Source organism: Suricata suricatta, chromosome 12, assembly GCF_006229205.1.
Source record: "Suricata suricatta isolate VVHF042 chromosome 12, meerkat_22Aug2017_6uvM2_HiC, whole genome shotgun sequence".
NCBI classification, from domain to species: Eukaryota; Metazoa; Chordata; class Mammalia; order Carnivora; family Herpestidae; genus Suricata; species Suricata suricatta.
This window is the reverse complement of record NC_043711.1, coordinates 76,734,970-76,798,227: the sequence shown is the minus strand read 5'-3', so window position 1 is coordinate 76,798,227 and position 63,258 is coordinate 76,734,970. Positions and strand designations below refer to the sequence as shown.

The window sequence follows — 63,258 nt, the reverse complement described above, 5'->3', positions numbered from 1 at the left end:
CGCCAGCATCTGTAGTCTCTTGATTTGTTCATTTTAGCCACTCTGACCAGTGTGAGGTGGTATCTCAGTGTGGTTTTGATTTGTATCTCCCTGATGATGAGTGACGCTGAGCATATCTAATAAAAGGGTAAAACAAAAAAAGACTTGAGAAGAGACAATAGCATTTTGGGGTCGACATCACCTCCGTGTGCGTTGGTCCATCTGCCTTTACCAACAAAGCGATAGGAATGCAGGCCAAGTGAGCACTGTCCAAGTCAGTTCCTTCTGAATCTGAGACAAAAATAACTACGTCTCAAGTATGTTCTTTCCTTTTTTTCCAAATGGGAAAGGCACAGGCTTTTTTTTCACATTCCCAGCCAGAGGGGATCTTTCTCAAACTTTCCATAGAGATTCTCCTTTGGGCAGACACCAAACATGGACATTTTCTACCAGGGAAAAACATGCTGGGGAGTTAGAGCTTCTGAAAAAAAAGAGTTAGGAAGGAAATTATGGCAGAGCCCCCTCCCCAACCCAGCCTGTCCCCAGACTTCCGGGAACCACACAGTGGCTGTGCATTGTCACCGTGAGGGCACTGATCAAAGGGTCTGTGACAATTCTTCCGGAGGACAGGGGAGGGAGAGTGGACTGGGTCAGATAGTGGCCAGGCTCCAGCCTGCTCTGAGCACTGAGCCTTTCCTGCTTTGTGGGAAGGTTTTCATTCTCCATCCCCCACACAAATGGAAGGAAGTCACAGATATTAAAAAATAGAGTGTAATGCAACATATAAAATGTGGATGGTGGATGGAGTGTTCCAATTCTGCCTGGCTCTATCCATCTGTCAGACATGGAGAAGAAGAAGCCCGGTTTCCAGGCTGTACTGTCTCTCTCTCCTCCCTGGACTGATCCCTCCTAGCATTTGTCCAGCCTATTTATTTCCCTCCTTACCACCTTAAGGGCCGGGTGTGTGGACAACTCTTTAGGAATCACTATGCAAGACAGGCACTGTGATAGCTTCACTAGGAAGGTTTTGTTTTTCAGGTGAGGATTCAAGTATAGGGAAGGGAAGTGGCTTGCCTGAGATCATGCACCTAAGAGATACCACAGTCATGACTGAATCCTGGCCGGTGGGATCCAGTGCGTGGGCTCTGGCTGCAAGGCTCAGCTGCCACAGGTATCTTTTTCTTTATTTCTTTCTTTAAAAATTTTCTTTATTCTTAGAGAGAGAGAGAGAGAGAGAGAGAGAGAGAGAGGGAGCACGCACAAGCAGGGGAGGGGCAGAGAGAGGGAGACAGAATCTAAAGCAGGCTCCAGGCTCTGAGCTATCAGCACAGAGCCCGATATGGGGCTCCAATCCACAAACTGTGAGATCATGACCTGAGCCGAAGTTGGATCCCCAACTGACTGAGCCACCCAGGCGCCTCCATCACAGGTCTCTTTTTCTTGAGGAGGACATTGCTGGACTGCTATATTAGATCCTATCTCTTAAGATAACATTTTCATGAAATATATTTAAAAATGAAAATATAAAAATCAATGATGAATAAAATATTAAAATGTTAAATAAAGGCAGGATCAGCATTGCTGATTTTCCCTTTTCCTTCAGGTTCACATATGACACTGTTATGTCAACTTGTTCCTGGGGTCCTCATCCCCATGCCCTGCCCTGATGGTGCTTCCAAAGCCCAGCCTTGAGCGACTGCTCTTCTTTGCTCTGTCTTGTCCTTGGACCTCCCAGATGGATGATCTTGTATGCCCTTAGTTTTCACCCCAATGTGGGGGAACTCCAAATTCTGCATGTCCAGCTTCAGGTATGCCACTTCCCGTAGGTTTGTGTCTTGCATTTTTATTGATCTTCCAGAGTCTCCTGCTGAATGCTGCTGACCTCCTAAAGACATCTTGTCCTTAACTGAATTCATGCCTCCCTCCCTCCTGGCCTCAGGTCTCTTTTTTGACTGTCCTGTCGGTCAGCAGCAGAAGCCTCGTTCAAGATCATCCGGCTCCTCTCTCATTGCCAATCTTGTTGGTGTTTATTCTCAAATACCACCTATGACTGCCCTTTCTTCTCCAGTAACTCTTGAACTGGCCACTTGCGGGGCGTGGGAAGACACAGAAGAGAGGACATAGAAGCACAATGATTCATCGGAGGCCCACAGCTGTAGTGGGGGCTGTAGGGAAGAAGGGAAGAGAGCTGTGTAGACCAGGCAAGTGGAATTTGGAAGCAGAACTAAGCTCCATATTGTTGAAATGTCTTCTCAGTCTTTTATTGTGTATTCTAGGCACTTTCTGGATGTTAGGGAAACAAAGATTGAAAAATCAGTTCAGTCTCTGAAAAGCTCACAGGCTGATAGGAGTCACTGACCCACAAGTCATACTCCACAGGAGTATGCCATCGGGGGAGCACTGAGGAAGGAATAACCAATTGTGTCTGAAAAGATGGCTGGAAACATTGCCCAGAGAAGATGACACTGAACTGGACTTGGGGATGATATTGGTCATTATAAAGGGGAAGAAGATGGTGAAGCTCACCAAGGTGATGATGATGGATGAGAAGACTCCATCAGGATGGGTGGAGGTGATGGGGCTGAGGAAGACACTCTACCTTGGTGCCTCTGCTGGTAGTAGTATGGACACTGATATAGGCCATCCCAAACCAGTTCAGGGACTCTCACAGCCATGGCTTTGTGGTTCAAGGTACAGTTTATCTGTGTCTTTTTCTTCTTCAATGAAGGAGCATTCAGAGCTCAGACATTCATGTGGCTTGTAAGCAGAACATGATGATAATGATTTTTCTGGCTATTCCTTTAGAGGGAGTTGCTTGCTTTGGGATTATAAAGAGATATTCTTGCAACAGGCCTTGATTTGATTTTAATCTGAATAAAAAGTTACTAAGAACTAAGGAAAGGGAATTTTCACACTAATTACTAGTTGATCAGATGGCACTGATGTTGGACATCTGATTCCCATCCCATCTCTCCCTATTGCAGAGCCCTCTGATTTAGCATCTATAGCTTGATGTGCTTGGGTTCCAGGGGACCATTTGTGATGGGTCCAGAGAGCTTGTGGAAGATTAGAAAGTGAGCTGTACTTCCTTCACTTTCCAGTTCTAGAATCCCTGACCCTGGTGACTGGTAATTCCAGAGAAGCTTCCTCACCGCCCCCTGCCCCCCACCAGTCTCTCCAACTGGCTCATCACATGCTTGATGTCTTGCCATTACCACATCATTTCTTTGGCTTAGGTCCTGCAGCTCCAGGAAAAGATGAAGGTGGAACATATCAAGATGTTATCACTCTGAAACATCCCGCTAACAGAGTTAACAGCTCACTGTCTCCTGGTCTACTATATTTTAACAGTGGGGAGGATAGGAAAACTGCTTAAAGTCTGGGTCAATTCTTGTTTTTTTTAAATGTTTATTTTAGGGACAGAGTGAGAGACAATGTGAGTGGGGGAGGGGCAGCGGGAGAGGGAGACACAGAAGTCTGGGTCAATTCTAATGAACAGGACTGGATGAAGATGTGTGGCAGAAGAGTTAGCAGCTTTGGGACCTCTGAGGGCTGATGGGAGGTGGGGGAAATGCTCTAAATTAGTCCCAGAGTTTTGGGTTGAGCAATATTTGGAAGTGAATGAAAGGGGTCTCTGTTTGTTTGAAGGCACCAGTGGGGGGACCCTGCAGAGGGAATGATCAGAGTCCTCGTGGATGTACTGGGAGTCCCTGCCTTTCACCTGTGTCCTGTTGTCATTCTCCAAAGTGACCTCTCACCCTCAGCTTTTCTTACCCAGCACGCTGTTTGTTTGGTGACACTGGGTTGCTTTGCATCCTAGGATATTGATATTAAAAAAAAAAAAAAACTTAGGGGAAAACCATACATGTCTTTGGTTATAATAATTTTTAGAAAAGCTTTAACAAGGCCACTTTCCTAGGCCTCAGTCTAACCTAGTTTTTCTTCAGTAATCAGCCACAACTTCTAGCTGTGTTTTTACACAAAACACCTTGTCCTGGTCTCCTTTCCAGTAGTAAGAAGCTAGGCCTTGAGACTTCAGAAAACTGAAAATTCCAAGGCTGGAAGTTCCTGGGTGCATGCCACCTGGTTGAGCTAGCTGTCCTGTTGTGGAGGGTGACATTTACATTGGAATCTTATAACCAGGCTTGAAATTCAGAAAATTCTGAGAACTCATTGGGTAACTTTGAGTTATATTTTTGAAAACATGAACTAGAAATTGGGAACAACATCTCAAGCATTATGACTCTAAGACTGAGTCTCCTAGGTCCGCTGGCATGCCTATCATTGGTTTGCTCACAGACTCATTTATCTTCCTTCCCGCTTTTCTGCTCTAGGTTGTAGAGAACTACATTTCCCAGGCTCCCTCATGGAGGAACCTACCTTGAGACTGAGAGTAAGTTGGAAGTTTACACTTTGAGGGCAGCTTTTAACTAATGGCTAAGAGAGGTATCAATACCCCAGCTCCCTTCTCCCTGAATGTGACCTCCTTCAGGACTGGTCCAAAGTTACCCTCCTGGCACTCTGGTTGATCTCATACCCTAGCCTGGCCTTCTTCCTATTCCCATTTCCTCACTCCCTGCCAATACCCACACCATCCCTTACCATTCACAAGTATTCTCAACAAAGGGGAAGACAAAACAATGGCTCTGATTCCTTCTCCTTTTTCTAATCCCGGTCTGAATCAATTTGGCACCTGGCCCATACTGTCATTTGGGCCATGTCTAAGAGCTTTGCCTTTCTGACTTTAGGATAAGTCCCTGGAGGGGATCTTACACTCCTGTCTCCCTTGAGATGCCCAGCAGGCACTAGGACATCCATAGAAGCACCCCTTGTCAGAAGTGGAAGGCTGTGGGGGTCACTGAGACCAGATGAGGAAAACAAGCCTCGGAAAACCTAAGGGGGCATGTTGACTAAATGCCACTCTCTTTTTCTTTTAAGAGATGTGCAGGGAGACATTGTATTCTCATGATAGTCAGTTCTTTGTTTATTGAGTTGTTGTTGTTACTATTACTCTTGCTTCATGGTATCCCGAGGGGCTCCAGGCCTTTATCACATATGGTTGGGAAGTATCCTGAAGCCATTTCAAGCTGGGCAGGGAGGTGAGTGTAGGCAGCAAACTAAATGGAGAATCACAGCAGGGTTTGAGGTGTGTGCATGGAGTCCAGGAGGAGCCTGAGCATTTAGCCCAGCCTTACTGGGGACGGGGATAGAGAGTGCTTCCGTGATGAAGTGAAGCCTGAGCTGAATGTTGAGGTTAAACAGGAATTTCCAAGGTAGATGAGGGTAGTTCCCCCCACCCCCATTCAATATCCAACCAACATTGAATATAAAGATGATACTTTTTTATTTACAAAGAGTTTTGCTTAGGGGTATGAGAACAGAGTTTGAGATCAAATGGGATTTAAATCCTGGCACCATCACTTCCTTTGTGACCTTGAGCAAGTTCCTAAAACTCTCTGAACCTCAATATCTTCATCTGTGAATTGGGATAATAAATCCCACCTCATTCCATGATTATCCAGTTCAAATGAGATGGACTGACTTGTATAAAGCACTGGAGAAGTGATAGCTATGATGTTTCCATAGTGAGCTTTCAAATTTTATCAGCATCAAATGAATGTTGACAGTTCTCTTACTGTGTTTAAGTGTTGAGTGAACCTCATCTCGTCCCATGCACCCTCATTTGAGAGGACAGAAGATATATTCCCTGGACTAGAAACTCAGAGAAAAAAGGGGACCTGCCCATTCTTATCTTAAGTTGGGCTCCCCAAGAAGCAGGAGCCAGGCAGACACGATGGTGCAAGCAACTTACTTTGGAGGTGATCTTAGGAAACACTGGCTAGGGAGCAGGAAGTGAGAGAAGGGAAGTCAGCTCACTGCAGGAGGTGTTTTCAGTCTGTTACCACATGGGCAGTGGGACTCCTTTCCACAGGAAGCTCTGGGAGGCAGTGTAGAGTGCATGTCTCAAGGTTACCCCAGCCGAAGGAGTTGCTGCATAGTTACCCACCAACTCCGGTCATGGCCGGGAGCTGATCCCGGGGCATCTGGCATGTCCAGCTAGTGCTACAGGCAGCACAGCAGACTCCAGTGGCCAGGGGACAGGTGGGTGCTAGCAGATGGGTGTGGGATGTGGCAGTTGCAAGTGGGGGGCATCAATAGGACACTGTTAGTGTCGCCTTCCCTGGTCTCATGGTTAGGGAGCTGAGTGCATGAATGGGGATGGGTACCCGGGAGGCTGGATGGGAGTCTGAGGACAGACAGAACCAGGACAGGTGCTGCATCTCTGTCTGGCATTTATGCTCTGCCTCAGTGAGCAGTCTGGTTGGGTGCCCTGGAAATTTAAGTGATCTGTTTAAGACGCTCTTCCCTTTGCATAGTGATTTATGAATAACGCTGAGTTGATTTTACCACTGTTGCTTCATCAAAAAGAGAAAATATTTGATTCCTCCCCCACTGTTCTCTGCCTTCAGCCCCCTACACCTGGTCTCAAATTCCCTGCTAGTCCCCTTAGATCTAGAGAAAGATTATTAAACATTTCTACTTGCAGGCAATCCTCATATGGAAGCACCACACATGGGTTTTCTCTGTCTAGCGCTATGTGTTGTGACCTGACCCTGGGACAACAATTTGGATCCAAGGGGATTATTTGGGAGATAGTTCTGGCAGGAGTCACGTTGAAGAGTGGAGCGGTCAGACAGGGAAGGGAGGAAATGCCAGTGGAGGGCATTAATGGCTTGGTGGGGGCACTCAGGAAACCCTGTCCGTCTGGGGGTCTCTGTTTGAATATCTCCCTGAGGGGTGAGGTGGCTGGAACACTGCTCCCCAATGCCCTCCCTCCTTGGGTGAGAGCTGCTGCTGAGAAGCTAGCTCCCCGGGGCACTTTTGGCGTGCTCTGTGCTCAGAGGAGCCCCTCCCCCATCAGATAGTGCCCTCAGGAAGACATGCAGGGATGGGCTGAAGGGAACCAACTGAGAGTGCTCACTGGAGGACAGAAGGAGACGCTCTACTAGATCTACAGGCCCTGGAAGACAACTGATTTTCTCCTGGTGGAGGCAGAGCCACAAATGTGAATAACTCTTTCATCATGCCACACCCCTGCCCAACCAGCGTCCACGGACCCCTATCACTTATTTCATCCGAGCTAACTTCCCGAATTCTTGCTGTTCTGGCACTGCCTGATAATTCTTTGCCTTCTAAACCATAAAGAATGATAACCACAACAGAATACATAATTAATCAAACCGACATTCCTGCTTTCCACACCATGTGCACAGAGGGAGCTAATGCATATTTGGCTGGTGGATTAAACTGTTTTGGATTTCCCTTGACAGTCCTACATACAGCTAGCTATACCTTCGTTCCCAGCCTTGCTTGCTCCCTCACCCTTTCTGAGCCTGCACACCCATTCTCTTCCTTCTGTCAGTGCAGTTCTGTGCATTACTCAAGGCCAAGTGTAGATGAGCCTCCATTTGGTCTTCTTCTTACCCTTGCTCCTCCATAGTGCATGTTTGTAAGGGTCATATGTCAGGCCAGGGGCTACTGGCCATCTGGCTGGATGTTGGCTCTTGTTCCATGTGTGAACTTTGTCTGCTCAAAGCTGGGGACTGAGTTTCTTCTCTGTCTCCATGGCACAGCCATGCTTAGGGCCAAGTCCTTGATCAGTCCTCTGTGACCACTGGCATGATGGGTGCTGGCAATATGATTATGAGGTCCACAGCGGTTGCTGTGGGTGCCTTGCCCACATCCCTGCAACATTTGCTCTGCACCCCAAAAGCTGCTTACAATGAACATTGTGACTCTGCCCCAGGACTTCCTTTTCTGTCTGGGAAGCGAATGTGGCCTGTGTATAGGGCAATCAAGAAGTGCCCAAGAGCTACAGAGAAGGAAAGACACCTCGACAGCTTCCTCATCCTCAGTTGAGGTAACTCCGAGGGGTATTCTGCATGCCCTCCCAGGCTTCCACAATGGGAGTAGCTCCAGGAGCCCACAGTGGTAACTTGCTGGATAATATAATCCCTTTTGGGGGCTGCTTTCTCTTCTTTTCTTAGTTTTCAACTCTCCTGTGTTTCCTGCTGTCACTTCTTTCCAGATTAAACTTACACTTGAATCCTTATTTCAGAGTGTGTGTCCAGGGTCACCCGAATCACGTAGATGGCCTCGACATGAGAACCGGTAGGTGTAAGGTTCCTGAAGCCTTCCCAGATTTTTGGGTTCACTGTGTTTATGATGAGGGCTGGGAGTGGGACTGGCAGTGTTGGGGCCAGAGGACCTTAGGGGCTGCACTTGGAGGTAGGTCTGAGTTCAAGGGAAGGGTCAGGTGGGCCTGAGAAGCAGGATTTATCTGGGTAAGCTCTTTGCTAAAGAGGAAACGGATTGAAGTGAACTTGGGGTGACCCTGAAGGTTGTTAGGCCCTGAGTATTGCCATAAGACGTGTCTTGACTTGAAAGTTTACTACAAAGTAGTTTGGATATTGGGAGAAAGTACCACTTTTGCCAGCCAAAACCCACATCTCCTTTCTGAGTCAGAGTGGTTGCTTGGGTATCTTTTGCCAGGGCATCTGCATACCTTTGTCTTGACACAGTACTTGATCTGTTCCTCACTGAGGGAAACTTGAGTTGGTGGTTATGACCTACCCCCTGGGGTAAATGATCTGAGATGATCCCATTTCTGACTTACCTCTGGTCCTGGCTTCAGAGAGCACTTCACTCTGGCTTCAGAGAGCACCTCACACTGACCATAGACTGATTTTCCCCACCCCAGCCATTAGACTAACTTGTAAGTCCAATTTCAGAAACAGATTCTATCATCTCAAGGAGACCAGCAAAGACAGGGTGGGTCCCTGAGTGTAGCCCACCCACATCTGGAGGTACATGATCCCAAATCTCCTATGGGGTAGAGGGTCTCCTATGGCCTTGATTCCAGGAGATTCTATAATCTGACCTTGGCAATAAGGACCAAAGGCTTTCATGACTGTGTGAATTTCAATTTTCATGCATCCATCTGTTCATCCTGAATCTGGAACAGTTTTACCCATTGAAGGAATTAAACAGGAGTTGGAAAGAGCTCAACAAGACCAGCCAAAGACTCAAAGAACATTTGGCTCAAGGAAATTCCAGAAGAGAAAGAGCTGGTGAAAAGGGAGGCTGGAATCCTGGCAACTCCCTCCCACCCAAAGCAGGAAGGGTAGTTCAAGCTGCCAAAGGAAAGATCCAGGCCAGGCTGGGAAGCCACCTTCATACATGGGTAAGGATAAGAGAGGCAATGGGACTCCATTATCCAATAAGGTGGAACACAGAGGGAATCAGCTTTATTGGGGCTCGTTAAAGAGGACCCTAAATGTGTTCTGAAGAATTTGTTTGATAGAAACCCTTCTGATTGGGACAGAAAGGCCTTGATTTTATTAATTCCAGTTCTTTCATTAACAAGATGGATAATTTTTTGTCTTTCATGAAACTAAAGAAAATTGAACTCTATCATACATTCTGAAAAGTGGACACAAGTGTACTGCTCCTTGATGAATTTTCACAAACTGAATTCACCCATGTAATCAGCACTCAGTTAGAGAAACAAAACAGAAGTTAGCACCTCCAAATCCCACACCCTGTGCTCTCCTCCTAGTCACTATCTCCTCAAGGGTTATCACTACCCTGACTTTAAAAAATAAAGTTTATTTATTTACGTTGAGAGAGAGAAAGAGCGTGCATGAGTTGGAGATGGGCAGAGAGAGAGGGAGAGAGAGAATACCAAGCAAGCTCCCTGTCAGTATAGAGCCAGATGTAGGGCTCGATCCCATGAAGCATAAGATCATGACCTGAGCCAAAATCAAGAGTTGGACACTAAGCCAGCTGAGCCATCCAGGTGCCCGTATCCTGACTTTTAATAGCTTAGATTAATTTTTCCTGTTCTTGAAATTCATATAAATGGAATTATTCAGTGAATATTCTTTTATGTCTGTCATTTCCCCACCAACATTGTATATGTAAATTTTATCCACATTGTGTGCAACAGCAGGCCATTCTTTTTCATTGTGTTCAGTATTTAAATTTATGGTATACCATGGTTTATTTGTTCATTCTGCTTTTGAAGGATGTGTGAATCATTTCCAATTTTTAGCTATTATGAATAAAGCTGCTATGGCATTCTTGTGCATATCTTGATGGATATATGTTTGCATTTCCATTGCAATGCTCCAAGAAATGGGATTACTGGGCCATAGAGTAGACATGTATTTAGCATTTGTGGCTAATACAAAGTAGTTTTTCAAAATGTCTTCAGCAACCTCACTTTTACTACGAATATATGAGATTTCCAATTGCTCTGTATTCTTGTTAATATCCAGTACTTTCTGTATTTTTCATCCTTGCCATCATAATGGTTGTGTAATGATATGACATTATGGTTTTAATATTCATTTCCCTTATAACTAATGAGGTTGGTCACTTCATATGTTTACTGACCATTTGGTTATCCTCTTTAGTGAAGGGCTTGTTCAAAACAAGCCTGTTCAAATTTTTTGCCAATTTTTCTCTTGGGTGGTCCATCATTCTCTTATTGATTTCCCATAATAGCTGTGTGATTTTGAACAAATCTCTACCCCCTTATAGACCTTGACTACTCATATTGTTTATTTGTTACTGTGGAGTTAAATGTAACCTCTAAGGCTCTTGGGTGGGTACACAGTCCTGGACTTTCAAATGACCTTATTTCATATTCATGGCCCATCTTAGGCCTGGGCAAATGATTCAGGTTGGTACAGTGAGACATTTATTGAAGGCTTTGGGAAGGAAAATCTCTTTATTCTGAGATTTCTGGATGTGAGAATGATGTCAGATGATGTTAGATTGGAGTTGCTCTTATGGTCTTACTGCCATTGACCCATGAAGACATGAAGAGATGCTCAGAGTGAAGCCAATACCAAGGAGAGCCAACAGCATGGAAAGAGAGAGAGAATATGAAAGCCAGAGAGAGAGAGAGAGAGAGAGAGAGAGAGAGAGAGAGAGAGAGAGAGAGAGAAGAAGTTGATGCAGCCATTCTTTTTAGTTTTTCTTTGAGCCAACATTCTTTTTATCACTTAGAAGGAAGAAAATTAGTTTTGCAATTGTTATTGATGCCCTTCCCATGCTATCCCTTTGGTACTCCCTATTCTCTTTTCCTCCTAAAACTTTCTGCCATAAGGACTTGAGCCTATTTGAGGATGTTCCCTCGTTTTTGGAATTGCCTTATATAAGGCAGGCTGGAATGCTGGAGCTTAGGAGTCTTGTGAGTATCCCCGAACTAATGACAGATGGGAGTTGGTGGATAAACACTCTAGCTTCCCCTTATGTGGGACACTCTGATGTGTGTCTATACAGTCCCTAAGAATTCTCCAGCTGAAGTGACTCCAGTTTTTCACTGTGGTGACCTGCTCAATGATATCCCCTTCATGGGCAGCCTTTCTTGCCTTATCTTACTTTCCCACTCCTTTCTTGGTGCTGCCTGAGATCACCTCCCAAAGAAACCACTTGCTTGGCAATTCTTGTCTCAGAGTCTGCTTTTCGGAGACTCCAAACTAAGATAATGAAGGAACTAGACTTTAAGCCAAAGTTTCCATGAGCACTATGGAATCCAAGTTAATTAATGCAATCAGGTTCAGTTTGAGGGCTCTGTATAGAGCTTGAATAAGTCTCTGAGGGTCTAAATAGTGTAAAGTCATCTCCATCTTGTCTCCTACTAGTTTGGTGAGGAGATAGATGTCCATGTAAAACACTTAAATAAACATATTTTAGAACTCTGATGTTGGCAGGGAAGGAGCCCTGCTGTGGGGGTATCTAGGTATAAGTGGCTGGAATCCCCAATTTTATAGCTACTGAAAGTCCAGAGACTTCCTAACAATTTCTTAAAATTCCCCACAACAGACCTGGCACAAAGCCCACAGTCACAGAAGTCTTCTCACACACAGCATTTTGATAGTTTGGCAATTTTAGGGACGGCCTGGAAAACTATGAAAGTGATCAAGTCTCTCACTGCACAGCCATGTCCCATGCAGCTGAAGCCATATCTCCTTAAGCTATATCTCCTTCCAGATGACTCTTCTTTTTGGGTGCAGCCCCTAAACCATTGGCCCAAGTTTGGTTCTGATTGTTTCCTTCCTGCTGGAAAGCCTGCCGGGCTGGCCAACCTTCTCCAGGGGTCTTTGGAAATTGGAGTAAATAAATACTTGCCATTCTTAAAAACTGAAGGCTAGCTTGATCTTAAAGTTATCTTCGACCCCCACTTTCTCTAATCCTTCAAATCCAATATGGTGGCAAAACTTATTGGCTCAACTTTCATGATAAATTCAACATCTAAGCAGCTCTTACTTTCTCCACTGCCACCACCCTGGCTTGAGCTACTGTCTTCTCTTGTCTTGAGGAGTGCAATTGCTTTTCCCACAGGTCTCACTATTGTCAACCTTATTTTTCATACTAGAAGCAGATTTATATTTCTAAAATTGTAGGTCACATCTGTATATTAACTCTTCTTTGGTCAAAACCCACCAAAGGCTCCTTATCTCATTCAGAGTAAAATATGGAGCCTTTCTGTGACAAACAAGGCAGGGGTTCATCATCACTCTGACATGTGCTTCTACTGTTCTTCTCTTTGCTCACTCTGAACCAACCACACTCCTCTATTGCTGTTTTCTGAATTTGCCAAAGAAGGTCACACCTCAGGGTTTTTGAACTTGCTATTCCCTCTACCTGGAATGTTTTCCCTCAGATTAAGCAGGACTCATTTCTCATTTATTTGGGATCCTTAATCAGAGTGACTTTCTTTGACCATTCATATAAAATAGCATCCCCTACTGGCACTCTTCAGTGCCTTATTCACCCACTTGATATATTAAATATGTAAACACTGAAAATAATTGGTTTATTGTTTTTTTCCCTAACAGTATATCAACTTCTTAAGATTGAGGAATTTGTTGTTGTCGTTGGATACTGTAACCCTGGTGCCAAACACATAGAATATTTGTTGAATGAGTGAATGAATTTCAAACTTGAGACAATGTGGGGCTTCCAGGACCACTCCCGAGCCTTGACTTATAGAAATAACACAATAATATAATGGGAATTATGATAGCAAGATTTATTGCTTGGTATGGGAGCACAAGTGACACCATGTATCTTTAGTATTTAAATTAATCCTTAGTCCTTACCTACTCAGATTAATGGTAATCCAGTATTTTTCTTTGGGCTGAATTACCCCTGAGCCCCCAGGGATTTACACAGTCCAACAGAGCCCATCCTGCTTTCAGAATCCTTACAGGTAGAATTGAGGAATTTGATTAGTCACTGGCAGATTCCCTTTTCCTGATGCTTTACACAATCTGCTCTACCTACAGCAAGACTTTATTAGAGAGACGTACGAAGAAGGGAGAAGACCATGACTCTTATATTTGTGAGAGATAGTTGTCACGTTTCAGCTTTGCTTTCCTTTCAAGTGTCAGATGTGGGCACCTTAGCTCCAGGGAGGACGATCAGGCATTATCTACTGCCCGAGTCAGTGCAGCAGGCGCACCGGCATTGCTGCAGTGGGAGGTGGAAGTTAGCTGTGATGTGTGGGCTTGGAGAAGCGTAGGCTGGACCTCTTGTTACATGCCTTCTTGATCAGGCAGCAGGTTGGTCAAAGCAGTTAAGGCAGATGGCTGTTGAACTTATTTATAAATGCCTGTAGGAGCAGAAACCTCCTTGTAAGGACACTTTCTTCTCAGCCTGTGGGCTGCTATGTCCGTTCCAGGACCTCTGGGCTTATCTTCAATGAAGATGTCACACACATGACCGAGATGTCACTTCCTCCTCCTTCCATGACCATGTTCCCTGTCACAATGGGAACACTTACTCTGCTGGGTTGCAGTGACCTTCAGGTCCTCATGACTCCTCCCAGGTCCAGCCACTTGATGGCAAGTGCAAGGTTTCAAGATATGTATTTTCATTCCAGTGCTGAATTGTAGAATTAGCTTTCCATTCCAGAGTTTGACTGGGCTGGTTGCCAGTGTGGTGACCTTTGAAGAGATTTTTAAGGTATTTAGAAACACTGGATGATTTTACCTTACTTTAGAGACCAACCTCTGCATCAGATGTGACCCCGCTGCATGTGTGGCAGATTTATAAAACACTCGCCAGCAACTCACTTATCAGGGAAAAAAGTGGTTTGTCTATAGTTACTCTGTTTTCTTATATGAACCCTTGCCCATGCAGTATTGGTTAAAGGGAGCTGATCTCTCACCCTCAGTTTTATTTTTAATTAAAATTTTTAATGTTTATTAATTTTTGAGAGGGGGGAACAGAGAGAGAGGGAAAGACAGAATCTGAAACAGGCTGCAGGCTCTGAGCGGTCAACACAGAGCCCAGTGTGGAGTTGCAAACCATGAACAGTGAGATCATGACCTGAGTTGAAGTTGGACGCTCAACCAACTGAGCCACCCAGGCATCCCTACTTTTTTTTCTTTTTAAAGGTGTATTTATTTTTGAGAGAGAGGGCATGAGCAGGGAGGGGCAGAGAGAGAGAGAGAGAGAGAGAGGGCAACAGAAGACCTAAGCAGGCTCCATGCTGACAGCCCCAAGCCCCATGCCAGGGCTTGTATTCAGGAACCATGAGATCATGACCTGAGCCGAAGTTGGACACTTAACCAATTGAGCCACACAGGTGCCCCTCCCCACTCCCAGTTTTAGAACTTACTGTGATACAATATCTTATCCAGTTCCCTTTAATTAATGATTGGGATCTTCACCATAAAATTGCTTCCATCCTCAGCTACTCTGCCTCTTCTTCCTTACATGGGTGTATGGGCAAAAGCTCATGTGCCTTGATAATACTGGGGAAGACAGGGATTCTGAGGCCTTTCTGAGGCCCCCTGGTTCCTCTGTCCTTGTTCTGGTTGTCATTTACCCTGCTGAGATGTGGGTTGAGGTCTGTTACTGGGGAGCTCAGTCTTGTCTCTGCCTTTCTTCCAGCTCTGTGTCCTTGGCCAGGGGACTGGACTCAGCATGGGGGAATTCTCATTCCTGCCAAAGCTCACTTGTGCAGGCGGGGTCTCCCTACCTTCTGTGCCCACTTCTCACCCCCCAAGGAGGCCTAAAGGAGTTCGTGTGCCTCCACCCCAAGCTGACAAAAGTCAGAAGCAAGTTCTCACCATTTTTATTGGTCTTTAGATCCCCAATGTCTATTGCCTTCCAGATTCTTTTATAGGAGGCAGTAGATGCTCAAATTTAGTTCTTAATCTATCTGGAGAAAATGTCTCCCATTTTTCCAACAGTAAACTTCCTTACACTACCCCCTTCCAGGAATGCCCTCCTTCCCTGCTATTTTGAGTCCCAGCCCTGGATAAGGAGCCAATGGCACACTAGCTGAGAGTGGGAACTCGGGAATCAGGCAGCAGCTTCCAGTGTGAATCCCAGCCTTATCACTTGTGAGCTGTGTGGCCTTGGGCACGTCATTTTTGCCTCTCTAGGCTTCAGTTTCCTCATCTGTAAAGTGGTAATAATACTATCTGCCTCTCAGGATCATAAGGATTAAATGACACTGAGTGCTCCATACATGTTTGCTGAATGAATGAACTAGTGTACAAAATGAATGAATGAACACTGTGAGTGTTATAACGTTAAGACAAACACTCTGGACAGACTACCTGGTTTTTTCTTTCTTACTACTTTTGAGTAAAAACTCCTATTTGTCTAATTGCTTTTCTCTTTGTTGTAGGTTGGTTTATCTTCATAGCAGATGGTGAGCTCTCCAACAGTAGGGACTAGATCTCCTCCTGTCTCTCCCTCAGCTTGGCAGATGCTTAGTAAATGGTCACTAGCCATTGTGTCCTATTTGGCCAAAATGACTTCTGAATGCTGGCATGGAGAGGCCAGACTGAGAGGAGCCCTTGGAAGTACCAGCTTCTGCCCTCCCCAGCCACCTGGAAAGCTTACTCTTGTGTCCTTGATATGGAAGCAGCTCAGAGTAGCTGAGACATTAACCTATATGTGGGGAGAAGACAGGAGAGCCCGGGTACTGGAGAAAAGCACCATTGCAAAAGAAGTAGACCAAAAGTTTATATCTGGTTCATTTTAGTGCTCAAATGATGATGGTTGTAGACAAGACTGTGATCTTGATTTACAGAGAACTGATGGTTGCCAGAGGGGCAGGGGGTGGGGGGTGGGCAAAGTGGGTGAAGAACAGTGGGAGATAGGGGCTTCCAGTTATGGAATGAATATCAGCACGAGGAATATAGTGGATATCATAATAGCAATGTATTGGGATTGACAGTAGGTCCACTTGTGGTGAACATAGCACAATGTATAAACTTGTTGAATCACTATGTTGTACACTTGAAACTAATGTAACATTGTGTGTCAACTCTACTCAAATACAAAAATAAGTATGGGTGGGATAGCAACTCTTTACTTAGGGACAGTTAAATCTCTACCCAATCACACACAAAAGTGCTTTTGGGAGAAGTTATGAATATTTTAACAAATTCTGTTCATCTTTAGGCACAGACCTCAGATCTCAGGCTTTGATGGACCACTGTCCTATCTTCTTTAAAGTTTGAGAAGAGCATGTGTGACAACATTTGGGCATTCCACACCCATGGCCCTTCTAAGAGAAATTGTATCACCCTTGGTGATAAGGAAGGGGGCCAAGGGTAGACAATACCCAGGATGGCCATAAGAGAGCCTCACATGCAAAGTTCTGCTTCCTGGAGTAAAGCAAATAATTAGGACATTCAGATAATCCCTTTATGGAATTTTATCAGGAAGTTATGAAAAGAACCAGCCAATATGTATTAGGGAAAAAAGTAAGAAGATAGGCCAGTGGCTGAGTCACAGTCATGGTGGAGAACAGGGGTGATGACCAGGGAACTCTTCGGGTTGAGGGGAGCACCGAACAGCTCAGTCCGAGGAGCTGCCTTGATGCTTCTTGGTCCCCTTGAATGGAGTTACCTGAATGGGTCTCTGTTCCTTCACTGTGGTTAAAAGACCATGCTTTGCAGATAGAATTGATCAAAATGAAAGCCCTAGTCAAATCAATCAGTGAGGCCATGCTGAAGCCTGTGCTTCTCAGACTTTAACACTCTCATGGGTCACCTGGGAATCTTGTTAAAATGCACATCCCCTGGGGCACCTGGATAGCTCAGTTGGTTGAATGTCTGACTTCAGCTCAAGTCATGATCTTATGGTTGGTCAGTTTAAGCCCTGTGTTGGGCTCTGTCCTGGCAGCTCAGAGCCTGGAGCCTACTTCAGGTTCTGTGTCTCCTTCTCTGTCTCTGCCCTTCCCCCATTCATGCTCTGTCTCTCTCTCTCTATCTCTGTCTCTCTCTAAAATGAATAATAAACATTAAAAAAATTTTTTTAATGCACATTCCCATTCAGTAAGTTGAGGTGGGCCTGAGATCTTGACTTGCTAAAAGCTGTCAGTTGAGGCTGATGCTGGTGGTTGGGGAAATCAAAGTTTGGGAAACAAGGGCTTAAGCAAACACTACACACACAAACACACACACACACACACACACATGCATACACACTGAGTGTGTGTACCAAATACAAATATTTTTACCATCCATCTATTTCCAAGTACAAAATTTTATGCAGAAGTTTTTTGAGACCCCACAGATAACCACGAGGTAGTTGGCCAAACCTGTCACTTTTCACTTCAGCTCCACTAGAGAGCTGAAGGAAAAGCTGATGACTTAAAACAACCAACTACTTTTAATTTATTTTTGGCATGGGAATTCAGGATCTGGTAACAATTAATAATAAAAGTTTTTAAACTTAGCATAGATTTCTTTTGTGTTTCAGGACAAGAAAATTCAGTTTTTTAAAAAAAGGTAAGAGTTTATTTAGCCTCCTGAAATTGTGGCTTTAAATGTCTCCCTGGGGAGGACTCATGGAACAGTAGGGAAGAAATGGATTATTCAATAAATAGTACTGGGACAATAGCTTTACAACTTCGGGGAAAAAATCAATTTAGAGTCTCATCTTACTGCACAGCAAAATAAATTTCAATGGATTAAAGAACCAAATATAATATAAAAAAGACTATAAAAGCATGAAGAAATCTCTAGATGGGGAATACTTAATAAGGTTTAAAAAGTTGGAAGAAATCATAAAAGTTACAAATTTTATTAGATAACATTAAAAATTTCTGTCTGTAGTACATCCTGCTCCCACCCCATCACAATTAAACAGAAATCAAAATAGTAACAGAATAGTGTGCATATTGGCAATATCAAGAGAGAGGGCAGTTCAATGAACTCTGTGCACTTGTTGAAACTCATAGAACTACACCCGCCCCCTCGCCACCGAGAAACCTTCATCTCTGTAGATCAAACACAAATTGCAAAAGAGATATAAAAGAAAAAAATAGCTGCTGAAAACATACAAACATTAAAGTATTGGTGATACACCAAACCAAAGGTTGATGTTCTTTTTTTTAATTATAAAACTTTTTAACATTTGAGTTATTTTTGAGAGATGTAGAAAGACAGAGCATGAGCAGAGGAAGGGTAGAGAGAGAAAGAATTTGAAGCAGGCTCCAAACTCTGAGCTGTCAGCACAGAGCCTGATATGGGGCTCAAACCTATGAACTGAGAGATCATGACCTGAGCTGAAGTCAGATGCTTAACTGACTGAGCCACCAGGTGCACCCCAAGGGTTGATGTTCAATATGTAAAAATAATTTTGAATTTGGTAAGCATAATTTTAATATCTCAACAGGTACATGAAGAAGCAGACAAGTTGTAAGAGAGGAAATTTAAATGATTAAAACAATAAAATGCAAATTCTCTCAACATTGACATTTTAGTGTTCCACACGTCAAATTAGTCCAAAGTAGAGGAAAAACAGGAATACCTGATGTGGGCAAGAGTGTAGTGTGGTAGGCTGAATAATGACCTCCAAAAATATGCATGTCCTAATTCCTGGAAACTTTGAATGTTATTTTACAGGGCAAAAGGGATGTTGCAAATGTAATTAAACTAGGATTTTGAAATTACCCTGGATTATCTAGGTGGGAATTATGGATAATCACAAGTGTTTTTATAAGTTGGAAGCAGAGAGAGATTTGCCTATAGAAGAGAAGTGGGAAATGCAGCCATAGGGACAAGGGACTGGAGTAATTCAAGGAAGGGGTCACAAGCCAAGGAATGTAAGTGGCCTCCTAAAGCTGGAAAAGGCAATGAAGTGGATTATCCCTTAGAGCTTCCAGCCCTGCTGACACCTAGACTTTATCCCATTGAAACTGATTCTGGACTTCTGGCTTCCAGAATTGTAAGGAGACACATTTGTGTTGCTTTCAGCCCCTAAATGTGTAGTAGTTTGTTACAGCGGCAACGGGAAGCTAATACATGCAGTAAAACAGGTTTCACATAAATTGTAAACAAGAATGTCAATAGTGTGACCTAGTGACATTTTCACAACATGTGACAAAAGCTGTAAAACCTTTATATCTAACGATTTAATCATTCCATATCTGGGAATCGATTTCAAGGAGACTATTTGGTAAAAGGCTCCTGCTTGAAATGTTCATAATCTTTATAGCAGCAACAAGCTGGAAACATATTTAATATTCAAGAGAAAGGGAAAGACTGAATGAACTACAGACTGTCTGAGGACAGACTATCATTAAACTATAAGATCTTTATAAAGATTTTGTAAATATGGGACATGTTATATTGCATAAATATTACATGAGAGTCAAAGTCAAAACATAAAATTATAGATACACCATGATCTCAACTGTGTAAAAATACATAGAAATAAGACTGAAAAGATAGAGGCCAAAATATTTTCTGGGCATGGATGATTATTTTTATTCCTTTGAGTTTTCTATATATACTTTTTAAAAGTTTATTTATTTATTTTGAGAGAGAGAGGGGGAATGTGTATGCACACATGCAGATGAGCTGGGGAGGGGCAGAGAGAGAGAGAGAGAGAGAGAGAGAGAGAGAGAGAGAGAGGGAGAGAATCTCAAGCAGGCTCCACACTGTCAGTGCAGAGCCCAACATGGCGCTTGGTCCCACAAACCAAAATCAAGAGCCAAAATCAAGGGTTGGACGCTTAACTAACTGAGCCACTCATGCACTCTGACTGTTCTATCTATTCATATTTTCTATAATGAGTGGGTATTAGTTCCACAATGAAATAATTAAGATCAGTAAGTGGTCCCTTTGGAAATGAGGATAAGAGCCCTGGATCTTGGGGTTGGTGTCATGGCCAAACCTTGAAGGAATTAGAAAATCTGAAGAGACTGTTTAGGAACAAGGCAGAGAGGAAGGGAGGAGGGGTGCAGGAGTTTTAAGGGCTTGGCTGGTGGAAGTGAGAGTGGCACAACAGTAAAGGGTGACTGCCTATTAAGTGGGGGATTGGCTTTGATCTGAGACAGAGAGAGAGAGAGAGAGAGAGAGAGAGAGAACAAATTTGGGGATTTGGAATCACTAGATATGAAATCACTTAGATATAGAATTTTCATAGTTTTTCCTACATATTGTGAAAATATTGCAAAAGAGTTTGTACTATTGACATTTCTGTTTGCAATTTATGCAGAAGCCTGTTTCACTACAAAATTAGGTCTTAATATGCTTCACAAAATAAATCTTTTCAGAAAAAGTAGATAGTCATAGTTGATTGTCTACCCAATATCCATTCCCTCTTCTATTCCCTGGCAGAACCCCAACATTATGCTGGTAGCCTGCTCCCTACTCCCACTCCCCCAATCCATGCCAGTAAAGAAGGCACATCTCAGCCCCAGCCATGGATGAGAAGGGGGTGGAACAGTTATGACTAGTCTAAGCCACTTACGGAAAGCCTATCCCTACCTCTCTCAATATATATTTCCAGAGGCTGCATTTGAGCTCCTGTCATCACAGAACTTAGAATTATGACCCACACTCAACAAATGCTCAATAAATGTTGATGAGTGAAACAATCAGCACTTGGCATTCCCCTAACCATTGTTATTGGTCCAGGAATGGATACATGACCTAGCTGGTTTGAATGAGGCTGAAGAGAAGGACTTTCATGGTTACGTGAAAGGTTCATTGTGTTCTCCCCTATTTTGTGTTTTTTTTTAACTTTTTAAAAAAATTTATAATAGTTTATTGTCAAATTGGTTTCCATATAGCACCCAGTGCCCCTCCCCACAAGTGCCCCCCTCCATGACCATCACTCCTTCCTTCCTTCCTCCTCCCCCTTCAGTCCTCGGTTCATTTTCAGTATTCAGTAGTCTCTCATGATTTGTGTCCCTCGCTCTCCTCAACTCTCTTTCCCCCTTCCCCTCCCCCTGGTCCTCTGTTAGGTTTCTCCTGTTAGACCTATGAGTGCAAACATATGGGATCTGTCTTTCTCTGCCTGACTTATTTCACTTAGCATGACATGCTCGAGGTCCATCCACTTTGCTACAAAGGGCCATATTTCATTCTTTCTCATTGCCATGTAGTACTCCATTGTATATATAAACCACATCTTCTTGATCCATTCATTAGGTGATGGATATTTAGGCTCTTTCCATGATTTGGCCGCTATGAACATTGGGGTACATGGGCTCCTTTGCATCAGTACTTCTGTATCCTTTGGGTAAATCCCTAGAAGTGCTATTGCTGGGTCATAGGGGAGTTCTATCAATAGTTTTTTGAGGAATCTCCATACTGTTTTCCAGAGCGGCTGCACCAGTTTACATTCTCACCAACAGTGTAGGAGGGTGCCCATTTCTCCACATCCTTGCCAGCATCTATAGTTTCTTGATTTGCTCATTTTAGCCACTCTGACCAGTGTGAGGTGGTATCTCAGTGTGGTTTTGATTTGTATTTCCCTGATGATGAGTGACGCTGAGCATCATTTCATGTGCCTTTTGACCATCTGGATGTCCTCTTTGGAGAAATGTCTGTTCAGGTCTTCTGCCCATTTCTTCACTGGATTATTCGTTTTTCGGATATGGAGTTTAGTGATGTCCTTGTAGATTTTGGATACTAGCCCTTTGTCTGATATGCCATTTGCCACTATCCTTTCCCATTCTGTTGGTTGCCTATTAGTTTTTTTTTTTTATTGTTTCCTTTGCATTGCAGGAGCTTTTTATCTTGATGACGTCCCAATAGTTCATTTTTGTTCTTGATTCCCTTGTCTCTGGGGATGTGTCAAGGAGGAAATTGCTGTGATTGAGGTTGAGGAGGCTATTTCCTGCTTTCTCCTTTAGGGTTTTGATGGTTTCCTGTCTCACATTCAGGTCCTTTATCCATTTTGAGTTTATTTTTGTGAATTATGTAAGAAAGTGGTCTAATTTCATTCTTCTACATGTTGCTGTCCAGCTCTCCTAACACCACCTGTTGAAGAGACTGTCTTTTTTCCATTGGATATTCTTTCCTGTTTTGTCATAGATTAATTGGCCATACACTTGTGGGTCCAGTTCTAGGCTCTCTGTTCTATTCCATTGGTCCATGTGTCTGTTTTTGTGCCAAACCATACTGTCTTGATGATGACAGCTTTGTAGTAGAGGCTAAAGTCTGGGATTGTGATGCCTCCTGCTTTGGTTTTCTTCTTCAATATTACTTTGGCTATTTGGGTTTTTCTGTGGTTCCATACGAATTTTAAGATAGTTTGTTCTAGCTTTGAGAACAATGCTGGTGCAACTTTGATGGGGATTGCATTGAATGTGTATCAGGGACACGACAGGGATGTCCACTGTCACCACTGTTGTTTAACATAGTGTTGGAAGTCCTAGCATCAGCAATAAGACAACAAAAGGGAATAAAAGGCATTAGAATTGGCAAAGAAGAAGTCAAACTTTCCCTTTTCGCAGATGACATGATACTCTACATGGAAAACCCAATTGACTCCACCAGAAGCCTTCTAGAACTGATAAATGAATTCAGTAAAGTCGCAGGGTACAAAATCAATGTATAGAAATTGGTTGCATTCTTATACACCAACATGAAGCAACAGAAAGAGAAATCAAGAAACAGATCCCATTCACAATTGCATGAAAAATCATAAAATACCTAGGAATAAACCTAACCAAAGGTGTTCTCCCCTATTTTGAACAAAGCAGTGCACTGCCCATTTCTGCTGAGCACCATTTTGCCGCTTTCAGAAATGAGCCCTAGAACAAACTCCCTTCAGAGCTGAGAATATCTCTAAGAAATGGGGCCAGAATTCACCCTACCTCTGCACTTCCAGTTATGTGAGTTTATGTTTTTTGTTTAGGATCCTTTGTGTCGGCATTTATAATGTGGAGTACAACAAGAGTCCAAGGAGTTTTGATGGAAAACTTTAAAATATTTAGAATGTTTATAATTCCAAGGGCTGAGAGCTTACCCAGGGTCAGACACCCTGGAAAAGTTATGTAAGTGGTTCATAATCAGGTACAGATTTTCATCCAGTGAAGAAGCTAGCTGTTCATGAGATTAACAGGATGGGACAGTTATCTTTTTGGTCTTAGAAAGGGTCAATGAGTGGCAGTGTTACATGGGTAATATATGCCTAGTAAAAAACCTATTGTCTTGGGTTAGGGTGTGCCTCAATCAGGATAGGGTATTTATGTTGCAATAGCAAACAACTCCAAAAACAAAGGCTAATTTATTGCCATGCTACCTGTCCATTATGGGTGGCAGAGGAGCTCTGCTCCTGGTAGCTGTCAGGGGCCCAGGTTGATGGAGCAGTCACAATCTCAAATGTTGCTGGTCTTTTGGAGGAAAAGAAAGACCTCTAGAGTGTTTCACATAGGTGACCAAATGCTCCAACTTAAAAGTGACAAGTAGAGCCAGCTTCATAGGCATGTAAGCTGTGCACAAGAACCCCCCATGCTCAGAAGGGCTCCGTGCTTGGTTTAATTCTCTGCTCTTGCCATCCTGAAAATCTTAAGAATTTAAAAACCAGGGCCCCACATTTTTATTTCGTGCTGAGCCTTATAAATTACGTAGCCAGCCCTGGTGATATGTTTCACTTCTATTTATACCTCATTGGCCAGAAATGATCACATGTCCCACCTGGACCACAAGAGGGCAGAGAAGTGCAATTCTGTTTTGAGCCAGAAGAAGGGAAGAACCTGAACATTGAATGAACAACATAGAAGGGGACTACAGAGTACTGTCCTAAGTCTTTTGTTTTGTGGAGCTGAGAGAAAGCTTTCTCTTGGTATGCAGAACTCAAGGTTACTAGAAGATCTTATTTGCATAAGAGTCTCAGGATCTTTCATGCGAAAAAGGACAAAAATTTCAACATCTGTTCCTGGAGATGCCAAGTTATGGAAATCTGTTGGGGTGGACCAAGCCCAGGAACTGGGAGGAGCAATGAGGTTCTAGAACTGGAATTCACTAAGCTGAGGATGGCGCTTGGTATGAAGAGCAAGAGGTTGGTGAGGGAGAACTTGCTCTGTCCAATGTGTGTGGAGATGGGAGCCCTCTATCATAGTGGTCATCTCTGGGATCCTGCGAGTGAGCATGAGCTGTCAACTAAGATGGTTGAAGACTTGGATCCCAAATATGAGGCCTTCATTGCATCTGGGTCAGGGAAGTCCATCAGCCATGGACAAGAATGCAAAAGCACTGTCTTGGACACTGACAAAAAATGAGAAGTTACAGTCCCAGAGGTTGGTGAGACTCCAGTTCTCTCTCCTGTTGGCAGTTGGAAGCAAGAATTAACCCTCTTCAAGTTGATTCAGGCTTCAGTTTCCTTAGAAAATTTGCAAGGAAGAACCTTCTTGAAACAGAGATATTGGATTTCTACTAAGGTAGAAGAATGTAGGTCTTGAATGATTAATTAAGGCAATATGAAAGAAGGTGTTCTATATCATATTTTGAATTGGAGAAGATGCTCATGCAGTTACTTTGCAGCTTAGCCAGAAGAACCATGCTCATGTAAAGCTATTTGAGAGAGCTCTTTCAGCTTGGGAGGAACATCTCTCCCAGTGCTTGGGGCAGCTGAATACCTGTGAGATCACAGAGCAAGTTTAGTGAACTCTTCCATGGACCAGCTGCTGGGGGAGGGCGGGTACAGTTTCCTGAGACCTGGGCTGAGCCAGAGAGTGGAAGGTAGAAGAAGTTGTGTTCCAGAAGACTTGCTTGGATTCATGACATATCCATAGTCCTGTGAAAGAGGTCCGTGGGGCCACTTGTACCCTTCACTTGTTCTCCTCAAGGTAGGGCTTTTTTGGATTTTTACAGGGAGTCTCCTAGAAGACATAGGCTTGGTGAGGAGAAGAGGATCCAGTGCAGTGAACTTGACAAAATGAGCTTTTCACCTGCACTGAATGCTGTTGGTGTCCTGCCCAGATTCCCTTTAACCAGGAAGGGGTATGGTTCCTCCATTGCTATGGAGTGGTTGTGTTGGCTGCTAAAGGCTCACAAAGGGCTCCTTCTCCCAAGAATTTCCCTCAGCTGAGTGGGAACTATCTCCTCTTGGAGGTTACATGTTGTCTGCTAGGGAAGGATAGCTTTCAGACAACAACTGCCATGATACAAAAGACTGGACTTGTTACCTCAAAATATGTTTGCTCTGTGGTTCCATTCATGCCCAGAGCTCTCCACTAGACTCCAACTGAGAGCACATCCTTGCTCGGATCCATTCTCTGCCCCATTTGCTTCTCTCATTCCCATTCTTCTGAGATCCCTCCTCCACTAGATTACGTGCGCCCAATCTCCATCTCAGAAGCTGCTCCTAGGGAAGCCCACTTATTCTTCTTGTGAGTTTGGCAAGTGTTTGTGAAGAAAAGACAAAGGGTCCTGGGCAATGAATGGAGGAGGTGGAGGAGGCAAACACAGTTGTCTTTCTTCATGGATGGAAATAAATTTCCCAAAGACTGGGGGTGAAAGTCACTGAGAAATGTCTCTGTGCAAGTCCCAGGGGATTGCAGAAAACCACTCCGGATTTGAGGAACCAAGTTCAGCTCTCAAAAAAGGTACATGGGCTGGGATCTTATCTGGCACTATGTCAGCACAGTTTGGGAACACACCTAGTCACAGTGTTTTGTTTTTCTTCCCTTCTCTTTGTCTCCCTCCATTTCTCTCTCTTCCCCAATTCACTCCTCACCTCTAGAACTTTCCATCCATTTTGGGTAAAGCAGGGATTCCATGAAGGGACAAGTCACTGAGGGTATTCTTACTTAGTGAAACTGTACTGGTCACTGACTTTGACCTGTGGCCTCTCACCCTGACCCAGCTACACCAAGCACTAAACACAGCTGTGTCTGCAGAAACCCACATTTGACCAGAAGTCAGTTCCCTACAATTTTGCCCATTCCACATTCCTGTCCCTCTATTCTTTGTCTTTCCCTGAATCTCCTGGTCCAGTCTTTTGGATTTCTAGAATTATGGTTTCTTGTTACAGGGATCCTGATTATCAGACTGGTTATGCCTGTATTTCTTTTCTGCTTAAAATCTTTCATGGGTGTCCCACACCCTCTAGGTCTTCTGCATGGTTTACAATACTTGCTTGGTTCACCCTTCCCCACCTCTGTGGCCAGTCCCCTGACCCCGTGCACCTCCTGCCTTGGCCCTGCATTTCACACAGCTGTTTCTCAAATGACTACTTGTCCATCTGTGCCCTTCCTTCTGCTGCTCCTTCCCCTTAGATTGCCTTTCTCCCTAATTGACCTTCCAGGAGTCACACTTTTCCCTCTCTAAACTTTTTCTTGTCTTCTTGGAAACAACTGTCTACCCCCTAGCTTCAGGCCCTTTCCTGCCTCTCTTCCTCCATGTCATTCAGTATTGACTTTTAACTGGTAACAGCACCATTGTATTGCACTTCTAGGCTAATAGTTGGACTATAACGTTTTTGGGGACAGGGTTATGTCCAATATCTCTTTGAATCTTAGATGTGTTGCCACAGAGTACCCAGGAGGGATACAGTGCATTGGGCTCACCATCCATGTCAACTTCCTTCTAGTGCTTTTTTTATATGGAGGGGCTGGAAAATTAAAACCCACATTTGCCACACTCCCCAGAAGCTACACTTCTGAATGAGACTGGAACAGAGGCTAACTTTCTACTGCTTACATTGGTTAATCTGGTTAGCAGGCTTTGGCCATTGAGATGCTGGAGTTTTCTGCAGTGCATTCCAGTGTCTACTCACTAATTTCATGGGTGTTGAGAGGCAGGGATCAGGGCATCCATGTTTATGTATTTTTTTTTTTTTTTTGAGGTCTAGAGAATGTGCCCTTACTCTAGAACAAGCATTGCACAGGGGACTTGTGACGCCTGATGCCAGTGAGGTGTTGTGTTCCTATGTATGTGGCATCCAACACAGCTCCTCTGCTGAACTAGTTCAGCTGTGTTGTTTCAACTTCCCTACAGTTTCCTAAGTTCCTAGTTTCTTGCAGTAAATCCACTTTTGCTTAATACAGCTCAAGGAGTTTTCCATTTCTGCAACTGCTTCCTTGCTAATATAATATGTTTGCAGAATATTGAAAGATCAAATGGTTCTCATCTAATGAGTTCATTTCACCTATGAGGACACTGAACCCCAGGAAGAATATCAAACTAATGGTAGAGCAAGGACTGGAACCAGGATCCTTGTCTCCTAGTCCAGTGATCTTTCTCCTGCATCGAAGACGCATTTCTCCTTCAATTCCTCACTTTTCCCTGCCTTGTGCTCTGGAATGAATCTCTCTCCTCAACAGGTGGGATAGAGTGGGATTGGATCATTGCTTTTAATATTTGTAGTGTATATAGATATATTCATATTTATATTCAATGTAGGTAATAATAAGCAATATTGACTGCTTTCTCTTTCCGTCCTGATGTCATTTCTCCACCCTATCCCCCAAACACTATTTATCAGAATAATTTTCCTATAAACTACTTGCTGTAGAATCCTTGCCTTAGGGTTTGCTTCTAGGGGGACCCAGATAAGAGAGGAATTCTTCCATGTCAGTTAAATGGCAAGTCTCAGGAAAGGCGATAGGCCCTTGGGTAGGTAGTTTGGGGAGCAGATTGGCAAGAGATTTAGAGTTGGAAGGTCCTTGTCAGAGCCCATGGCACTTGTCCCAGGAGGTGGGCCACATGTGGACCCCAGGTGTCTTGCAGGTGGCATCCTTTCATGCTGCTGCCAATAGAGATCCTGCTTTTGACCCCACGGTGGTCTCCAAAGAGTAGATTTGTTTTGGTAAAGTCTCTAATGTCAAATAAGAGGCTCTTGTTTACATCCTATGAAAGAGAATAAATATCTGTTCCTTTTGTCAAGCTGCATATTCTTCAGAAAATGGATTATCTTGAATCTACCGTTTGAGTCTACCAACTTGTCAAATATAAGGTTTGCTTAAAAGAGTCTTGCTTACATTTGGCCAGTCCTAAAAACCTCCTGAAAACTAGCATAGTGCATATGATTTCTCTGTCTTCACAGAGCAATAATGTGTGGGGTGGGGCCCCAGGGGACACAGAAGGATGATAGTGGCACACCGCCTATGTGCACGCAGCCCCAGGCAGTAAAAAAAAAAAATCTCCAGAGAAATGATAAGGAATTTTAAAAATAAAAGCCAATAAGGCAGCCTGCAGCATCCCGTTGCTGGCACCTCTTCCTCCCCAACCCTGGCTCTCAGCACATGACAGGACCCAAGGCTAAGTCCCCAGGGCCCTGCCTCCACAGCCACCTTGGGCCCAAGGGCTCTGCCCCAAGGTCCAGCCTGGCCAAGAGTGGTCAGCAGAGCAGAGAGAATCATAATGACCCACATGCTCAGAGATAAGGCCACAGTTTGTTGATTTAGGGGCTTGGTTATTCTCTAAATAAACTTTCCTTCTTCAAAAATTTGTCTTTCAACTGGAGCTGAGTGTTTCTTTATTACTTTCCCAGGGGAGAAGCTTGTGTTTTGCTTTTCATAAATTTTTCTAGAAACTGTTCCCACACTCACACCCACCAGATACCAAGCCCCTCTGACCCTTCTTAGATTGACCATGAAGGGTGGGTGCTTGGGCTATGGTGGAAGTCACACATTCTCTTGGAGTCCCCTGGGGTTCAGTGGGGGTGAGGAAGGGAGGGGTTTCTGCTATGAGGACAAGAAATCTGGATGACTGAGTATGGGCAATGCTCTGGGGCTACCTAAGAAGAAGCAATACAATCCTAAGAGGGACAGTTACTCTGTGTCCTAAGAGGCTCCGTGTGTGTGTGTGTGTGTGTGTGTGTGTGTGTGTGTGTGTGTGTGTGTTTCTGTGGGTGTATCTGATGACTCAACCAAGACTTTGGTATAATCAAGAGATAAATGTAAAATCCAATCTAAGGACTCAGTCCCATCCTTCTCCACCTCTCTGACTGACCATGCAAGTTTGTTTTTTGTACCAGTTAGCTATTGCCAGATAACGAACCATCCCCAAACGTAGTGTATTAAAACAACACAATGTACTTAGTTCATGATCTCTATGAGTCAATAATTTTGGCTGGGCAGTTCTGTTGATCTTGCTTAACTTACTTGTGAGTCTGGAGTCAGCTGAGATTTGGTGGCCTCACTCATGTGACTAGTGATTGTTTGGCTGTTGGCTAGCATGATGGGGTAACTGAACTACATGGTCTCTCTTCCTCTATAAGGCTAGTCCAGGCTTACTCACAGGATGGTGGCTGTAGGTATTCCTGAGAGCAAGAAGAGAAATAATCCCACCACACAGCTCTCTTCAAGTCACTGCTGGCATCACTTTTGTCTTATTATTTAGAGCAAGTCACCTGGCCAAGCTCAGATACAAGGAGTGAAGGGAGACTTTGCCTCTTGATAGAAGAAGCAGCAAGGTCACTTTGTAAGTGTGGAGGCACAGGGAGGGGAAAAACTTCTGTTCATATTTGCAACCCACTACAGTTACAAATAGTGCAATGGTCTACCAGGTCATGTGCGGGGAGGGAGTAGAGTCTGAGTGTACCCCCCAGTTGAGTGTCCAAGGTCCTGTTACCCCCCCCCCCGCTGCTGATCATGAAATGTCTTGGGTTAACCCATCTGCTCATTCACCTTCAGTCCCTGGCAGAGAGCCAAGAACCTTGCGTGGTTGGGAGATGGGACATGGGAGAGATCAGTTTTGGTGTGTGGGAAAGGATGGGAAGGAAAGAAGAAGAGACCAAGACTGCCTGGGGTCCAGGATAGCAGCACTGCTGTGGTGTAGGTGTAAGTGGTGAGAATAGAGCTGAGAAGGCTCTACAATTTGTATTCTGCCACAGACACTTGTCCTGGACACCACTGTCAACAAAACTTCCACCCTCTTTGATTCCCTCTTAACTAGTTCCCAGGACCCGCCAGTTGTGGAGGAGCCCATTGATTGCATCTTTTAGCTTATTTTTTAATCATTGAGCTATCACATACTAAATATACTACCCCTCTCAAGGGCATTGGAAATATAAATAAACATGGAGGGATCATGTCTTACAAAAAGAGTGAAACCCTTTGGAATGACAGAAAATTAGACAACATGGGTGGCCAGCGAGGACATAGGGAATTTGGGGCCAGTAGGTTGGGGTGAGTGGCATTCTGTAAAATCTCTTGTATTACCAGAAAATTTTCACTGTATTTCTTGGTATACTAAGACTGGGAGATTAAGGGGGATCTAAAAGAGGGTCTTTAATCCAGAAGGGCATAGAACCTGAAATTCTGAACTTGAGAGTTGGAAGGAGCCTTAGAGAAAAACAATGAGACCCTCTCCCCTTTATAGGGTGCTTTAGGCTAAGAGGAATGGGGTGGTAAAAGGATTTTGCAAAGGTACCAGAAGAGTGTGTTTGCCAATATTGGCAATACTGAGCATTAACAATATTGCACAGCCAATGTTAGAATTCTAATCTTGTGAACGATGTAACTAGCATTATTGAGTGCGGTGTGTGTGGAGACATTGTTGTGTTCATGTCAACCATCTCTCTAATTCCTACAACTCTGTAGGAGATATTATTGGTGCCCAGGACACAGGACCCACCCCAGTAGCTGCAGGTATTGGCTCCTGAGAGCTTACCTCTGGGATCTTCTCTGGGAGACTGATCTTGGCTAATGGGAGCTTCCCTGTGGAAGAAGCCTGGAGAGAGTATAACCAGACCTGGGAACGTTCTTTGGTCAATGACTTACTGATTTGGGGGTGTAACAGCTCAGCCTCTTTGCTTCTGGGAAAGACAACTCAGGGGGCAATTTTGTGCTCCAGAGATGGAGCACATGGGATCAGGCTTCTGAAGCTAGATTCCAGCTCAGACCACATCCAGTTCAGCTTTGTCCTCGGCTCTACTGTTTCTTACTTCCTCTTACCTGAGAACCCCTCTTTCCACCAAATAACCCGTGCACACCCATATCCCTGTCCTAAACTCTGCTTCTGGAAAACCTGACTCAAGATGAATCCTCCATAGTATTAGCTTGAAGTCACACAGCTTGTGAACCATGTCATCAGAACTGGATGTTCTGACTTCCAAGTTTACATTCTCACCAGTTCAACCTTGCCACTTCTCTCCATCTCTGGGTATGGGGCCTTGTGGGGGCTAAGTAATATGTCTAGTATTTGTTCTCCTGAGCTCACCATATGGGAAACATTAAATGTCTGTATTCCTAGCAGGATTTTAGGTTCCTGCTAACCTCGTCCCTCTCTGGGGGCTCACAGGAGTAATGACTCAAGCCTCAATGGGTACGAGTGTTCCCTGTTGAGTTGCGAGCAGGCCCTGTGACTGTAAGGATCCAGGAGGCTGGCGGGACTGAGGGCCACCAGTGATCAAGTTCCTAGGTAGAGGGCATATAGATTTGAAGCTGGCCTATGATGTCTACTCCCCCACCCAAGGTCTATCCTGCCATCCTGGGTGCGAGCACAGCAGGAAAAGCTGGTTCTGAGTTCACAGCCTCCTAACACCTCATATGCTGAGTGGGCTGAAGGCTTCATATGCTTTATCCTGTTTAATACTCATACCATTTTGCAGATGAGGAAACAGGCTCAGAGTGGGTAGGTGCCTTGGGTCAGGATTGCCCATCTGGCAAGCGGGAGACTCAAGTATTGGGGCTCCTGTGTGTAGCACAGATGTCATCTGCAGGAATTTTTCCAATCCCCACCGTGAGAGCCTTTATTCATGGTGGTCTTTTCTGGAGGGCCCTACAGCCCTCACTCGGAACAACTGGCTGATTGGGGCCAGTCTCTGAATATCCAGCAAATAGACTGGGCTGCCTTTTCTCCAGACACACTTCCAGGAAGAGTGGCCCTTAGACCTGGGTGCTTGGGGTCTCTGGTCTTGTTCGGTGCTGCAGACAGAGTTTTTTAGACTCTCTGTGCTGAAGGACCAGGTTTTAAATTTCCCATTCTGCTGCAGACCAATGTTTTTGTAATATACAACAAAAATGAATTTACTAGAGAAGTGAAATGTAAAAGAAAAACACACAAAACAAAGCCCCAGTTTTTGCTTAATTAGAGTCAAAAGACAAAATTAGGTGGTCAAATTGCTATAAAGTTCCTAAATGCTTCCTGGATTTTGATGCTAACCTAGTTGTGGGCCTATAACACACAGCTCTGGGGCTGGCGGTGCTTTGTGGAACATGCTTTGAGCAGTGCTACTTTAGAGGGCACTTGCTCACTAAGGGTTCTTGACATCCTGTCCCCTCCCTCACTTCCAGGCCACACTTCCAGGACTTTGGAATTCTCTATTGAAATGTCCTCATCCTTAGAGGGTTAATATCCAAAATCTGTAAAGAAATTTCCAAACTCAGCACCCAAAATACAGATAATCCAGTAAAGAAATGGGCAGAAGACATGAATAGATACTTTTCCAAAGAAGACATCCAGATGGCCAACAGTCACATGAAAAGATGCTCAACATCACTCATCAGCAGAGAAATACAAATCAAAACTGCAATGAGAGACCACCTCACACTGGTCAGAGTAGCTAAACTTAACAACTCAAGAAACAACAGATGTTGGCAAGGATGTGGAGAAAGGGGAATCCTATTGTACTGTTGATGGGAAGGCAAGCTGTGCAGCCACTCTGGAAAATAGAGTGGAGGTTCCTCAAAAAATTTAAAATAGAACTACCCTGCGACTTAACAATTGCACTACTAGGAATTTATCCAAAGGATATAAAAATGCTAATTCAAAGGGGCACATGCACCCTAATGTTTATAGCAGGGCTATCAACAATAGCCAAACTATAGGACACCTGGTGACTCAGTCAGTTGAGCATCTGACTTTGGCTCAGGTTATGATCTCACAGTCCATGAGTTCGAGCCCCGCATGGGGCTTTGTACTGACAGCTGAAAGCCTGGAGCATGCTTCAGATTCTGTGTCTCCCTTTGTCTCTGCCCCTGCCCCCCACTCACACTCTGTCTTTCTTTCTCTCTCTCTCTCTCTCAAAAATAAAAAAACATAAAAAATTTAAAAAAAGAACAATAGCCAAACTATGGAAAGAACCTAAATGTCGGTCGACTGATGAATAGATAAAGAATATGTGTTTATATATGCAATGGAATACTACTTGGAGATGAAAAAGAATGAAATCTTGCCATTTGTAACAATGTGGATGGAATTAGAGGGTATTATGCTAAGCTAAATAAGTTAATCAGAGAAAGATATCATATGATTTAACTCATATGTGGCGTTGGAGAAATTTAACAGATGAACACAGGGTAAGGGAAGGAAAAATAAGATAAAAAGAGAGAGGGGGCCAAACCAAAAAAGTCTCTTAAATACAGAGAACAAACAGGGTTGATGGGGATGTGGGTGAAATGGGTGATGGGCATGAAGGGGGGCACTTGTTGGGAGCAGCACCGGGTGTCATATGTGAGAAATGAATCACTGGGTTTTACTCCTGAAGCCAAGACTACACTGTATATTAACTAACTTGAGAATAAAAAAAAAGAAAAAGAAAAACAAATAAATGGCCTGATCCTCTCACTGTGCCCTGTGTGGCCATCTTCTCTGGGTCTGTTCCCACAAGGTTAGTCCATGCCATTGGCAAGCATGCCCGGGGAGACAGAGTTATGGGCAGAGCTTGGACCTGAAGACTGAATCGTCCACAGGTGTGCAGGCAAGTCGTCCCTGTATGGTGCAGGGCTGCTGTGAGAGGTGTGTGGGCTGCACCTTAGGGGTCTCCCTTTGTCATCTTGTCTCACCACCCCACAAATGTTAAGGGCAGACCTACTCTGGGCTTATGATGCTTCTTGCCAGGTTGGGACTGATGAGAAGCAGAGAGGTGGGGACCAAGCACTCGGGCTCTGACAGTCACCACTGCTCACTAAGAGTGGCTCTCTGTGCCCTGACCACCGACCCCTTGTTACACTGAGCCCACAGACACTGATGGCCAGCCCTTCTGGCCAGCCATGTCCCTGCTTCTCCAGGCCTCACACAGCTTGTTCCCTCTCTTGTGTCACACCTGGTTGGAGCTCTTTGGTGCTCCTGATTTCTGGTCTGTTTGCTGTCTCGGGGGCTGACCCAGCAGTATTCTGAGGCCCCTGGAGGGCAGGACAGCCTCCCCCACGACCCTCCAGCTCTGGGGACACATACACAGTCTTTCCCAGGGAAGTTCTCTCACCACCTGAACTAAAACCACAGCGTCTTAGGATCTGAGCATTTGCTGTGTATCCATTTCCTCCACAGGATGTTCTCCAAGGGCAGGGACCTCCTGTGAACTACACGTCTTGCTAAGAGCTTGACCCTCTACTTTCTTTACCAGGAATTCCAGCTGGGTTTTCAAGTCTCAAATATGCTTGGAGTTGGCCTCATGGCCCACCTCTTTCCCCACACCTGGTACATACTTATCCACACACATACTTTATCCACATGCTCATGCTTATTCACATATACACATGTCTATGTGCACAACTGCACACACATTCACACACGCACAAGTACAGACAACCACATCTGTGCCTGTGCTACCCTGTTGTCTGTCCACTTGGCTCGGATGGGGCTCAGCAGATGGAAAACCTGGGGCTTCCGGACTCTGTTTTGCCAACTGAGAGGCTGAAGCGCTCTTATAACTTCCAGGGGCCATGTGCTTGATAGCATGAGATAAGTCCATTTTTCAAGGCTCTAAGCCAGACCAGACATCCTGGCCTTCCGGGGACACAGTGGTTGATAGAGTGCCAGGGCATGGCTTGCTTCTCTGTCTTCAGGAGTGGGTTGGCAGCCTGGGGTATCTTTGAGGTTGAGGGGCTCGGAGCTACAGGGGTTCTTGAAGCCTTCCATCTCTGAACCTTCCCCCCATCTCCTGCATGTCTATGCCAGCGTGAGTAAGCATAACATGTTGGGGCAGCCCCTGGACCAGCTGGCAGAGGACATCTGGAAAGCTCCATCTTCGACTGCCTCAGGCAGCCTTAGAGGTCAGAACCACATGCTTTGGGAAGGCTCAAATTGATAGTGGATGTGAAGGTGCCTTGCAAACTGTAAAGTGCTATGCATCATGAGGGAATGTTCGTTTTTAAGATCACAGTTGAGCCTTTGTTGTCTTCTCAGTGAGTAGGTGACCTTCTTTCAGGGCCTTTCAAGGATGAGGCCAGCCAAGGGGTGACTCTTGGGCAGTCAGCCAGATGCTGAGTGCCCATCTCCAAGCTTGGCTGTTGTGTGGTCTGCAAGGAAAACAAAAGACAAGGAAAGAGTAGGGGAAAGTCTCCCTGCATATTTGCAGACAGGGCTGTAGATGCCAGTGGTCGGTCCCCTCTTGGGCCATTGTGCCTCTCACAGACCCTTGGAGCAGAATGGCACTTACAGAACCAGCAGTGATTGCTCTTAGACAGTAGTTATGGGTCATGATTATGGTCATAATAGAAGCTGGCAATCAAACCCACGAGATGCAATCAATTGCCTTGTGTTTACTATGGTTACTTAGTATGATGGTCAGTCTTTTGTGTCAACTTGGCTGTGTCACAGTGCTTAGATATTTGGTCAAACATTCTGAATGCTTATGTGAAGGTGTTTTTTTCCATGAGACTAACACTTAAATCAGTGGGATTTGAGTAAAGCACATTGCCCTCCATGTGGGTGGGCCTCATCCAATCACTTGAAGGCCTTAATAGGACAAAGACTGACCTCAGCTGAGCAAAAAGGAATTCTGCCAGCAGACTGCCTTTGGACTTGAACTGTAACTCTTCCCTGAGTCTCCAGCCTGTCGGCCTCCCCCGTCAGATTTTGGACTCACCATTCCTCCACAATTACATGAGCCAATTCCTTAAAATAAATCTCTCTCTATTACGTGTACACACATCCTGTTCATCTGTTTCTCTGGAGAATCCTGACCAATAGGCTTATCTTCATAGAAGGATAGAGGAACAGAGACACAGGATATCCAACATCTCCATATCAGGAGGGCTAGCAGACCCCTCAAGTTCACAGCTTCTTTGTCCTCCTTGACCTCAGCGGGTGTATCTGGCAGTCACAGTGGGAGCCAAGGTGCTTGGGGGTCACCTTGACACAGAAACCACAGCTTTTGCTCTTCATCAGCTTTTCATACTATGTGAGTCAAGTAGGCCCAAGGCCTGCAATGTTTCATATTTACTCCCTGGTTCCAGGAAACAAGGCGGTGGGAAGAGGGAGGTCAAGGTCACTTCCAAGCAGATCTAGATCTGATGTTAACCTTCTACTCACAAGGATGCAATCCTTGTTGCTGACAGTTCTTGTTGTTCCCAGGGCCTCTGCTTGTTATGATTCATGGGTGAAGCAGAACCCAGAGGAAGACAAAGTAGTTGGCATTTCATTGTTGGTACTCAGGAAGAGCTCTCAAGGAAGCCCCTTCCGAACAAGAATTGTGCTTGCCAGAGCTGGGCTTTGTTGAGACATGAAAGGGTTTTCTAAGTTTTGGGAAGACTCGGTGGTGTCCTGCTTGAAGTCATGGCATGGGGGCATGCAGGTTATGTCACACAGTGGGGAAGGCAGGGGCAAGACCCTTTCTGGGCTCCAGGAAAGGAGCTATGGGTGGGGTGATGGGAACTAGAGTCCAGACTTGCTCCTTTGTTTCCCTCTTGGTCAAAATACTGGGGGTGGGGTGTATGTGTACCTGATGGGACACATTTAGAAACTCCAGAGTAAACAGGAGCACCTAGTTGCACACTGGGGAAGAGGCAAGTGGCCTGCGCCACCAGGGAGAGGTCATGATAAAGTAAAATTGATGGTGAGGCTTGGTTGTGCTGAAAGGCCCTGAGATTTCCCTGCCCAGCCCTGCTCCAGCCTCCCATGGGCGCTGTAGGGCTTGGAGGAGATCCAGGAACATGCCTGTGGCCCCTAGAGAGCGGCAGGGAGGGGACTTAGAGGAACATGCCAGCTAGGGGATCACTGTGAGGTCAGGCAAGGGGACTCCCTGACATCATCCCTGACAGGAGCTGAGAAGCGGGCAGTGTGGTGTCAGGGGCCAGGTTGAGAGGATGGTTGAACCTCCTTTAAGGGCCTGTAGCCCCCATGGCAGTTCAGATGGCTGCTCAGCCCCAGCCGCAGGGTGTAGCTCAGCCTGGGAGGGACTGAGATTGGGTTTAGCAACAGCGTCCCACTCATTTGTCTGGAATCTCTTATTTGCATCCAGATGACCTCTTCTCACCACACTAAGTTTTAGTAAGCTACTACTGGGGTCAGCACCAGTTCCTGATAATGGCTGATGTGGAGAGCAGCCTGAGCCTGAGCTCTTAATTCAGCACCAAGGCAAGTTAGTGGGCAAGCCCCGGCCATTTATTACCAGAGGGCCAGCTGGAGAGTCGGCAGCCTTGGTGCTATCATGGGTGGTCCCAATATCACTTTCCTTTTCCTTTCTGATCAAAATAATAAATCCTTTTCCTCTTCCTCGGAGTTCGGAGCAGAGAGCACTGCTGAGATGGTGGACAGATGACCCACAAAGTCCCCAAGACTCCAGTCTGATGAAGAGAAACAAAGCAATCTCAGCATCATGACAGGTTCACAAGAGAACTCCACCTGCTGCCCCCAGTGGGGTCCCCTCAATGTCCACATCCATACTGTCTTCCCTGCAACATGATGAAGGGGGCTCCAGGGTGTCAGAGTCCTTTCCCAGCTTTGAATTCCTCCATGGCCTTGGTTTAACAGGTGCTGCATGTGTCAAGGTGCCCTGCCTCTCCTTGGCGCTCCCTGTGCCTGTTTCCTCACCTGGCTGGGTTAACCAGACCAGGAAGATGACAGTAAAGAGTTGGTTGCAGGGGATGGAGACCCCACGGCTCAGTGTTACACACCTTGAGAGCCCTTGAGGGGCTCTGTTTACACACTAAGAGGGAAGTTTCCCTTGGGTTGGGCTCTCTTGGAAAGAGGCCAGAGACAAGGATTAGAGTGTGAATAATTTATTTGGGAGGTGAGGGAAACTTTGATAGTCAAAGGAAGATAGCCAATGAAGAATGTGCCACTGAGTCCATTCCCAAGTGGGCAAATGAGGCTCAGTCCCATTGGAGAACTCTGGGAGACTGCACTTTGGAGTCTTCCCACTTGAGTGGTGAGGGAGCTGGGGTATTTGTCCACCTGTCCTGTCCATTATGGATAGAGGGCTGTTGCTGGGGTAATTAGCTTTCAAGCACTTCAGACTGCTTCTATGTGTGGGCTGAGTGTGCTCCCACAGTCAGAAAAGCCCACCACCAATGGGTGGCAGATGTTCCCAAGGGGCACCCTTCAGTGTGGAGAGGTGACTACAGAAGAGAGATGAGCAAGGACTGAAAAATACTTGCTCCATTGCTCAAGCTAGTTCTTCAGCATGCCTTCCCTGTCTGTGACTTGCTCCTCCCTTCTTTCAGTCTCTCTCTGTCTGGAGCTCCCCTTAGAGACCTTTCTCCTACCCACAACTCCCAGTCACCAACCACCTTCTCTGGGTTGGTCCTTCCTGGGTTGTGCCCACCAACTCCCTGATCCCTCCTCTCCTGATTTAATGGCATAGCCTAGTCCCGGGAGGCCTGCAACTCAAACCACAGTGAGTCTTCTTTATGGACAAACTCTTCCCTACCCAGACTGATGTAGACTGCTCACCCGCTTTCCATGGTTCCCTATTTTTTTCAGGATGAATCTTGCTTCTCTTACTCTGGCACCTTCACCTTAATGCTAATTTCTCTCTTCAGATTTATGTTTCAGAGCTCTTTTATGTCCCATTTTAATCAGTGTGTCCTGAGCACTAAATCTGTAGTTAGCTGTCTCCGTGTTCTACCACATCCCACTGCGGATATCTTGCCTTCCTTCTCTACTTGGTGGAATCAGAAATCACATGAGCCCACACTGAGTCCTCACTTATTATGATTCACAGGTAAGGCAGAACCCAAAAGAAAGGGGCGCATGGAGAGAGGGAGAGGGAGAAAGAGAGGTGCTGGGAGCCATTTCTGAAGTAAGGCAGGTTTGCAAGGCCTGGCCTCCCACTGTCAGATGGTGACAGGCATCTACCCCCACTCAACCCCCACTCAATTTCTGCTTGAGTACCGACCCCAGGGTGCCTGACTGACTGATATCAGGAGTGACTTGCCTTCTAATGCTAAAAATATATGAATTGTACCTTGTGAAAAAACTTGTTATGGGAGTTGTTCTTTTGTGATTATAGCAGCAAATGTTACATTTCCTGAGAAAACCTGTTTTTCTTCTGCTTGAAAACAGGCAATTGACCCCTGCTCACAGAGACCTAACTCTTGCCTTTGCTATGCTAAAAACTTTGCCTTATATTTGAATGTTAAAGATCCCTTCCTATCCCATATGATAAACATCTAGTCACCTACTTCAATCTCTATTGGTAAAGATTATGCATGAGTCTTCCACCAATCTATGTTCTGCTAAGTTTTTACATGCCAAAGAATTTGTTATCAGAAATTATTGTCTAGGGCAGTTGCCACTTCTGTTTTGTATCCAATACATTTTTTCAATAAATAAAGCTGATTCTCGGGTCAGTGCAGAGATGCCTGCCTGGTGAGCAGAAAGAAGCCAAGGCTCTCTCACTTTCTTTTGCCAACACCATCCATCCTTCAGGGGAGCCCTGGACCTGCTAGAGCTAGACTCCAGCAGAGAGGTAAAGAAGAGAAAGGGAGAGGGAGAGGGAGAGGAAGAGAGAGAGGGAGAGGGAGAGGGAGAGGGAGAGGGAGAGGGAGAGGGAGAGAGAGAGAGAGAGAGAGAGAGAGAGAGAGAGAGAGAGAGAGAGAGAGAGAAACACATCAAAGACAAAAGAGCACTTCACTGAGATTCACAGATTTCCCGGGGAACTGCCAGTCAGCCTTGTCTGGCTGAACACACTAACATGATAGAAGGGAGCCTAAGCCAGAGTAGAAGCAAACTTTTCATCATAGAGAACCGTTCTGGTCATTGTCCTATAAGTAAAAATAAGGCTGGAAATTAGAGGGATGCAGCAACGCAGGCAGGTCTTGGAATGTGGCCAACAATCCCAATTTGAGTTCACATTGAAATCGAATATTAGTGCCACTGAATTGCACACTTGAAAATGGCAAATTTTATGTTAGGTATATACATATATTTTTTTTTTACCACAATTAAGAAATGCAGGGGGGGGGAAGAAAAAGAAAAGAAAAATGAAGAAGAGAAGGGAAATATCTATATACTGAAATCCCCATTCCTAACAATTTAGAATAATGTACTTGTACTTCAATACATCCATTGAAGAATGCAATGGATGAAGGAGAAAAGTTCTGGGTGATGTTGATAAATATTTTTTACAGTTTTTAAGACCCAGTGTTCTGGCACAAATCCATAAATGGATCAGACAGAAGGCAATTTCTGGAAGAGAGGAATAAGCATCTGGACAATTTTTATAAACACCCCCTTGGCACCAGGATGGTGTACTTGCTGCTGACGTGTTTTGGCCAGTGCAGGAGCAGTCTAAAGAGAAGCATGCTGGGTATGAGCGCCAGGCCTGTCCTCAGTCCCACTGAGCAGGGGAGGAAGGGAAACACTTTCTTGCTTCCTACCAAACCCTGCTCCCAGGGAATGATCAGTTTGGTTGAGTGAGAAAGGTTGGAGGAAGTATAATGTTGCAGAGATGGTCCAGCTTTCTCCCTGTGAGTGGAAACAGTCTCAGGTCCTCCCAGCTGGAGGAAGGAATGCAATCCTCCCCAGCTTCCTGTCAATAGCTGGAGTCTCTGGCCCCAATTTAGCCAAGGCTTTAAGGGCAAACATTGTACCTACTTTTAGGAAGCCTGGAGTCAGATAGGGAAGAGCTCTCACTGTCCTCAGGGGCCTCTGGGAAGTAGAAATGTGGTTGAAAATATCACTCAGGGACAGGAGTTTCTGGGGGAAGCCAGGAAATGTTTGCTTTTCCCAAACAAGCCTAAGTGAAAACTACAGTTTCCAGGCAGCCTTGGTCAGTGAGAGGACCTAGTCTGTCTCCAGAAATCTGTGGGAAGCAAGAACTGAACCCACCCCTCAGCTAAGGCCTTCCCATTCCTAAAGATCAAAATAAACTGGACTCAACTCCCTAGTGTCACAGGCTCTGATGTCCCAAAGCATTCCCTTGGTGATTTCTGTGTACCTTAGAGGGCCGCCTTCCTCACGGTCCTTTTGGTCCCAGCTTCTGTATCCAAACATCAAATCTCTACTCTGTTCCTATGTAATAACCTGGGTACATGAAGACCTTTCACTCTTTCCCTCCAAATTGCTGCTATACCCAGATTCCCCATATGGAGGGTTTGAGGGGTCATGTACCCATCTTCCGCTGATCTCCAAAGTTCTCTCTGCCTGTGTCTCCCTCTCCCCCTTCCCTCACTCCCTCTCTCCTTTCCCTCTCAGGAGCCAACTCTGTCCTTGTTTTAGCAGAGTACTTTTCTGCCTCCACTTTCAGCAGATTTTGGCACCTGCTGAGGGTCCTGCCCACGGCTGCTCTGTTCCACCCCAACAGCCTTCTCCAGGCAAACCTCCCAAAGAAACATGATGCTCTTCTCAAGAGGACTTCTGATCAATTCAACTTTCTCCATCTCTTTAATTAGAAACAGTTTAGTCAAACTGGAAAGAGGCATTTTATCAATTAGCCAAATTACTATCTCCTATAGGATAGGGTAAATCAAAAAGAGAATAGAAATAATTAATCTTGCAAATATTTGAGACACAGAATTCTCAAATCTTCAGATCTAAGACATTTTTTAAAAAGAAGAGTTAAAATGCAAACCCCATCAAAGTGTGTTTTAAATCAATGCTTCTCAAATTTCAGTATGCACACAGATCCCCTGGGGATCTTGCTAAATGCATATTAGAATTCAGCAAGACTGAAGTGCGGCCGAAGGTTCTGCTTTTTCTTTTTTAATTAATTAATTAATTAATTTTTGGGAGAGAGAGACTGAAGGAGTGAGAGAGAACACAAGCAAGGGAGGGGCAGAGAAAGAGGGGGAGACAGAGAATCCTGAGCAGACTCTGCACTAATAGTGCAGTGATGTGGGGTTCGAACTCATGAACCTGTGAAATCTTGACCAGGACTGAAACACAGAGTTGGATGCTTAACCAAGTGAGTCACTCAGGCGCCCCAAGTTCTGCATCTTTCATAAGCTCCCAGGTGATGCTGTTGCTACAGGTCACAAACCATACTCTGAAGAGTAATCATAGACCAGTGGTTTTCAAAGTTACGGCTATTTGAATTACCTGGGGGAGCTTAAAAAATATTAATGTCTGGACTTCAATATTCTCATGTGATTGAGAATGGCTGAACATTGATATTAAGAAAAAATCCACCTTCAACAAATGGTGTTGGAAAAATTGGAGAGCTACATGCAAAAGAATGAAACTGGACCACTTTCTTACACCATACACAAAAATAAACTCAAAATGGATTAAAGATCTAAATGTGAGACCTGAAACCATACTAATCCTAGAAGAGAACACAGGCAGTAATTTCTCTGATGTTGGCTGTGACAATTTTTCTAGATAGGACCCCTGAGGCCAGGGAAACAAAAGGAAAAATAAACTATTGGGACTACATCAAAATAAAAAGCTTCTGCACAGCTAAGGAAACAATCAACAAAACTAAATGTCAACTTACTGGATGGGAGAAGATATTTTGCAAATGATATATCTGATAAAGGGTTAGCATCCAGAAGTATATAAAGAATGTATACAACTTAACACCCAAAAAACAATCTAATTAAAAAAGACAGAAGACATGAATAGACATTTCTCCAAAGAAGACACACAGATGGTCAATAGACACATGAAAAGATGCTCAACATCACTCATCATCAGGGAAATGTAAATCAAAACCACAATGAGATATCACCTCACACCTGTCAGAATGGCTAGACTGAAAAAATACAAGAAATGAGTGTTGGTGAGGCTGTGGAGAAAAAGGAACCTTCATGCACTGTTGGTGGGAATGCAAACTAGTGCAGCCATTCTGGAAAACAGTATGGAGTTTCCTCAAAAATTGAAAATAGAATTACCATATGATCCAGCAGTTGCACTATGGGGTATTTACTCAAGGAATACAGAAACAGTAACTCAAAGGGATACAGGCACCCCTATGTTTATTGTAGCGTTATTTACAATAGCCAAATTATGGAAGCCCAGTGTCCACTGATAGATGAATGGATAAAGACGATGTGGGATGCATACAATGCAATATTGGTCAGCCATAAAAAAAAGAATGAAATCTTGCTATTTGCAACAACATGGATGGATCCAGAGTGTATAATGCTAAGTGAAATAAGTCAGTGAGAGAAAGACAAATACCATACAATTTCACTCATATGTGTAATTTAAGTAACAAAACAAGTGAACAAAAACCAAGACATAAACTCTTAACTGTAGAGAACAAACGGTTTCCAGAGGGGAGGTGGCTGGCGTGGGGGATGGGTGAAATAGGTGAAGGGGATAAGAGTACACTTATCTTGATGAGCACTATGTAACATAGAATTGTTGAAACATTATATGGTACACCCAAAAAATATAACACTGTATGTTAATGACACTGGAATTAAAAAAAATTCAGGCAGCTCGGATGTGTGGCTAAGATTGAGAACCAGTGCCCTAAAGTAAGCATCAGTCACATGGATTAATATTTTATCATTTATTTCTTTTTTTAATGTTTATTTAGTTGTGAGAGAGAGAGCATGCACATGCATGCACATGAGGGAGCACCGGAGGGGCAGAGAGAGAGGGAGACAGGGGATCCAAAACAGGCTCTGTGCTGACAGCACAGAGCCCAGTGTGAGGCTCAAACTCACAAGCTGCAAGATCATGACCTGAGTTGGACACTTAACTGACTGAGCCACCAGGCACCCCTTATCTTTTCTTAATTACAGTAATTGTCATGGGTGGGTAGGAGGAAGACAGTCTTCTAAAGGAGAGACCAATTGCCACATTCCCAGTAGTCCTCAAGGAGAATCATGTAGGAACTCAGCTCTTTGATTGTGGTGGAGACAGAAAATGACTTTGTTATCTGAAGCCAATTTAAAATGATATGCTAAATAGGGGTACCTGCGTGGCTCAGTCGGTTGAGCCTTGGACTTTGGCTCAGGTCATGATCTCATGGTCCACGGCGGGCTCTGTGCTGACAGCTTAGAGCCTGGAGCCGGCTTGGGATTCCGCATCTCCCTCTTTCTCTGCCCCTCCCCTGCTCAAGCTGTCTTTCTCTGTCTCTCAAAAATAAAATCAAACTAAAATAAAAAGAATAAAAGAATAGAGTGGTAAGATGTAAAAAAAGGTATCAATTAATATGCAAAAAAGTAAATCTTAGGACAAATTAGATACAATAAGTATTTATAATCAAAAACTATGCTGCATAACACTCAAGTTGAGTATATGAAATACCCAATATTTGATCATGTGAAACCTACATCAATAACAAACGCATATGGCTCAAAAATAATGTGGTTAAAAACCAAAAGATTTATTAATAAAGCAAAACAAGATGAAAGGTTAAGCATCAGCCTCAGACAGAAGTCCATCTATGTAGGACCAGAGCAGTGCTTTGGGCTGGGTGCCCACTTGTCTATCCTAAACTGGTCTCACTGAAGCCTGAGATCTGGGGTGACAGGGATCCCAGGGAAGTAGACTCTTGGTACTGGCCTTCTGGTGTTTGGCTGTGTGGTCTGAGACACCTGCTGGGACCCTTAACAGCCCTCAGAGAGCCCCGCTGGATGGCTAAGTAGCAAGTTGTTTATTCCGACCGACTGGCAGATAGCCTATAGACTGCCAAGATTCTTACTAGAGAAGACTTGGAGGAGGGTACTTCTGGCAGGCTGGCCAAATTTGCAGATTAAATTCAATTTATTAAACATTTATTAAATTCCTCCTCTATGCCAAGCCCTCTAGAGGGCACTGGGGATATGGCAATAAACAGGAAATCAGTGGTATCTTTAAGGGCTGGTGGGATTAGGGCTCCGGAATGGGGTGAGGGAGTGCGGCAGGTTGGGTCCCCCAGAAGTGGACTCAGAGATGAGGTTTTAGCAGATGGAGCTACTGGAGCTCTGGGCATCAACTCTGTGAAAGGGAAAGAAGCAGGATCGGGTACTGGGAGAAGCTGAGCTGCAACGCAGTCTCAGGCAAGACCTCAGCGGACCTATGCGGAGCTCTCAGGCTGGAATGGCCCTTCACAGTTGTCCTGAGCCTCTATATCCCCCAGTGACCAGTCACTGCATGTGACTGTCCTCTTGGGGGAGGTCGCCCTCTCCAGTCAAGGGTGGTTTCCAGGAAGATATAACAGGTCAGGGAAATCAGCCAGAAGCACTCTCAGCTGCTGCGACAATAAGTTCTGGTGGTGAATCTGGTGTTACATCATAATGTCCATTACAAGTAGTGTCTTAGTTTGCTCAGATTTCTCTAACAAAATACCACAGTCTGAGAGGCTTATAAACAACAGAAATTTGCTTCTCATGGTTCTGGAGGCTGGAAGTCCAAAATCTGGGTGCTAACATGGTGGGACTCTGGTGAAGGCCCTCTTATGGGTTGACTGCCAACATCCTATTGTGTCCTCACATGGTGGAAGGGAGTGAGGATATTTCTGGGGCCTCTTTTTATTATTGTTATTATCATTTTTTAATGTTTATTTATTTTTGAGAGAGAGAGAGAGACAGAGCATGAGCAAGGGAGGAGCACAGAGAGAGGGAGACATGGAATTGAAACAGGCTCCAGGCTCTGAGCTGTCAGCACAGAACCCGATGCAGGGCTTGAACCCACGGACCACGAGATCATGACCTGAGCCAAAGTTGGACACTCAACCGACTGAGTCACCCAGGTGCCCCATCTTATTATTTTTTTTTTATTTTTAAATTTTAACATTTATTCACATTTGAGAGACAGAATATGAGCAGAGGAATGGCAGAGAGAGAAGGAAACATAGAATCTGAAGCAGGCTCCATGCTCTGAGCTACCACCAGAGAGCCCAACACGGGACTCATATCTGGGGCCTCTTTTATAAGGGCACTAATCTATTCATTTGGACTCCACTTTTAGAACCTAATCACTTCCCAAGGGCTGCATTTCTAATATCATCATCTTGGGTTTAAGATTTTAACATATGAAATTTGGGGAGGATGATACGAAAACATTCAGTCCATAGCAGGTAGAGATAAAAAAAAATATGGCTAGATAGGGTCATTCTGTACAAGATCCTGAATGTGAAGTGAATCAATAAATGGTTTAAATGGCTAGTTGACTAGATCATCTCTTCTGGTTATCTATGAGGCACCAATAAAATAACTCATCTTTGATCACCCAGACAGTAAAATGAGCAAAGTCTTGAGTTGGGTAGCACGTGGAAGATGTGTGATGCACCAGTCTCCCATCACTTGTGGAAGGACACCTTAGGGAGGAGTTTTTAATCTTACTTGTTCAACGGCAGTCTGGTGAAGCCAATGGGCTTATTTAAGTATAATGTTTTTACATTCATGACACAACATACTTAGATTACAAATACAGTTCTTGGGGCACCTGGGTGGCTCAGTTGGTTAAGCGGCCAACTTCAGCTCAGGTCATGATCTCACGGTTCGTGGGTTCAAGCCCCATGTCTGAGCTAGCTGTCAGCACAGAGCCTGGAGCCTGTCTTCAGATTCTGTGTGTGTGTCTCTCTCCCTGACCCTCCCTGGCTCGTGCTCTCTCTCCCTCAAAAGTGAATAAAACATTTTAAAAAAGAGATTAAAAAAAACCAAATACAGTTCTTAAAATACTAGCAAAACATATTTATAATGTAGCATAACACATTATAGAACCATACCTAGCAGTGGATTTAATAACTGTTGTATTTTTCAAGTAGTGCTAAATACAAATATCTTTAAAGATATCTATAAAAGATATGTACAAGCATCATGTGATAAGAAGAAATGTGTGACTTGGTGACAAAGGCACAGATCTTGCTAATACTACTGTGGGTTGTTACCTACATTCATAACTAAGGAATATATTAATGAAATATAAAAAAATTTTTTTCCACCCAGTTCAGGGACCCCCCCCAAATTCTGTCCAGTCTGAGGACCCCAGTTAAGGGTTCCTAGAGTGACCACAGTAGGGAGACAGCAGTCAATAAGGTTGGGGAGCTGTTGGTGGGTCAGATGTCAAAGGACCCATACTATTGATGGAAATCTGGTGAGTCTCTGCTATTGCCTCCTCTCTATAATTCTATACTCCTTTCTAGCATTCAAGTTTACTTCTTTTTAATCAGACATGGAACCATCATCCCAATGAGGAAAAAGGTAGTAAATAAAATTTTTTGATTTAACTTCTCTTGCAAGGATTTCCCCTGGGGAAGAATTAAAAGCTTTAGACAGGATGGAGTTAGGACTGAGATCTGAAACACTATCGGGAGAAGGTGTGAACCCAAAGTACACCTTCACCACCTTTCCCCAGCATGTGTTGTTCATTCAGAAACAGAAGAATATTGGGGTGTTTGGGTGGATCATTTGGTTAAGCATCTGACTTAGACTCAGGTCATGATCTCACCATTCCAGGGTTCAGGCCCTGGGTCTGGCTCTGTGCTGACAGCCCAGAACCTAGAGCCTGTTTCAGACTGTGTCTCCCTCTCTCTCTCTGCGCCCCGCCCCCACTACACTCTCTCTCTCTCTCTCTCTCTCTCAAAAATAAACATTTAAAAAAAAGAAACAGGAGGATGTTTTCCAGAATTAGGGGCCCTTCAGCTAAGTGCTAGGGATTTCATATTTCACTTTTCCTTTCTTGTGTCAGTTCACAGTGTTTAATAGAGAAATATTTGTATCAGAAAATAGCCAGGTTTCACGTTTGAGATTTATCAAACCTGGTGTGATACAATGAATCATTGATTCCAATTCTCCACTTCCTGTATACCTCCATGCCCTTGCTAGCGCTTCCTAGCGGTTAGAGTTACTCCCTGACCCCTTGACGCTGAGCATGATCACGTGACGTGTTTTGGCCAATGGGATGTTAACAGATATCGGCCAATGGGATGTTAGTGCCTGCGCAGTTGGAGCTGCCTCTGGTGCTGAGTGCCTTTTGTCATGGGAAGAGCATTCCCTGGGTAACCACCCTGCTTGAAAAATATGGAAACACGTAGAGCATATCTGGACCTGGCCTGTACTCTGGAACTAAGCCCAGCCGAGCCAGCCTTAAATTAGCCAACTTGCAGCAGTCGGGGCCTGAGAATTCAGTGCCTTTTGCTGTATGCCCCTGAATTTGGGAGATGGGTTTTTTTTTTTTTTAATCACAGCATGATTCTGGGTAGAGCTAGTACACCTAGACATGTATTCTCAACGCAGTATGGTTTACAATAAATTCACACTTCAACTTATCCATTGCTTAAAATTCTATTATACAAAGTTTATGCTAAAAAAAGATGCTTATTCGTTTATTTAAGTTCGATATTTATGTATTTTTAGACTCTGGCAGTTGGTGACTCAGGATATTTCTGTGCGTTGAATACACATACGCTGATATAACGCAGGAGTAAATAGTGGAGTGGGTAGTGAGGGAAGCACAGAAGACTGTTAGATGTTAAATTCAGCAAATATTTATAGAATTCCTAATTATACGCAAAGTATTTTCAAGGTACTAGAGATACACGGATAAAAATCCCTGCCTTGGTGGAGCTTTCCTTCTAGTGACACTTACTGGATATGGGAATTATTCTGTTCCATATCAGAACAAGGCTCTCTGTATCAAACCATAAATTATGGGAGTGAAATAGACAGGAAGAATAAGGAAAGTTCACACCCACTGAGACTTCAGTATCGAGAAGGGACCATATCATGAAGGGGAAAAGTAAGAAATGGATGAATGCTCAGGTAATAAGTAGCAATGAGTCTTATTCAAAATGGGAGAGAACTCTATCTCCCAAATGGGAAACCTACAAATTAAAAAAAATAAAGTCAAATCAGAGAGAGGAAGTGGCTTTTTTCTTGCCAGGCGTTTACCTCAGCCTCATGAAAAAGAAGATAAATGGACTCTTAAGTTGTTATTAAACAGTTATGGCCTCGGCCTCCTAGGTAAGGTGATCAGAGACTCCGTTACTAACCATATATACGTCATCACATGTCCTCTACTTCTTCCAAAATCTTTTTGCCCAAAGAGTTGTAAAACTGTCCTGGGCAACATGAGTGATCTGTCTAAAATATCCACTCTATTGGGCAGCCCTAGTCCTGACTCTGGCTTTCACTTCTGGCCACTTATTTCTAAGACATCTGCAGAAGAAGTGAGAAACACAGATAATTTGGTGACACAGTCAGACATCTAAATATTTGGAAGAATCTGGAAACAACAATGACATAAAGAAAGTATAAATTTATTTCTCACCCACATAAAAATATGGGCAAACTGTCCACATTTAGTATGATGCTTCATGCTCTGGGGGACTCAGGCTTCTTCTCCTCTTGCTGCTCCTCTTGTGGCCTTGACCTCTTGTCCAAGATGGCAGCATTCACACTCCAGGCAGCACAATAAAGAGGCCAAAGAAGAGAAAAAGGGATACTACTGCTGCTTCTTAAGAGATAATACTGCCACTTACGTCCCAGTGGTTGGATTTTAAACATCTAGCTTCTCTCAGCCGCTTAGGGAGGTTGAAAAATATAGTTGTCATTTTGGGTAGCTACTTGTCCAGCCAAAAATTAGGGGATCCAGCACAAGAAAAGAAAGGATGGATACTGAGGGTGGGTTAGTCAGAATAGGGAGGCTATGCTGTGGCACAAGGAAACCCTAATATCTCAGTGGCTTGATGTAACTAAGCTTTATTTCTTGCTCAGGAATCTAGGTTGACAGACACTCTATCATCACTGGGCTGACTCACCTAGAACCCAGGACCTCCAGGACAACTGTAAGAAGGGAAGAGAAGGCATGGTGGGAGGACACGGGCTCCTGAAACCTTCAGCTCGTTAGTGATAAAACCTCATTTCTGCTCTCAGCGCCTTTGCCAGCACTAGTCACGTGGTCTCCATCTAACCAGCGGGGAGGTAGGGAAATGAGAAGGAAACATTTGATTATTATCAGTGAACAATAAATATCTAAATATCTCTGCCATGGGTTAAAACTGTTGAATTTGGTCACAAAATGTATCTGTATCGTTTTTTGGCCTTTGGGCTAAGAATCAAGTGTCAAAAAATGCATATGTGTATATGCATACACGATGATTAATTGCCAGAGCAAATTGAAGCATTGATTGAACATGTCAGTATCTAACATTCTTTTCTTTCAGGTGGCTTGCATGTGGCCTGGAGCCTCGGTTTCCTTCTAGCCCTGTCAATTTGCACTTTTCTTGTATCCACAGTCTTGAAGAAATGCCATGAGAGCTGATGTTAGATTTCCCATCTGACACAGAGGAGGTCTCCTTTTAAACAATAATAAAAATAGCCTCCATTTATGTTGCTGTTTTCCCCCCTTTGTCTCGTCTATCGACAGAGCCAGTTAAACAAAGTGTGTGCTTTCGGCGCCTGTTCTGTGCTCATTTTAAGATTTAATCAACCCTCTGAACCTGCAGCATAACCGCCTCATAATGTCAAGTTAATATATTGAGATCAGCTCAAACCCACCATTCCCAAGGGTGGTTTTGTTTAAAGACGAGTTGTAATTGAATTTCTAAACAACTGCCAAGCTTTCAAGGTACCAAAATAAACATTATCCAAACAGAAACTTACCCTGGAATCTTTGGTTAACTTACGTATACTTTAAGAAAATAAAGGTTTTAACTTTTTTTTTTAAAGAAGTGAGCTAAGCTCTTTGTTGTCCCTTTAAAAATTAATCACCATCTGCCCCCATGTTTCAAGGCACCTGGAGCTGAGCAGGGAGATTTACAAATCAGGTAAATCAGCAGTTGATGATTCATTGAGACACAGCGTGCTTTATAGGAAGTAGCTTTTCAGTCTCCTTTAACCCCTGAGCTCTTTCATTGCTCAACTAAATATCTCCAGGGCTGCTCACTGCCTGCAGAATGAAGTCCAAATTCTCTAGCCTGGAGTCGTACACTCTCTGTGATCTGTCTCCAACATAATTTTCAAGGCTCACCTCCAGCTACACAACCCTTTCTCCTTTCAACCGCGAGTGCACCCTACTCATCAATGGTATCCCACAGTTCACCTCTTCTTGCAAATGTGTTTGACACTTTTCTACTTGGGTATGTGCTGATGCTATTCCCTTAATCTGCAATGCTCTTCATCCTAAATCCATCTCTTAGAATCCCACCCCAATCAGTAGCCCCTTCTTGTTCCTTTCAGTTGTGTTAAATGTCACCTCTATGGTCCATAGCACCCAGGGACACATTTATTGTATGCATCCCTCCTCCTGTCTTGCATCAAAATAATTTATGTCTGGCTTCCACGTGAGATCATAAGTTCTGTAACTCCAGGAAGTATTTCTGTTTTTTTTTCTCTCCGCCTTGTGTCCATGAATATTTACTGAGTACCTACTAAGTGCCTGGCCCTCTGCTAGAGGCTCCGAGCGCAGATTGAACCCCTAAGAATCCCATGCATGCACTGGTTGCATTATTGAAGGAAAAGAAAAGATGAGGTAAAGAATGAGGTTACAGATAGAGTAAAAAGTGGGATGAACCTAAAGGGTTACAATATCTGATGAACGGTTATCTGCCGCTTGATTGGTATATGATAGGATGTCTTGTAAACAAGAAGGAGGCACTGCCACCAGCTTGGGCAGAGCTTCTTGGAGGAGCCTGACCCGGCACCTGGATATTCGTGGACAAGGAGAAGTGACATATAACAGCATGGACAAGGGCAAAAGGGGAGGTTTTGTGACACTCAAAGGGAATAGCAGATGGTTTTTAATATAAAGTATTTGTGAAGGGAATCATTGGGGACAGATGAAAATTGGGGGAAAAGGCACTTAGAAAGTCCCGGATTGCCAGAAGAAGGAATCTGGACTTTATTCAGTAAGCACAGGGAGCCACTGAGAGGTACTGAGCTTTGGTGTGACGCGGCTGGTGTCCTTCCTGGGAGCGTTTGCCTGGCATTGGCGTGGGAGGGTGGGAGAAGTGACAGGCCATCCCTGACACAGGAGCAAAACTGAGGGTCTGAACCAAGGCAGCAGCAGTCAGCATGGAGGGGCGGTAGGGAGTGGGTGACCTTGTGCAGAAGTGAAATCACCTGGACTTATGAACGAAGGAGATGTAGGAGTCAAAGGTGGGTACTGAGCTTTTCAGTCCTGAAGCCAGCAGAAATGGCCATGCTGTCATCAGTGAGGGGCTCCTAAGAGGAGGGCCAGATCTGAGGGGAGTCTGTGAGCATGAGGGGCTGACAGGAAATCCAAGTGGGTTGCTAAAGGCAGTAGGAAATGTGAGCTGGAATTCAGGTAAGGGGTGGGGCTGGGCATAATATTTATGACACATTTTCAAATTTTGAGCATCACTGTATATTAGCATTTTTATTTGCTAATTTAGGTTTTAAAGTTTATTTATTTACTTTTGGGGCACCTGGGTGGCTCAGTCGGTTAACCATTCGACTTCAGCTCAGGTCATGATCTCATGGTTTGTGGGTTTGAGCCCCGCATCAGGCCCTGTGCTGACAGCTAGCTCAGAGCCTGGAGCCTGTCTTCAGATTCTGTGTCTCCCTCTCTCACCGACCCTCCCCTGCTCACGCTGTCTCTCTCTCTCAAAAATAAATAAAAAACACTAAAAAAATTTTTAATAAATAAAGTTTATTTATTTATTTTTGAGAGAGAGAAAGCATGAGTGGGGGAGGGGCAGAGAGTGAGGGAAAGAGAGAGTATCCCAAGCAGGCTCCACACTGTCAGTGAGGAGCCCCATGTGGGGGCTCGAACCCACGAACCATGAGATCATGACCTGAGCCCAAGTCAGATGCTTAACCAATTGAACCACACAGGTGCCCCTGTTAGCATTTTACTACTGGAATGTCTATGCATTTAATGATTGGAACATCTTTAAATGAATACTTAAAGACATTTTTAATGAAATATAATACATGTACTACTATAGACATCACCCACTTAAAGTATACAATTTAGTGAATTTTAATACACTCACAGGGTTGTGCAACCATCAACACAATGTTAGTTGATTTTCAAAAAATTTTTTAATGTTTATTTATTTTTGAGAGAGAGACAGAAAGACGGAGTGTGAGCAGGGCTTGGGCAGAGAATGAGGGAGACCCAGAATCTGAAGCAGGCTCCAGGCCCTGAGCTGTCAGCACAGAGCTGGACGCAGCACCCAAACTCATGGACCCATGAGATCATGACCCGAGCCAAAGTCAGATGCTTAACTGACCAAGCCACCCAGGTGCCCTGACACAGTGTAAGTTTAGATAGTACATATTGCCTCTCAAGGAGAGCCCGTGCCCATTAGCAGTTACTCTCCATCCCCCACACCTTCTTCCAGCCCAAGGCAACCACTGATTTACTTTCTGGCTCTATAGATTTTCCTATTCTGGATATTTTAAATAAACAGAATCGTATAACCTGTGGTATTTTGTGACTGGCTTCTTTCACTCAGCATTTTTTCAAAGTTCATCCATTTTGTAGTGTATATCATATACTTCATTCCTTTTTAGTGCCAGATAACATTCCATTGTTTGGTTATGCCTTATTTTCTTTATCTATTCATTAGTCATTGGATTGTTTCCGCTTTTTGACTATTGCGAATAATGCTGCTGTGAGCATTCATGTACAAGTTTTTGTGTAGAATATTTTCATTTCTCTTGATTGTATGCCTGGAGTGGAATTGTTGGGGGATATGGTTACTCTGTGTTTAATATTGTGAGGGACAAACTGTTTCCAAAGTGACCGAACCATTTAAAATGCCCACCAATGATGCACAAGGGTTCCAAATTCTCCACATCTTTGCCAACACGTTTTTGCCCATCATTTTGATTGTAGCCATCCCAGTGGGTATGAAGTGCTCTCTCATTGTGGTTTTGATTTGCATTTCCCTAACAACTAATGATGTTGAAGACCTTTTCTTTTTAAAAAATATTTATTTTTGAGAGAGAGAGAGTGCACGTGTATTAGTGAGGCAGGGACCAAGAGAGAGAGGGAGATAGAGGATCCAAGGAAGGATCTGTGCTGACAGCAGAGAGCCCTACATGGGGCTTGAACTCATAGACCGCGAGGTCAAGATCTGAGCTGAAGTCAGACACTTAACTGACTGAGCCAGCCACCCAGGTGCCCCCACCCATTTTTAAGTTGGGTTGTCTTTTTGGAATTGGGTTGTTCTTTATATATTTTTGGTATGTTTCTTTTTAGATATATGATTTGCTAATATTGTTTCCCCTTCCATGAATTATGTTTTTATCTAGGGTGTGTGGGTGGGTGTATGCAACATTTATTTGCAGCACAAAAATTTTATTTTGATGTAGTCCAATTTATGTATTTTTTTCTGTCATTGCTTGTGCTCTTGGTGTCATATCTAAGAAACCATCACCAACCCAAGGTCCTGAAGTTTGCCACTATAATTTCTTCTCAGATTTTTATAATTTCTGTTCTTACATTTAGGTCAAGTTAATTTTTGTGTAATACATTCTTTTGCATGTGGATTCCAATGATCTCGGTACTACTTGTTAAGAGGACTATTCTTTCCCCATTGTGACAAAGAAAGACAAATACCATATAATGTCACTTACATGTGATATCTCAAAAAAAAAAAAAGGTTGAACTCAGAAACAAAATATAAGAGTGGTTATCTAGGCGTAGGAGGTGGAGGAGATGGGGAAATGCTGGTCCAAAGGAACAAGCCTTCAGCTATAAGATGAATAAGCTCTGGGGATCTAATGCACAGAATGATGATTACGGTTAATAATATTGTGTATTTGAAATTTGCTAGGAGAGAAGATCTTAAGGATTCTCACCTATATACATACAAAGCAAAAACAAAGCAGAAGCATATTTTAGTTGGTGATGGATGTGTTAATTAACCAGATTATAGTAATAATTTCATAAAGTATACATAATTCAGATTGTCACATGGTACACTTTAACTATATATAAGTGTACCTCAATAAAGTGGAATAAATAAATAAATAAATAGCTAATACCACCCTCGCCAAAGGAATGGAATATTGTTTAGCTGTAAAAGAGAGTGCAATTCTGATATCTGTTACAACATGAATGAACCTTGAGAATACTATGCTTAGCAAAATAAGCCAGACCAAAGGACAAATACTGTGTGATTCTACTTTACCTACAGTAACCAATCCATAGAACCAGAAAGTGGAATGGTGGTTGCCAGGGGCTGGGGAGAGGGAGCAATGGAGAGTTATTATTTAATAGGTTTAGAATTTATGTCTGAAATGATGTAAATATTTTAGAGATGGATGATTGCCCAATAATGTAAATGTACTTAATGCCACTGAATTGTACACTTAAAAGTCATTGAAATGATAACATTTTGTTATGTGTATAAAATGTTAATGAAAACAGTTAAGAAAATAAAATGTGTCTCTTAGAGCCAGTACATAGTGGGATCTTGCTTTTTCCCACAATCTCTTCCTTTTGATTGGATAGTTTAACTCATTTATACTTGGTGTTTTTATCAACAGGGCTGTATTTATATCTGCAACTTAGCTTTTTTGTTTTCTGTGCCTCATTCTCCTTTGTCCCCCTCTGTTCCTCCTTTAACTGTCTTCTGTATTAAGTGGATATTTCCTAGAATAGCATTTTCATTACTTTAATGACTGTTCAACTATATTTTTAAAGTTATTATCATAGTGGTTGCTTTAGGGCTTACAAGGTACAGCTTTCTTATCAAATTTTCTTCAGACTTAACTAGCGTAATTCCAATGAACCTTGAAACTTTTCTGCTGTATAGCTCTATGCCCTTCCCTCTTTCATTTTGTTATTGTCACAAATATTACCTCTATGTTACAAGCCCAGAAACACATTGCTATAATTATTAATTTACATAGCTGAATGTCTTTGATAGAAGCTAAGGAAGGAAAACTAATATATATCTATAGTTTGTTAAATTAATTTTATTTTCCATTTCAAGTTTTCTTCATTCATTCCTATGGATGCCAGTTACCATCTGGTTGAGTTAATTTTTTTACTTCAATGTTTCTTCGTTCCCAGTACTGTCAAATGCACTACATTTCTACACTTCATGGAGCCAACAATACAATTATATACATACTGTTTTATACAATCACTCTTTGTATCAATTAGGGACAGGAGAAGAAATATGACACTATGCCATCTTTTATAGTTTATCTCCACAATTACCTTACTGATGCTCTTTATTTTTCAGTGTGGATTTAAATTACTGTTTAGTGTCACTTCGCCTCAGGATATTTAGGTAATATATTGTAGTAAGTCTGGCTCCTGATTCCCCTCCTCCTCTTGTTGTTTGCTTGATGTTTGTTCGTTTAGTGACTTGGCTCAACTACTTTTGTGAAATCTATTTCCCTTGCTGTGTGCAGCCGCAGATTTGTTTTTCTGGGGACCTAGGGGGTCATCCTTGAAACCACAAAAGCTACTGATTGGTCAAAGTTTGTGCTTAGGCTTCTTTAGCCAGTTAGAGAGACAGAGAGAGAGAGAGAGAGAGAGAGAGAGAGAGAGTGTGTGTGTGTGTGTGTTTGTGTGTGTTTACGTAGCTTCAAGGTTACTATCACAGTCCAGGGAATTTATGGTTTGGGTCCACCTTCAGCCAGGGGCTAGCTTCTTTCATCACTCCTGAAAGGGTACAACCTTGGCTTGGACGCATTTGTCAAGACTTCTAGGGATGTGTGTGGTTTTCTTTTTCTTCCTGGCTTCCAGGGAGCTCCCTGGGTTACCATTTAGTCAGTGTTTCATCAGGGGTTGTGTATAAATTCCCGTGCTGGGAGGCACAGGATTACCTGTGTGTGGCCTGCAAAATGCTTATGGGTCTGACCCATGTCCCCAGTTTGACTGCTCCCACACATAGACCACTACCTGTTCACAGTCTACCTGATGCCCAGGGTCAACTGGGACCCCAGGATCCTTCTTCTTAGCTGTCTCTTACCCTGTTTCTTTTTGTTAAACTTTTAATCACTCATCATTTCACCACAGTTACCAGTTTTATGGAGGTACCAGCACACTCTCCATTTCCCTTTACCAAGATCTCCTGGGTTTCAACAACACCCTTAAACATGGAATTCTCCACATCCTCTTCCACATAAAGTCAATCCCCTCAGACAGTACTGTGGAGCTCTTCCTCCTCTGGCCTGTCTCTATTCCTGGGAAGAATGCACTACTGCAATGAACCAGGAGTGGGGACAATGGTGCTTTTCTCCTGGAGCTGGGGTGACACTCCTTCTTTGCAAAGCTGACCTCAGGAGGGGTGGTAGCTTCTTGTCTTCTTAGCTTTCCACTATCAGCACGGACCCTCCACCTGGTGGATGAGCTGGGACAGGGTCGGCTGGAGGAGAACTTCCACCATACAAATGGGTTCCCTGATCCACACCCACCCCAAATAGTGGTTCTTCAACATGGGGCTAGACAAACACTAGAGCCTTGCCCTTCTCAGGGTGAAAGTGTAGCCTCAGTCTGTGAACTGAGGAAAAAAAGAGTCCTTGTCTTCTTGGCCATACTCACCAGAGTAGAGTTTCCATAACACAGAGTGGGTGGGGGGTGGGAGGGTAAGAGCAGGTCGTGGCTCAAATACCACAGACTCTGCTGTCCTTACTGAGATTCCATAGATTTTCTTTAGTGAGTGTTTCTCTACTTACTGTATGACCTTAAGATGATTCTAGAGACTGTAAATATTTTTTAAATATTTTTTGCCACTTAAATAATTGTTTTTGTGTGGAGTCTGCCAGGCTCCTCACTCTGCCATTCCTGGTGTCACCAAGATCAAGTATCTTAATATTTTCATTTAATCTCGGTGCAAAGATGACCATGGAGTTTTTGACTTTCCTTTCACATACCCAGCCTGCCAAGAAATCCTACTGGTTTTACCTCAAAAAATTATCCAAGGTTCAACGTCTTCTTTCCTCCCAGACTGCTAATCATCCTGGTCCAGGCTATCATCTTCTCTCACCTGCAAGAGCCTTCTCCTTGGGGTCATTTCCACCCCTTCAGATGTGACCCTGCATTACCTCTCTGATCTCCCTTTCTTCTAATCAGTCCACTCCAGCCAATCTGCTCCTCACTAACAGGCCAAACCTACTTATACCCCAGAGCCTTTGCAACGACTGTCCCACTGTACAGGATTCATTTCTCTAATTATCTACACTTCCAGTAACTGCTCGATGTAATCTTCCTGAAAGAAGAGATCTAGCCTGACTACCTTCTAAAAAATATTTTATTTTATTCCAGTATATATCCTGACTACCTTTTATACTGCAATACTCCCCTACCTCCCTGCTTTCCTGATCGCACTTCCCTGCTCTACTTTTTATTTTTTTCCTATGATGTTTTCCACTGTCAAACATGTGATATAATTAATTTATACATGTGGACAACATGCCTGGATACAATTTGGACCATAAATAGGATAGAGGATGAATTTGGCACCCTCAGTCCAGAATAACCTCGGGCCTGAATTCCTGTACCCTTCTGACACATTTCAGACCCTGTGGGGGGTTATAAAAATTCTGCACTGGGGTTCCCAAGAAAATACCATAGCAAAGAAGTAGTTGTCAGAGTCCCGTGATAAAAGAGGTTGTGACAGTCTTGTGAAGGTGGGTGTGAGGCTTCCCTATTAGACTACACCCCTGCTCCTGATGGAAGGTTTAATATCATTAAGCCCAACATCTTAACAGCACAAAACAATGGTGGCTGCTGGAGAGGGAGTGATATGCTTGCCTCACTTGAAATGGTTTCATTCCTTAGAATATACTTCCAGCTTCTTGCTGCCCTTTATTTACCCTGTCCCAGGGGAGGTGGAATGCGGCTGTTGCTAAATTTGGGAAGAGTGAACTCCAGATTTCCTCTAGGGAGGGAGCCTGTTGACAGGTACCAGTTCTCTGCCATCCTCTGGGCCCTCAGCTTTACCCCCATCTCTCCACCCAGATAGGGTCTGTCCCATCCACATGGGACCGGTCAGTCTGTCTCTTTCTGCAATTCAGTTGACAGGCCCATTTCACAATAAACCGTGCTTTCCACGGTAATAGCCTTTATAAGTAATAAGGGTGATATTTCAAGACTGCAAATGCCACTCCTTTGTCTTAATTCTTAAACTGTTGAGAACTCAAGATGGGCAGAAGGGTGCAATTCGTGAACCTCTTGAAAGACCTCCAGCATTCTGCTTTCATCATATTGGCCAGAACTGGCCCACATGGACCCCCTGACTGCAAAGGAAGATGAGAAAGTGCTTATGTGGCTTTTCCAGGCTCTCTCTTGGAAGGTGGCCAGGGAGAAGGGGCATGGAATGGCAGTCCAGCAGGCTGGACCTGTCACACAGGTCATCTAGAGCCTCGCTCCTGAGACCATCTTCATCAGCATCCCCTGTGAGCTTGTCAGAAATGCAGACTATTGAGGTGCACCTGGGTGGCTCAGTTGACTGAGTGTCAGACTTTGACTCTGGTCATGATCTCATGGATCGTAAGTTTGAACCCCACGTCGGGCTCTGCGCTGACAGCTCGGAGCCTGGAGCCTGCTTCAGATTCTGTGTCTCCCTCTTTCTCTGTCCCTCCCCTGTTCACGCTCTGTCTGTCTCTGTCTCAAAAAAAAATATTAGGGGTGCCTGGGTGGCTCAGTTGGTTAAGCATCTGATTTCGGCTCAGGTCATGATCTCAGTTTGTGAGTTGGAGTCCTGCATCAGGCTCTGTGTTGACAGCTCAGAGCCTGGAGCCTACTTGGGATTCTGTGTCTCCCTCTCTCCTGCCCCTTCCTTACTCATGCTTTGTTTTTCTCTCTCTAACACAAAAATAAATAAACATTAAAAATTAAAAAAAAGGAAATGCAGACTATTGAGCCCTACTCCGGACCTCCTGAATCAGAGACTGCATTTTACCAAGATTCCCAGGTGATTCATCTGAACATTAACATTTAAGAAGCACTGCCAAGATCAGGAGTTGGCAAACTACAGCCTGGGGGCCAAATCCAGCCTGTCTTTGTTAAACAAAGTTTTATTGGAACACAGACATGCCCCCATGTTGATGTATTGTCTATGGCTGCCTGTGCGCTACAATGTCGGAGTTGAGTAGTTGTGACGGAGACCACATGGCCTGCAAAGCCTAAAATATTTACTGTCTGACCCTTTGCAGAAACAGCTTGCAGTCTCCTGGTATGGACTGTGTTGAGAGCCGAGAGCACAGCTTGGTTGACAATGCTGGGGACAGACGTGACAAAGCAAAGATAAAGGTAGACTTTTCTTTAGAATGAAGGTACTGGGGGATGAGATGGAAAAGTCAGTATAGCCAGAGAGCCTGACTGGAAGAAAAGTAGGTCGGCACCCTGGGGGAAGATCTGGATGGGGTGGGGGGGTGAGCATGTAGCTAATTGTTCAGGGGAAAGAGGCATATCGGCAGGCTCTTGGTTGTGGGGCCTTCGCATTTGGAATTTCCCACAATGCCTAGCATACAATCGAACATCAAGTGGGCATCTATCAATGTTTTATGAACAGATAAAGGAACCTCAGTATATAAGTTGAGGTTTCCAACAGAGTCTTTTGCTTTCGCTTCAAACCCCAGCATTGTGGGCCTTCACACAAGCAAATCCCTGAGGGAGGGGGAGGGGACTGAGTGCTCTTATTCCCACTGCACAGCTGGCGAATCGTGGCCGAGGGTCAGTGACAACCCCGGGGTCACCAAGCCATCCCCAGCTGGGGCTGGAACCCACGCCTCTGGGCCTAAGGCCTTCCTCACAGGGAAGCTTCTCCAGAAAGGCAGAGAGTGGGGGCTGGGTTTTCTGCCTGCCCACCCGGGACGTTGCTGCTAGTTTATGTTGGCTGCTCAGGGTCTCCAGTTACCTATGTCAACAAAGTGGAATGTAAAGGCAGGTTTCCAGAAGAGGCCTCTGATTCTGCCATACCTGTGCCCAGAAGCGAGGGTTGCATTTCTGCACCAGGCTGAGCTTTTGCCGGAAAGCGAGGTGGGGTGGGAGCCAGAAAGAGAAGAGGGCGGAATTTCTGCCAGGGCCTCAGGGAGACCAGAGTTGACAGGAGGGGAGAATGCCAAGGGCGGTCCTCATGACCCTTCTCCCCTTCTGGGGGCCCCTCCCTGCTGCCTTTTCCCCAAACATCCTCCAACTCTGACTGCTTCCCCAGCTAGCTGCCTGAGGCCCGTTCCCAGTCTCTGGTACTTGCTCTGACGCCTTCATTCCTCTTCCCAGACCCCTTCCAAACTTCCGGGGCTGCGTCCCACCTCCTCAGGAACATTTCCTAAAACACTCACCCTTCTGGGTTCTGCCTGTCTGGCTTCTCTGAAGCAGAGTCTGAAAACACTGGGGGTGCAGTTGGCTTATTTTGGAGACGTTCCTGGGGAAGTGGGACTTGGGGAGGCGGGCGGTGTTAAGGAGGAAAAGTCACACCAAGTTGTGTTATTGAGGTTGCTCTTGCCATTTATGGCATAAAAATATACCACAAGCAGCCCATTTTGAAGCTTTGGTGTCGAGGCATACAAATTTGGAATATTTTTCTCTTCCTGCATTAATACACACTAAGCCTATTTCCACTAGGATTGTCTGCATTCATCTGCATTGCGTTTGGTATTAATAAAGCTTTCTTTAGTTGCTGAGTGCCTTGTATCTATACCCTTTCCTTCTAATTTTTCTGTGCATATATACATACATATATATATATATATATATATATGTATCGAGTGTAAATAAAATGTAGTTGGATTGGAAAAGAATCCATCTTTGCTTTTAATAACAGCTTTTGGGGTACCTGGGTGGCTAAGTCAGTTAAGCACCTGACTTCAGCTCAGGTCATGATCTCATGGTTCATAGGTTCGAGCTCTGCAGCAGGCCCATTGCTGACAGCTCAGAGCCTGGAGCCTGCTTCAGATTCTGTGTCTCCATTTCTTTCTGCTCTTTTCTCTCTCTCTCTCTTTCTCTCATAAATAAATAAACATTAAAAAATATTTAAGTAAAAAAATTTCCTTAAACACATTTTGGAATATGCATGACCTCTTTCACCCTGTCCCTACTATATTCATCACTTTGGCATTTTGCACACATGGGTTTTGGAATCGGTTTGGTAGGTCCTCTCAAAAGGTACTATACTGGGGCCATGCTTGGGAGTGAACTGAATATAGCAATCAGTGTGGGAAGTTATTGCCATCAATACTGGAGTAGTTATGTATCTATGAGCCCTGTGAATAAAGTAATCACTGCCTTTATTTTTCTTTTTGGTTACTGTCATACATGGAATATATATATAAGCATATACATGTATATGTAAAAATATACAAAATGTATATGTATATATTTTTATATATATTTACCATTACTTTCATTTTTATTTATTTTAAATTATTGTTATTATATTTATTTATATTTATTTTTAAAAATTTTACCATTTATTTTATTTTATATAATTCACTGTTATATATATATATTTACCAATATTCTTTCTAATTTTCTATTTGACTTTTGTTTGTGTAGAAGAAACCTTTTGAATTTCACCTGTGGATCTTGTGCCTGGTCAGTTACTGAACTCTGGTGTTAGTTCTAAAAGGCTTTTGGTGGATTTATATTTGTTAGGTGAGCAGCTGTATTGTTGTAAACAAAGACATTTTTTCTCACTTTTCTTCCAATATTTATACCTCTTATCTTTCTCTTGTTTTATTCTTTGTCTAGGATGCATTATTGCAAAGTATCCCTGAAGGCTAGCATCTCTGTCTTGTTTCTGACTTTTATGTGACTATTTCTAATGTTTTAACATTCAGCTTCTTTGAAGTTTCTTGCAAAAAAAAACTTTAAAAATTTTCTTAGATTAAGGAAGCTTTTCTTCTACTAGTAGCTGACTATAGTTGGCAGGTAGTTGTGTGACTATGTGGGGGTATGTTTTAGATCAGAGGCCAATGTTGAATTTTACTTAAGGCCTTTTCTGCATCGTATCAGTCCAATATTGGCACAATAACGCTGTGCAACAATCACCCATACTCAGTGGCTTAGTATGGTAATTATATTTCTTGCTTACACATTTGTGGGTTGACTAGGATTTGGAAAT

At 43.9% G+C, this 63,258-nt stretch overlaps 1 long non-coding RNA gene across 3 annotated transcripts; it reads left to right on the top strand.

Moving 5' to 3' along the window:
• Nucleotides 1-7,751: 7,751 nt before the first annotated feature.
• On the top strand, nt 7,752-50,589 carry LOC115273212. 3 transcript variants are annotated; one of them, XR_003900742.1, is made up of 5 exons: nt 7,752-7,900; nt 8,099-8,151; nt 9,005-9,223; nt 49,976-50,182; nt 50,425-50,589. It is a non-coding gene; the product is annotated as an uncharacterized LOC115273212 (long non-coding RNA). The 3 variants fall into 3 exon arrangements; XR_003900743.1 differs by lacking the exons at nt 49,976-50,182; nt 50,425-50,589 and adding exons at nt 17,785-17,813; nt 37,660-37,891; XR_003900744.1 differs by lacking the exon at nt 9,005-9,223.
• Nucleotides 50,590-63,258: the final 12,669 nt, after the last annotated feature.